This window comes from Chenopodium quinoa, unplaced genomic scaffold, assembly GCF_001683475.1.
Source record: "Chenopodium quinoa cultivar QQ74 unplaced genomic scaffold, ASM168347v1, whole genome shotgun sequence".
NCBI classification, from domain to species: domain Eukaryota; kingdom Viridiplantae; phylum Streptophyta; class Magnoliopsida; order Caryophyllales; family Amaranthaceae; genus Chenopodium; species Chenopodium quinoa.
Window position 1 is genome coordinate 2996134 of NW_018744988.1, and position 71250 is coordinate 3067383.

Here is a 71250-nt window from a genome sequence, read left to right on the forward strand (position 1 = left end):
GTAACTGGGTTTCAGATTGCTGACAAAACCTGTCTTTTTAAAGAACACCGGTTTTTCAGCTGAAGTCAAACTTCAGTAAGACTTGTTCTCCAAAGACATGAGTCCATGGACAATTCTGGGATATTGCCTTAACTGAGCCTTGTATCCCAGAGAGCCATTATCCGAAACATTGCCTTAAGTTGGCCCTGTGTTTCGGGTATCCATTTTTCAAAGATAGACAGAAAATCAAGGATAACAGCAACAGTTGAAAATTTTTAAATCAGCCTCGTCTGAAACCTTCGCCTTCGGGTAACTGGGTTTCAGATGGCTTACAAAACTCAGTCTTTTTAAAGAACACTGGTCTTTCAGCTGAAATCAAACATCAGTAAGACCTGTTCTCCAAAGACATGAGTCCATGGACAATTCTGGGATATTGCCTTAACTGAGCCTTGTATCCCAGAGAGCCATTATCCGAAACATTGCCTTAAGTTGGCCCTGTGTTTCGGATATGCGTCTTCTTTAAGAACGCTGGTCTTTCAGCTGAAGTCAAATTTCAGTAAGACTTGTTCTAAAGAGGTTAGTCCCAGAAAGCTAATATCCCAAGCATTGCCTTCAGTCGGCCCTGTGTTTCGGATATCCAACTTTCAGACAGTCAATCTTCAGTAAGACTTGTATCCCACAAGCATTGCCTTCAGTTGGCCCTGTGTTTCGGATATCCATTTTGAAGAAGTTCAGAAATTGCTTATTCAACTAAAGTCATACTTCAATTTCTGTGGGGGCAAGAAGCACGCAGTGCAGCTATGTTCGGCAGAGTTGAAGAAAAGAAACAGTAAAGCATTCAAAAATAAAGCAACTGAAGAAAAGAGCATTAGATTAATATTTCATGCTCAAAAATTGAGCTACAAGTTCAATAATTCAGTATCGGCAGCCGCCCACAAGCGGAAAATAACAGCTGCCGAAATACGTACATAAGCAAAAAAATAAAACTGCTGTACGACAAGGCAAGCTGAAGCAAAAAAACAAGGCAAAAAACTCAGAAAGCGGCAAGTCTAAAGTTAAGCACATGATGAACCGCAAGATTCTGAAGACGACTGCCCGAGTTCCTATGCTTCAGCCGGGGGATCAGACTGATCAGCGTTGAGCCCCATGGTGGCCTCAGCCCCAGCAGCAGAAGAGGCGGGCTTTGCACTTTGCCGAGCCTCCCTTTCCCTCTGCTCAGCTTCCAACTCCAGTCTTTCAGCTTCCTCTTCGGCTTCCTCAGCCTTAAGAATTTCAGCTTCGGCTGGAGTTGCAAACTTCATGTGAGGGTCTTCGGGATTCTGGACCCACTCAGCACATTTAGACCAGTCCAGCTTCGGCTCAGCATGAAGGCAGACTCTTCGGCATACTCGGAATCCGTTTCTGAAACCCATCTCATATTCCTCTTGGGTATAGACACGGACTTTGAGTAAAGCCTCAGCATCAGCCAGCTTCTTCTGGGTCTCCTCCAAGTCTTCCTTGGATTTCTTCAGCTCATCAGCGACTTGGGAGGAGGAGCCTTTCAGCTCATTCAGCTCTTGCTGAATTTGGGAAGCCTTTGTCTGAGCCTGGGCCACTTCAACTTTCTGGATCAGCAGTTGATCCTCAGCCTTTTGGAACTTAGCTCTTTGAGCTTCAGCAGCAGCAGCAGCCTCTGAGAGTTGGACGTCTTTGGCCAGGAGCAATTCTTCAGCAGCCATTCGGCTGGCTTCAAGAGCCTCTAGACGCTGCTGCACTTCAGCTTGTGCAGCAGTTCCTTCTTGAATTCGGCTCTCAATAGCAGCCTTGAATTTGGAGACGTCCACTCCCATATGCTCCTGGAGGAATTTTTCCCCTTCCATCAGTGGGGGAAAAACCTCCATCTCCATAGCATCGCAGAAGGTATTCAGAGCTTCGGCAGCTTTTTTACCGTACTCCTCAACCTCCTGCTGCTTCTCTTCAGCTGCTGCTTGCTTCAGCTTAGCAAGCTTAACTTCCTCTTCAGCCACCTTCTTTTCGTGCACAGCAGCGTCTACCCTATCTTGTAGGGTATCAATCAGCTCTACAGTGAGAGTCTGATTGTGCACGAACTGAAAACAGGAAGACAAAAAAAAAAAAAAAAATAAAAAAAAAAATATATATATGTAAAGAGCTGAATTTCGGAGGAAATGAAGGAAAATTACCTGCATCATCAGCAGTTGGTTAGACCTGGCTGGGTCAGGAACTGATCTACTGGATTCGCCCATCCCAGCAGTGGCCTTCAGCGACCAGATCCTTGCCCTGTCTACTTCGGACATGCCAGCAAAATTGCCGAAGTAGGCTGCAGCTCCTTCTCGGTTTTGACCCCATATGAGGTCCCAGATGTGATCTGGGATTGGAATTCGGGGGGCCGAGAAACCCATTTCTCCAGAATGCAGAGTCTGGAAAGAAGGGAAGGACGACGATGGAGCTTGATTAGCCTTGGTTGTCTCAGCATCGTCCTTCTCAGAGGAGTCAAGTACTATGACCTCCTCTTCTTCAGGGGTGAGGACGAAAGCCTCAACCTCTCTTGCGATATCTGCCGTGAAGCCTTCAGCACTTGACATCACGGCATCTTTATTTTCGTGCTCAGCAGCACTCTCCTTGATTTCTTCTTGGACCCCTCCCTTAGGTTCGGGAGTTCTCTGATCCACCTCCATCTCAGGAGGTGGCGGAGGGGTCTTTTGAGGAGATTGGGGTGTTGGCTGGGGAACCCTCGGCGATCCATTGCCTTCCTCAGGTTCCCTTATTGCGACGCCGATGGTCATCGGCCTCTGCTGAAAGTCATGAGGGCCGATGATGGCCATCCTTCGGCGCCTTTTCAGAAGAGGCTGCTCGTCCATATCTGAGTCTGAAGACTCTTGTATTTGATCTTCGGGACGAACAGGAGCTTTGCCTTCTCTGTGTCTGTTACTCTCTTCAGACTGTAACAGACAGGGGGGAAGAAGAGTGAATAAAAAAAAAAAAAATGAAAATGAAAATGAAAAGAAAAAAGTTGTCTGAAGCTCACCGAGGTTTTCAGCAAAGCCTCGTCTTCTTCAGCTGCTCTAGCTGCAGCTTCGGCCTCAGCAGCTCTGGAGGACCCTTCTCCTCCTTCGCAAGCCTCAAGTACCCGTGCAACCTCTTCGGCTGTGCGGGCAGCTTCAGCTTCTTCGTTCAGCAGCTGAAACCAAGGGTCTCTCTTCTTCCACCAAGGCTTCTGCCTCTGATACAGAGCAACAGCCTCAATTTGGAAGTGGGAAGAATCCAGATGAACTTCCCTATGCCTCGGCTCAGTGATAGACGGGGCCCGTTCAGTTACAACTCGCTCTCGGTTAACACCAAGACGAGCGTAGTTAATACCAACGTTGGTCTCGTCCCGCTCTGAAAAAAGGGAAAGGGAAAAAGTTTAGCTCAGATATGTTGGCACAGCATAAAAAAGCAAAGCGAGAGAAGAAAAAGAGGTAGTTAAAAGCCTCGGCCCCAGCCGAAGAAGCTTACCATCCTTAAACTTTCGGCTGAGGCCAACAGCTGCTAGCATATTCTCTTGGAAAACGTAATGCGTATCGGGGAGCCAAGTCTCCGGGATATGCTGCATTCGACCACTCCCCCCCGGGTTCGGCAGCTTGCCGAAGATATGTTGCTGATCCAGGTTCGGATCCGCCCCGTTATCTGCGGGGGGACCTAGACTTCCCATTTCGGGATCAGGCTCAGCTAAGTACCGGGGAGCGCTGAAGACGCAAGGGTGGCCCGGATCTATGGGTGCCCTAACCCAAATCCATTGACCTCTCCAGTCCTTGTCTGAAGAGTCATTTGGCCACATGGTCAAGTATTGGGGCCGGGACTCAATCCGATACCACCCAGAACCATGGCTTCCGTGCCCACTCTGAATATTTGGCACTAGCCGATGGAGCTTTCTGAAGCAGTGCAGGTTCGGCACGTATTTGAAGAACTTGCAGACCCATAAGTATGTCATCACCCTTCGGATGCTGGTGGGGGTTAGCTGACATAGGGAAATGTTGTAATGGATCAGCAAGTCTCGGACGAAAACGTCCAAAGGGAACCTCAGCCCATACTGAAGCTGTCTCGTGTACACCCCCACATACCCCGGGGGTGGACGATGGATTCTATCGGATGCTGAGGGCATTCGGCACCAATATCCATCAGCTTCAAAAATGCCGTAGTGCAACTCAATTTGCTCAGCAAATCGATATTGATCGGCGTTCTCTACCCACCATGAGTAGGGGCGGTTCTTTATCATGGCCGAAGCGACTTCGGCATTCTCCCACTCTGAAAACCCAGGGAGGATATCCCAAAGGACAGCGGGAATTTCATCGTCCCGTCCAGAAGCACTCGGCTCATCCGTTCTTTGAGGAGGAGCCGAGGAAAGGGGAGTCGCCCTAATCCCTTCAGCAGGGTCAGACTCCGGCCTTTGACCATTCCAGGTCCCAATCCTATTCCTAGGATCGGGAATCGGCCTTGCTCTTCTTGGAGCACGGGCTCTACCTCTAACTCCTCTTGCCATGGATTATTTCGAAGAGAAAAGTCGAAAGAAAAGGGGAAGGAGTTCGAATTCGAAGAAAAATAAACTGAAATCAAAGGAATTTACCTTAATCTGAAGCGAAAGTTGCCGATTTACGAGTTCGTAGTGGCAAGTCTCAGTTTCTAAGCTCAATGCTCGGGGGAATTTGCGAAGTTTTGATGCGGGTTCTTGGTTTCTCTCTCGAGGAATTCTGGGTTTGTGTTGGTGAATAAGTGAGGAGAATGACGCGCCTCTGTTTATATCTCCAGGTACGGGATACGAAGAGTCTGTGCTTTAATTTCTCTTAAGTACCCACTAAGTAACCATTAAACACATGTCTTGTGATTAAACTGCCCATTATCCGTCCAACTTCCGCAAATCATTAACCGTTGTTATCTCATTAATTACGGTTTAAATTCAAATTTTTGGATCAATTAAATCATTTACTTCCCTCCTTTTCTGAGTTAAATCAAACCCGACCCGTCATTCTTCCAAATCGGGTCTGGGGGGCAAGTTGTTTGGGTCCAATTTAGTCAAAGTTGGGCCTGAGCACTAAATGATCCAATTAAAAGCCCAAGGTCAAGGTTCAACTCTCCAATTGCTCAAAAGTCAAAAGTCAGCCCACAAAGTAAGCCAATTGGGCTAAAGCCCAACCTCTCCAAGTATGATGAGGTATAAAAGCCATCATATTAACACATTCAAAGGGACATCACATATGATCATTGACATTCCAATTCATATGCTCATTCTTGCATTCAGAAATATTCCACAAAAGCCTCAAGCTACAAACTCTCTTGCATAGTGTCTTCCTTCTACACATTGTACTGACTTTAGCATCGGAGGGGCCTTCCTCGGAAACACCCCCGAGGCTAGTTTACGTGTGTTCACTGTGCAGGAAACCTTCGGCCCAACACAACTTGGATCGAATCCAGTCTTCTCCATTTCAGTGGACCTTCGGCAAGGTCCCATTGTTTTCAACCGAAACAAACGTAAACAGCAAAATGTGATAAAAGAAGAATTCAACTAGCAAAATTATGCAAAGTATAGTATTTCATTAGCATAATCCCACATTTTCAAAGTTTAAATTAATAGTAGTAATAAAATTATACTTCGTAATGTAATCACTGTTAAGCGTTGTATAAGCATACAACAAGTTTAAAAGGCTAAATCGCATAACACCAGAGAAGATTTGATTTAAGATGACTAAACATGTTGTGCACCATATACCCGTAGTATACGGATTTTTGCCTCGAGTTGAAGATGAATACTAGCAAGCAAGGTTACAAATTCATAAACAAATTCCTAAACATGATAATTTTGTTTTCATTTTCATTACAAAATTCAACAATAAAAAACATGCACTCCTAAATACATATTTACTAATAATCTAATAAACCTCCACTCCTATCTAAATAAGATGAGAATCAAGAAAATCACAATAACATAACCTACCAAATAAAGTGGGTTTTCAAGTTTTCAAATTTCAACCATCATTTAAACACAACAAATTCCTAAAAATTACATCGACAAAAAAAAAAAAAAAACTTCATAATTTTTTCATATCATTTCACTAAACAAAAAAAACCCACAAAATAAAAACAAAAAACTAACCTATTACATGAAACCATGAAGATGAAGAAGTTGTAGTAGTAGTAACAATAATAATCAAGATAAAATATACCAAACATTTAATTAATTTCTCACATTAGTAACCTGGTCTAGCAGTAGTAGTAGGAGTGGCCCAAATAACATCACCTGCAGCCGTGGCCGAAGTCGTCGGAGTATTCCCCAAATGATTCCCACTATACAAGCTCATCGTCCCACCACCATCTCCGCCACCCGATATAGCCGAATTCTCCTCTTCATTGCCTTGTCCATGGCACAGACTATTCGGCTGCATCTCTTGCTCGTCAAGAGGCAGCCGACAGTATGTAGGGTTGGTGAACGACGCTGCTATGACGTAGACGGTTCCAGAACAAGCTAGTGTGCCCACTACCTTGCCACCCACAATCTGCCCTTGTGGGCCCGCCAATGATATCGTGAACCCTCCACCACCACCCTGAAACGGCACCGTATTGACAACAACAACAGCGGAAAGAGACAAAATATCGAATCTCCCGTGAAAAGTGACGGTCCCACCTGGGGTGGTTGTGGAGGGCTGTTTAAGCGTAACATTTGCTACCGCCCCAGAAGCGGTTAACACGCAAAGGCCGACGCCACGGCGGCGCGTGAAGCGCGTGAGTGAGTCGATGACGTCAGCGCCACTAGGGAGCTCAAGAATGTAAGGTGACATGGCAGGGTCGGGTTCACGGGTTATGACAACTGGGGGTTTGGGCTTGTTTTTCGAGCCGGGTGGTCTGCCACGTGGACGGCGGGAAACCTCGATGGTCCCACCATCTTCATTGCTGGTTGTAGTGGTGGTAGTTTGAGCAATAATCTTAGGTTTTTTGGTGATAGATTCGTGTAGATTTTGATTGTGATGAGTTGGGGTTGTAGTAGTTGTTGCGGAGTCGGATTCTTCGGAGAATGGGTGGTGAGAGTGGTGGAGATGTGGTGGAGGAAAGTGGTGTTGGTGGTGGTGAGGAGGAGGAGGGGGTTGGAATTTGGAGTGGTGAGAGAATTTTGCAAACATATTGTGTGCATTATTTTGAGTATTGTTGTTGTTGATATCATTTTCTTCTTCTACATATTCTCCTTTCATTTTTTTATGATTTTTTTTAAATTTGTTTGTTTGATGGAGATAGGTATTCAATATTTTTTTTTATTTTTGTGAAATTTATGGATAATATAAAAAAATTAGGATTTGGGGTTTTTTTTTATTTTTAAATTGAGAAATGGGGTTTTAAGAGGGTTGAAGAAAGATTGAGTTTTTTTTTTTTAATATTTTTTTGTGGGTGAATAATGGAAATGAAGAAGGTTAAAATAAGGGAGGAAATGAAGAGGAGAGAGAAAGAAGGAGGTGGGTGAGCTTTGAAACAAAGTAAAGGGGGCGCCGCTGATTAGAAATGGGGAAGGGGGGGTGATGTGGTGAGGTCCAGAAGAGAGCATAGATACAGACAGGGAAGGTGACAGAAAGAGAGGTGTCTTGTGTGGGCATCACTCTGGTGTGTGTTTCAATTCCAGTGCAAGGCTTTGCCTAATTTAAGGACTTACATTACTTTGGCTAATGGTATCGTGTGTTAGTTGGTTTACTTGGCTTGTTTCATTAGTCACATATTTAGCTTGTATACTCGTATGACTTTAGACCTCTAATTATTGTTTGAATGTATAAGTGGGTCGATACTTAATAGCCTAATAGGGTGTACCACTAACTTTGATGTTGGACATGTATGGATGTATGATAGTATAGGTATTAATGTTGGATGCGTTAAATGATATGACACCGTTAATTTTATATAATCCTCACTTCTCTATTAACTTTAATAATCTTCCTATGTCCTCTCCCTTACCTAATCCCCCGACTCTTGTTTTGACATCCTTAAGCACTTCATTTAAATTTTATTAGAATTCGACGAAATTTATTATGTCACCAAGGTGTACCAAGTATTGTGGAAATTGGTTAAGTTAGTTTGGAATATGGATAGGGAAGCACACTTGTGCTTACAATTAGCACACATGAGCAACTAATTCAATTGTGCATGGGAAGCACAATTAACTTATGCTTATGCTTCTCGTCAAAAAAAAAAATTGCTTATGATTAGTTGAGTACCAAGTTCAATTGAGGTCAGGGAGATCAGATCTTGCTCGATTTTCAATTAGGTTGTTGCAATTTGACTTGGCATATTAATGTGGATCTAATTCTCGAACAAGCTAACGTATGTAATTTAATTTCAGCTATAATATGTATGACATTCACACTTCAAAACATTTATGACATTTGAGATAAATTTGAGAAAAATAATTAATATGTTCAAGTTATCAGTTCCTATAAGATAAAATCGCTAAAACACAAAAATTCCAATCATATGAAGTATGTCATTTCTTGAGAGCTTTGTAATCACTCATACATGATCATTATTACATATGGCTAGTATTAGGCCCTATACTTTTGAGCTGTTGTGATCGATTCTACAAAATTAAAATTTGTTTTGTTCAGCTCTGCGCTACTCAGCTCAGAAACTCAAACGAACCGGTCTTAACTATGTTGTATGTGTTGTATTTACTTAAATTTGTAGTTCTCTTTGCTTGCTCATCCTTCCTAGCTAGTTATTTATTACTCCGTACCATGCATTTACCATAACTAAGGGCCTGTTCTCTTCTGTTGAAATTCAGTTCAGTTCAGTTCAGCTCTTAATTTACGTTAATGATATTGCTAATGATATAAAGACAAATGTCATTCTTTTAAGCTCTTATTACAACAACAACAACAACAACAACAACAACAACAACAATAATATTATTAATAATAATAATAATAATATTAACAATAATAATAATAATAATAATAATCAATAAGTAATAAATAATAATAATAATAATAATAAATAATAATAAATAATAATAAATAAATAATAATAATAATAATAATAATCAATAAGTAATAAATAATAATAATAATAATAAATAATAATAATCAATAATAATAAATAAATAGTAATAATAATAATAATAATAATAACAATAATAATTGAAATAATAATAATACTAATAATAAATAATAATAATAATAATAATAATAATAATCAATAAATAATAATAATAATAATAATACTAATAATAAATAATAATAATAATAATAATAATAATAATAATAATCAATAAATAATAATAATAATAATAATAACAATAATAATACTAATAATAATAATCAATAAATAATAATAATAATCATCAATAATTAATAATAATAATAATAATAATAATAATAATAATAATATTGTTATTATTATTATTATTATGTACATTTGTATATACACATATGTATAGTAATAAATAATCAATGATCACTAATCCGTAGTTAAAAATCACTAATTAATAAGTTCAGTTCAGCTCTGTTCAATTCAGCTCAGTTCAATTCAGTTCAGTTCAGCTCAGTCAATCGAAACAGGCCCTAAATTGGGTATACATGTAGTATTAGTAAAACAATTATACAATTATTTATTTACAAAGAATGTTTTTTAGCAATTACCATGAATCAATCAGTCATATACTAAAACAATTATACAATTATTTATATGAGAGTCAATGATGACATTAAATAGGATGAACCTTAAATATTAATGACAATTTTGTCAGTGTCTATTTGTCGGCTAATTTCATCTCCCATTTCTCGCAACTTTTTTTTTAAAATCTTCCTGAAAATATGTCAAGCTGAGGCGGTGAATGGTACGGAGTAGAATAAAGTGATTTTTAATTACCAAGTCAAACACCATTTCAAAGCTTAACACCCCTCTTTCGAATACATGAGTTTTACTTTTTATTTAGGATCACAACAATAAGACTTGGAATTATTTTTAGAAAGTCAATGCATAAATTGATAGAAAAGTTAATTAATGTAATGTAACATAACCTAGCATAGTAAATTACTAAATTAGTGACATTCAAGTACATTATTTAAAATAAATAAGATGTACGTATATTTAATTAAGTTGTAAAATTACAAAAAAAAATCTAATGGAGTTAATCGACGCTTGCAAAGTTGCAATGCATCGACACTTCAAATTTTAAGTAGGAAAAAGGAATCTCATCTTTAAAGGCACCTGTTAGAGAGTAGAACTCATTGCCACAAAATCACAAGCTTAAGCTTTCATGAAATCTACTAGATCAAAATTAGTACACCACTTTATTTTAAATGTTGAGAATCACAAAGTATAGTGCTAATTAATTAACCAAGTGCATAATAATGCAAAGTACATTTCATAATAATCACAATATTAATATTAGACCAACGAGATCTTAATCTATTGATTAGGACTGAGGGCTTGTGCACAATATTGATGACACACCACGAGTGCTACCCCTCAAAAAAAAAAAATCAGCAAAGTGTTCAAAATTGCTATAGCATTTATTTTGTATATATATAATTGTATGATATTACGAAATGTTATGCGTTGGTTCGGTGGTGCGGAAGTATGGATAGAAAGTTGTATGCATGAATGGTTAGGGTTCGAGACCTCAAGGCAATAAATTTTTTTAATTTTTTTTTAAAAAAATTTAATCCTTTTTAAATGAAAACTTCCCATATTCATATAAGTTACTACGTAGAAATTGCTTTCTAATCTACAATACTCTCTCCATTCATATTAATTCTTCCCATTTTCATACATACCTTTTTTTTAAAGCTCATATTTAATCATTAAATTATTTAGTATTAAATCTTGTTCGGTTGATTGTTGTATAAAGCGACAATCTAAATAGTACTACATCCGCTTTTAGATACTTGTTTATTTCTTGATGCGCGGAGATTTAGGAGAAATTGGAGAAAGTCATAAAGTAATAAAATATAGAGGTAGCGGGGTTAGTAAAAGATATACTACGTATTAGAGAAGAGATAATCCAAAGTTAAAAAAAAAAACATTTTATTAGATCCCACTAGTTAAGAGAAGTGAATGAAATATTGTAAAAGTTTCCGAGATAAGGAAATAGAGCAAGACAACAAGTATTTAAAAATGGCCGGAAATGAAAAGTGGAACAAACATTTAAAAACGGAGGAAATATATTATATTATATAACGACTACTTTATAAGTTCTACTTACTTACGTTTTTTTAATACGTTATTTAATGCGCAGTGCTACCCCTAGTTAGAAATCCTGGATCCGCCACTGCACGAGTTAGGCACAAGGCATATGCATAAGGGGTTGCCCGGGAGGGCATAAGGGATAAGACATACATAAAACCACATAAGAGATAAGACAACATAAATGAAAGCAAACCATGGTTACAAGGTCACGACAAGGCAAAATAAACAAAGCAACTTAAGACATGATAAATAACAGTGAGTCAATGTATGAATGAGATGGTTTTGGGCACAAAATAAGTTTCTCATAGTCCGTTGGAAGTCCATAGAGTACTTAAATGCATAATCTTGTCAGCTACAAAAAAGTGCATCGGCGGTTAATGGCATGTTCTCTTCCGTTGATATTCTATTCAGTTCAGTTCAGTTCAGCTCAATTCAGTTCAGTTCAGCTCAGTTCAGTTTAGTTCAGTTCAGCTCTTAATTTACGTCTAATGATATTGCTAATGATATAAAGCCAAATTTCATTCTTTTAAGCTCTTATTACAACGACAACAACAACTAACAACAACAACTACAACAACAACAACAACAACAACAACAACAACAACAACAACAACAACAACAACAACAACAATAATAATAATAATAATAATAATAATATTAACAATAATAATAATAATAATAATAATCAATAAGTAATAAATAATAATAATAATAATAATAATAATAATAATAATAATAATAATAATAATAATAATAATCATCATCAATAAATAATAATAATAATAATAATAATAATAATAACAATAATAATTGAAATAATAATACTAATAATAATAATCAATAAATAATAATAATAATCATCAATAAATAATAATAATAACAATAACAATAATAATAATAATCAATAAATAATAATAATAATAATAATAATAATCAATAATTATTTAATAATAATAATAATAATATTAATAATAATATGTACATTTGTATATATACATATGTATAGTAATAAATAATCAATAAATAATCAAAGATCACTAATCCGTAGTTAAAAATCACTAATCCGTAGCTAAAAATTACTAATTAATAAGTTCAATTCAGTTCAGTCAATCGGAACATGCCCTAAGTTTAATGGCCCATAATACACAAAATTGGACCATTTTATGAATGATATGTGTAACGTTGATTGAAACCATAAATGACCACTAATTGGTCACATAAAAGGTTTGTTGTGAATTTGATTTCATGAATGAAGACATGTACGTAAATGGTAAAACCGATCAGTTTAATGGCAAAATGAACAACCCTGACTAGCTACTCAAATAGCCTCCCACCATGTCGTGCATTTTATGAGAAGCACATCGTTCACTTTCGTTTTGGAGTCCGAAAAAGTAATAAATTGTCTAAAATGAAAGTTATAACCCCGCTTTGGACCAAATTTGGAAAATTTTCTCAAGATTGAAGTGAATGTGAAGGATATCTCCCGAGATCGATTATAAAAGCTAAGTTAATTTAGATCCATTATAAGCCTACCAACACGTCTATATAAGTCTTGAGATTGAGTTAGGTTTAACTATGTGATTATTTCGAAATTATGTTACATTGTTAATTAGTCAAGATTTACAAGAGATGATACTTGGTAAACTCATTATTAGGTTCTACTAATTTAAGGTGTTGAGGACATTTATCAAAGTGCAAGTATTTAACACCCTACTTTATATATTAAAACTTAAAAGATACAAAAATACCCTTACTTATAATTAAGTTTGCTATATAGCTAATTAGTCCACAAGAGACAAGATCTTAATATACACCAAATCAACCTTGAAATTTTAAGAAGATCCACCAAACCCTTATGTTGCCGTTTACCTATGTTTGAAGAAACCCAAAATGGGAGTTGAATGACTTTGACAATAAGAATAGGCATGTGCTAAGAAGGTGGTGGTTCAATTCCATGCTTTGCTTACGTACATCACATGTTTTTTTGGGCTAAATTATCTTCAAAAGTCAGAAAGTTTAATCATTTCTTACTTTAGAATGTTTTTCATTTACAATGTGCAAACATTATGTTAATTAACTATTAGCTCCATATTAACCATCATTATATCTAATATTTGACCCGCTACTTGTTCAATTCGTACTCCTCCGAATTTAATACCAAGAAGTATAACAATTTTTGATGTGGAGGTTTTACTTGTAGTTAGATCACCTCCAATGAATCCAACCTAATACAAATTAAATGAAGCTTCTAGAATTATGAGATAGGATGTAGGAGTAGTATTTAATTTTTCCATAGTTATTCAATAAAGGCCTAATGATAATGTACATTATTGAACATACTAGTATATATTCCCCAATATGCACGCAAACTAATAATTCCGATTCCATTGAGGATGAGTTGATTAACCTTAAAGTATTCTTATATGGTATCAAGAGCTTAATAAAAGCCGTTTCAAAGCAATTATTTGGCTTTTTCACGACAAACGAGGGGAATATATGGCTGCGGTTTATAAGACCCTAAAAATTGACACATGATTTTATATGTCTTAAGCAAAGTTTATATGTACTCTTTAAATTTAGTTACCTAAAGAGGTTGCGATATAAAAAATACGAGATATGTTAAGACACTGTTGTTGCGTTTGAGGCCATTAATCTAGCAAGAAGCTTAGTTTAGTTGCTCTCATATAATTGGCTCATGCTATTAATCGTTTTAGCAAAGATCATGATTAGTAAGTTACTTGGAATAACTTCCAAGTATCTTCTAGTGAGTGGTGGGCAAACGTATGATAATCTCATTAGGTGATGCATGAGATTAGTACGTCTTTGTCAAGGATTTCGGCAAAGTGTCCCTTTTTATTATCTTAGACAAAGTATAGTAATTTTGTTATACAAGATATAACATATTAATTGGCAATTGAACAATTTTAGACAAGTCTTAATTTGCGAACTTGATTTAGACAAAAGGATAAGCTAGGATCCTCTCTGCTATGAAAGTAATAATGAGTCAAACTAAGACTTCAATCTATCTGAGTTATGAAGATAAAGAAAGAAATTATTGTCCAAACCAATTTTCACAAGTATAAACATTTTGAATTAATAAATAAGCAATCAATTTATATAAGATTAAAACAAGCTTTATGTTAACTAGTTTTTGCTAACTGATTATATTAACTGATTTGACTAATTGATTGTATTATTTGATTGTATAAAAGTATTTTGGTAAATATCTAATTGATTAAAACTATTTGAATATGTAAAATGACCAATATGCTAATTATAGAGGTACTTAGTTGAGATATGGTTTTAGACAATTTTATAAGTTTAATAATTTCACCTAGAAATGTTTAATTAGCCAATGAGAAAGCTTTCTAAGAAACTTATTTAAAAAAGAGCTTATTTAATAGAATAAACTCTTCACCAACACTCCAAATTAGCTTATTTAATGATCAATAATCAGCAAATATCGATCAAATAAGCTAATTTTGCCCCAATAAACTCTTTACCATACACCTTTAATGTGGGAACTTTTATGTTACATAAAATCAAAACAGTGGAAATTATAACATAAAAAAGTGGCTATTGACATGCATGCTTTCTTTCAACACTATATCAATATATCATTAATAACAGTAACACTTTAATCACAAGAGAAGCTCTTTATGCAATGAACATACATGCCATATTTGGCAGGGGAAGGTGTATTATGTTGACTAAAATGGTAAAAAAGTTTCATCTAGCTTATGGTGAAAGTAAGGAATTGGTGGAAATGAAGATTGGAAAAAAAAAATAAAAAAGGAATAATCTTTATTGACATAATGACATGTGTTTTACTTCAGAAGAGATACCAACTTTGAGCAAGTTGTAGTAGTGGTCACTAACAATCTACCATTAATTCAATTTTCACCTAATTAGTAAAAGTTAATACAGGGTAAATGGTAACTTTATGATTTGTTTGCTTTATATCAATCATTAATTGTTGAATGATTCACCATTATTAATCAAATCACCTTCTAATTGGGCAATATTGCTTTAATTAGACTATGAATTGAAATTTTTATGATGAGATATGTTTTATCTTTCTTTTATTCTTTGTCTAAATTGGATTGGACTACTATGTGAATATTTTGTCATATAGTGGTTATTGGTTGATCCAATTGCTAGTGTTTCAAGAATTTTGTACCTATAGCTTTCACAGGTTATTAATGACTTAATTGTAAATTACTAAGATTTAGTTCTTAATGATTCAATGGCAAAGAAATTTGGAAAGTTTTGTGATATTTTATTTATTTATTTATTTATTTATTTATTTCCTTTTTGACGAATTTGTGATATTTTATTATTTGATGTAATCTTATCGTTCTTGAATATTAGAAATGAAGACTTTAAGGGGAAAAGGGGAAATAATTTACGGACTTTGGTGGCCACAAAATTTTCTACATACCACTTAAGAGTAAAGTTTTCCATTGAATTGTAACACGGCAACACAATTAGGCAAAAAATTTGCAATAGTTAGATTAACTTTTATTTGATCATTGATTCATAATTGTCAAAAAAAATTAGTCAAATTGAATTTTTTGTAATGATTGAATTAAGATCTTAGTCTAAACCCAAGTGTAAAAAGGGCATTTTGAAGCCAAATTGTTCACATTAATGTGGTATACTTCCGAAGTATACCGTATACTTCGTTTAGGTGGAGATATCATAAATATCATAAATAAAACAACTTTAAATCCCTATAAGATTGACACACAAAATGGTTGCATTAATACTGATAGCAAATTAACGTTTAGGGTAAATATAAAAATTGACAACCTAAAGCGAGAGTTACCCAACAAAAATGTAAGTTTTGAAAAAATGATTGATTTATTTTAGGATATTGCATGATTTGCATCAACTTAAAAATTAGGTTTATGCTCAGAGATTAATGGATCTCCAAGGGTGAGCTCGAAAATCTACTCTTCTAGCCCTAATAAATCTCATAGGGTTACAATGGTGGAACAAAATTCGCCCTCAAAGATATGCGTATCAACATCCAATTGATTTAATTAAACCGATGCCAATTTATACAAATTCAAAACCTAATAGTCAAACAATATCCCTATCTACAAGCTGCAAATGGCAATTAAGTATAACCATCCCTCAATATATCTTGTTACTTATAGATTTCTTGTAGCCCAAACACAAGGTACTGTTAGCTGGTAGTTTACAGAAGCAGGTTTTAACAAGTTGTGCAGTTAAAAGTGCAAGTGCCAAAACCATCCTTTATTTCAAAAGAATACTAGAAAGCAGAAACTTATCATATGGATAGCGACTTGCGAATGTATGCTAGACGAACAACGGAAGAAGATATGTATTGGGAAGATTCATGAATACTTGACTGCTAACCCACATATTGATATTGAAACAAGGAACCAGGTCAAATGGTGGTGATGCATTGATCAGCCGACCGATTTAACATTTCAACTCTCGGAAAAATTCCAATATTATTTTGAGTTACTTTGAAAAATTCCAAGAGCAATATCATATCAAAGTATCCGATGAAGATGCAGACATTTTGAATTGAAATGAAAAACAATAATTTCATGAGCTTTCAACTCACTTCAACTGCAGACACAAAAACATGTACAATGTCTTACAAAGAAACAACTTTTCTAAAAGCAACGTACTTATGTAAGTTTTCTAAGCTAGCTCAGCTCTTTTCTTGACTTTGAAGGCAAGCAACAGAGGCATCGGGTGCAAGTGGATGAGCCTTCAGAATGGAAGATTCTGAAGCAGTTGGCTTTCGAACATTGAACACCTATTGATCACATACGAGCCACGTAGGAATTGGCCTGGGTAACATATCTTACCCAGCGGTAAGGATTGTAGGTTTTTGATTTCTTTGCAATCTGCAGGTATTTTACCTGAATAACAAACAATTGAGGGAAACAATTAGAACAGAGAAACAAAAAATTTAGTGCCATTCAAACCATAAAAAAAAAAAATTGCACGAGTATCAGAAGGCCCTTCAACTTGGCCCATTATTCGACCTAAAAGATGAGATGGTCTTTTTTAGTTGTTCCCTTATGACTAATATGAAGTATTCACATACCCCAATTTCACCAGTTATTTTACAGGTGTTATTATGTATCGAGCTTGTCTCAATGTATAATTTCAAATCATCAACATTATATAGAAGTACATATTCAAGGATATTGGCAAGCGTGAAAATCAATGTGGAGCAATTAAAAAAAGGAAAAATCTTTGCCACCCCAAAAGCAGCAGCAGTCACATATGTTAGAAACCAACAGCATGGCCAAGCAACAATTAAAAGCATAGCAGAAAAGGCCTATGATTAATGTTCTGAGGAAAGAACTTGCAAACACATGAGCAAAAGTGTTACCTGTAGTCTAGAAGCATTGTACATTGGAATTGTGAAATTCATACTGACAGGTCCAGCCTCCTTTGTTAGGTTCCCTGAAATGAAAAAATGGCACAACTTATCATATTTGCATATATACAAAGCAAAATCTTTTAAAAAAGAGTCCATTCAAACACAGAGAAAGCAACTAAAAAGGAAAATTTTCTACCATGCGATTCCTGTGAAAATGTCAGCTTTGCACGTAATGTATGCTCAGCTCCACCAACAATCTGTTGACATTATTTGATTAGCAACTGCAAAGGTTTAGATAAATGTTCTGTACATTGCAACATTCAATTGCTGCACTCCACAACTATGTGGACAAGGAATTAAGAAAATAGCTTCACCTTCTTTAGACTCCATTCCAATCTCTTGTTAGCTTCCTTGAAATCAGCCATCTGTCCTATAGCACCAGGTTCCACATCAAAGCTAACTCTGAAAAGTAGTCAAACCACCAAACACTCAGGCAGAGTCTTTGAAATCATACAAGGTCTAATTTGGTCATCGCATGGCATGCCCAACAGTTTCGTAGTTATGTAAAAGCTTATAAAGTAAGCAGTAACTGGGCTTCAGAAATTAGGTTGCTTAATCAGAAAAGAATAATACTATCTGAAATAATACATTGTTCTGTGCAAGTAAGGATGAAAGCAACATTGATACCTTGAGGTATAACTTGGCAGAGGCATTTGAACTAGAATAGTGTTTGCAGTGGCACTAGAAGGAAACTCAGCGCGTATTTTGATAATTACTTCAGCCTAATCAGAAATGAAGAAGGCAAACATCAGATAATACAATTAATATAGAACTTATCATGCAAGGCAGTGAAGGCACCCTTGTTACATGACAATACAAATATGAAGCAGATGATAACCACATAACATATGTAAAGACAATCCTCCATCCTGAATAAGAATGATATAGACTATGAACAAGAACTTTCACCACTTCACAAATCTACCAACAAATACAGCTGAACCACATGTCAAGAATTCTGTCTTTTCTGTATGCGTAGGACATTAAAAAAAATGAAAAATATATCCACATGCAAGCATCAGCAATCAGACATTCAAGAAAAAAAGAAGGAAAAAATAAAAAAACCTAGTACAAAACATGATAAATTCAATAAAGTGGATGGATATTCAGCATCTCCACCACACAAAAATAGTGGCGCAAAACTAAACCTAATGTCATAAGAAATACTCTGAAGAAGCAAGACAGCCAAACAATCAACATTGCGAGGAATGAAACTAGATTGTCATTTCTAGGAAAAAAATGCACAGCTGCTGACCCACTCACAGCACTATACAGGCACATATGCAGAATAACAATTTTTGTAAACCTTTTCATACAAAAATTCATTTCAGAAAAACATCAATAAAATGCATAGAACCATGCTATCTCAGGATCAGCCATTGGTGGTTCACCTGCAGTTCTCTACTCCGAGATTCAAAACTTAGAGATGCAATTACAACCATGATCATTTAAACATTCAACTCACAGCCAAAAAGGAGACTGAGTTATCATCTCAGAGAACTAATATTATAGATATTTCACTCAGAAACGAAAGAATAGTATACACCACCTTGAGGGCTCCAGCTTCTTCAATCAAAGCATTGACACGAAAGGGAGGTTTGAACTCCTGTGTCATACGATAATTCATAACTGAGAATTCACCATCTGAAGGTACCTACAAATATCAGTGTATACGGTGTCAAAAAAAAAAAAAAAAAAAAATTGTATAATTATAATACCCCTGGTAGAATGAGATTCAAAACAAAACTAGAAACAAAGTTGCACAAATCCTTCAAATTTCACTAACCAGACTTAGAGTTCTGTCTAAATCGAAATTATCAAGATGCACAGATTCATGGAAGTTGCAATCATCAAGTATCACTGTACCAGAACCAATAGAATTACCATATCCTGTAAAACAATGAAAAAAGGAGGGCTTTTAGCATATTAACTTATTAAGTGAGATACATTTGCCACAACTTCACAAATTAAAATTCAAAGAAACTCATAATTACCATATGCTGAATTTCCACCTCTTCCAATTGACACATCCTCATTTAAAGCTAATTTAATTTCTGGATTACCCGTAAGGTAACTTTTCATCTGAATTGTCCCGTCAATTTCTGAAGTTAATATATATCCCTGCAAAGCCAACATTGCAGTTTAAACTTAGAAACATGTAAGCCAAAAAAAAAAAAAAGAGCAGTTAAAAGCTTTCAACAAATGTAGTACGTGTGTCAATTATGATGGCTTAGTATAATGCCAACTTTACAATGACAAAAAGACTGTCTATAAATCTAGAAGCCCTTCCTTGTACCCTAACCACCCCCCCCCCACCCCACCCCTCTCCTCTCCCCCTCCCCCTCCCTTTTTTCCAATAGAAAAATACGGAAAACAAGGTAGCAACATTCCAGAACATATTTGAGCCTATTGTTAGCACTTCACATTTCTAAATTGGGAATTAAGCACACACCCCATATTTGTGCTGATCTGCATGCAAGCTAGCAGCCCTCAAGTATTTTTTTAAACTTCTTTATTATTTCATGGAACTCAAAAAATTATGAAATTTTAGAAGCTTAAAGGCACACACACACACACACACATATATATATATATATATATATATATATATATATATATATATATATATATATATATATATATATATATATATATATATATAGATCAAATAGGGTTAAGTGCTTACACTGGAACTGAAGGTTACACTTATCTTCTCAATGATATCAACAAAAATTTCTTCTCTCTTCCTACCTCCAGGCTCATTTGCAACCACAGATTTCGTCACAGCAGTGCCAGGCATTCTTTTGTTCCCTTGCTATAAACATTAAAGCTTATAATAAGCAACAAATAGAGCAAATAGTTTGCAAAGGAAAGAAAAATTTCATTTTTAAAAGACATGATACTATGATTAACCCCATACCATGAAAATGGAAGCAGGACCAAGTGCAGGAACCCGTGCAGCATCAACCACAATTGGTTCATTGAATATATAGGACTTCAATACTTCTGTGGATGTTGTTTGCACATAGCCAAAATCCTGTACAGTGAGTTAATAATTCAGATGCATAGAAGCACATGGTTGTTGACAGCTTTTCATGAAATTAACATCATATCTTTATAAACAAGGTATCATGGCTATTGCACTTACAGTACACGCCAAAAAGATCAAAATCTCGATATACCCAAAGGAAAATAGGAAAAGATGTGAACTTTTTGTATATTCATCCACAGAAACTTCGCAAAAGACTATTTAGCATATCATGAGGTAGTGTCGAGGTACAAAAAAAAAAGGAAAAAGTGTAAGGAATACTTACTATGACTTCATCAAGCAACTCATAAACCAGCACAAAATTTCTTCTTAGAGATTCTTCACTTAGAATCCCAAGGTAATCCTTAGTCACACGGGCAATACGCTGAAGGAGCTCCATTATAAGAGAAGGTGATACATTAGCTCTGGTGGTTGCCACAAATAGTAGTCCAACAATCTTCACATGGAAGTAATTCACTCCATCTACATTCTGTTGACAGTATCAAGGGATGAGTTGAGATAAGATTTCCATAATATAATTAAGTTAATTCAATGCCAATCTCAAAACAAATAATAGCAGTGAGACATGAAAGGCAGGAAAACAAAGAGGGGTGGATTGAGGGATTTTGCACACGATCATATAGCAATGCACTAAAAAGTAATTTTCACTGTGGAATTGGATCTCAACTAAACAAAGGGGCTTATAAACCATTAAATAATATAGGGTCCATGTAACTTTAAGAGGGTCATAAGCAATAATAAACATGGTCATTGATGTCAATGGATATGACACACTGGAGTGATAAAACAATATCAATGTATGAAACGGCCTTGTAATAATGCTCAATAACCACCTCAGCTCTCATATTTATGCCACTCACATTGTTCATTCAGTTCAACACCAATGTATGATACTCAAAACCCTAACATCGGTAGATACTGACATACAATTAACATTTCAATTTGGACCAAATCATGTAGTCTTTTCACCTAGACATGTAACCGTGTCCAACAATATGTAACCATGCAACAATAAATCCAAGTCTGAGTAAAATAGTTCTCCACGGGCAGTTTAAAGGCAAACAAGCCTTTGACTTTCAAATGTCCACCAAAAAATTTTTCGACTGAAACTTACTAATCAATAAAAGTAGATATTATAAAAATTTATAATTGCCATAACCACCACCGCCATAACTAAGATACTTTCATATTGATTAACATGGGCAAGAATTAAGGAATGTATCACACGGGATCACCTCTCAAATATTTGAACAAGATAACTGATAAAACACCCAAACATATAACATAAATGGCAGCATAAAGGTTTCCAAAAGACAATTTAAGCAAAGCACACTAACCTGAGTTAATGGAAAACTAATTCAAGCACGTATAATACTATAAATATTTCACGGTATGAGAGTGAATGTGGAAATCAGAAACAAAGTTTTCCAGATATTCAGAGAAATACGCATATTGAGAACCTAGAGCATCAGGTCAAGTCACCCCAAGGTTTGACTTAGGGAATATGCCTGAGCAAGAGGCAGCTAACGGCGCTTTTAAAAAATCCAGGGGATAACATTTAATTGATAGCAAGTTTGCATAAAAAGGAATAGGGCGAAATCAAATTGCCTCCATATTGAAAGACGGGAACCCAATTGTTCAATTGAGGAAGGAAAGCTTGAAAAAGAGACTGAAGAGTAGCTTGCTGAACTAATATCTTTGTGGCTGGTGACAATCCTACTAGGCTAATACTGATCAACTTGATCATTTGATTTATTGCATGTGGAATTTTGTTGTGGAACCTTTTTTTAGCAATTAAAGTGCTTTTAAACTGTGAAGTTCAAAAAAAAAAAAAATGAATAAATAATTGAAGACAGAAATAGTATTCTTCATTATGAATCACATTTAATGAATAATTGGCCTATTATGCTGAAGCTACTACAGCTGATTATCAAAAGGAGATCCATGTCCATGGTAAGCTCTCCATTGTGGGTATGCTCTCCACGATTGCCATTAAACTGTTGGGTGTGGATAACTTGAACAAATGAAGATTTGGATGAATGCACTACTGAACAGCAGAATTTGTTGGTGTAGGGAATCAAATGGTAGAGCTTTTACGAAAAAGGGAATCTTAATTGAATACTACATTTCTTTAGGTATCGTCAAGCACTGGGCATGACTGCAAAGCATGGGAACCCTTGTAAGGGCTTCTAAACCTAATAGAATGAAGAATACAATTGTGTGGGCAAAAGAAACAGAAGGCAAAAAACCCCAAGGCACTATAACTAAGAGTAGGGATTGGGTCATATAACAACAACATGAATAATCCCTGATTCCCAGTCATTGGGGAGCGACTAGCAGTTCTCCCAAACCCTACTCTTAGTTATAGTGGATGACTTCTATGAGGGTGATTGAAAGCCTTACTACCTAGTGGTTATTATGTGAATTTTTGTTAAACTTTGGTTTCCAATTGAGGTTATTCTGCCTCAACAGTTGTTATGAGTACTCTAAGTCTTTGGATATAAATAAATCCCTATATTCTGTTTTGGTTGTTTAGTGGACTAGCTTCAATCTATTTTATCGCGTTAAATTGAGTTTTAAAGTATTTTATTTAAGTGACATTTTCGTCCTGACCGCTACGTCTCTACTCTCTAGTTCTAAATGGACAGGGTGTTAGAATTTGTTTAAAACAAGAGCTAAATTACAGCTTCATGCATGCTCAAACAAGCATGGGAAAGAACAACCTACTTGTAACAAAATGGTTAGAATTATTGGGAAGAGATGTGATTGGAGTAAAGAGGTACACGGAGACCAAGAGAGATTAAGAATGATACATTAATCCTTTTAAATATGATCTGTTCCTATCTTGAGTTAATTGTATAAAGTATAAACAGACATGAGCAAGGTTATATTGTGCCACAATTTATAAGTAGATATATAAGGTGCTGGCTGGTAATAAGTAAAAATTATTGGAAGCTGATTGATAGGGGGCCCTATCAGCCTGGAAGAATGATACAATATGCACGTATATACGTATATGACACTCATATTCACATGAGTCAAAGATTTACTAGTCTTGCTTTGCAATTATAATGGACTAGCTCAATTTGGCTCATTATACTGTACTACTTGTACAGCTGTCTGTGTGTGTGTGTAGAGCACAAAAAAAATGTCCCAACCAAAACTAGAGACCCTCTATTTGATGCACCATATGACCATAATTTTTCACAATATCATATTATTATTGGGGGAGGGGAGAGAAGGAGAAAAAGAATACCTACAAAGACAGGAGGTGCCTCCTCTTCGCCATCTTCCTTCCAAAATTTAACTTTACGGAAGAAGATCTCAGTACTTCCCTTTGGCACATCCCCACGATCTGTGTAAACATACATATGAAAGCACAACATCAATATATATCTACAAGAATTGACAAACAAAGGTTCTTTTGCATGCCATAATCACAGCACAGTTACAGTATCAGTTACAACTAGACAGACTTAATTTTATTTAGAAGAAAAATATACTCCATATCTCCTGTCCCAAAGGAATCCTCCTGTCAACAATTTTTGGTCAGCAGTCTACCCTAAATAATCTCTATGTTACTTTAATAGATATAATATATATATATATATATATATATATATATATATATATATATATATATATATATATATATATATATATAAACCTCTCCCACGAATATTTGAGGCCTATTGATTATTAATTAACTTTTCTCTTGATCACATCAATTATTTTACTCTCACATTTAATATCCCTTACTACTTTTTCTCTTTATATTGACTTCCAATTTCACAAAAGGACATGCAAATGCCCCGTCCTACAATCAATATATGTGATGATACCTTGCCAGAAGACAGGGGAAGACTGAGAAAACAATACATTTGGTGAGCAATAACAGGATTAACAAAACAAAGCACTGGAAGAAATATACAGCCAAATTTAGGAATTAGTGGATTATAGCCATTATCAAGCATGTGATTTGAAGTTGGCCTGTTGGAGCATGAAGAGCCATGGAAAAAGAGACAAATAAGATGGACTGCTCCAAGTCTCAGAAAACTAAGTTTATTTATAAAGCAAGATGAGGCCCCAAATCTAGGTTGCAACTTAAACTTGACCAAAGGACAAAAAAAAAAAAAAAAAAAAAAAAAAAAAAAAAAAAAAAGAAACTTGTCGTGTAAAATATTACCATTCCAACAATAGTAACCAAGCACAGTGATACTTAACCGACCATGTAATTAATGCAATACAAATCCAAGACATGTAATTAATGCAGACACATGATACTTTTCCGACCATAATAGCATCCATAACTCCATATAAAGAGCGTGTTTCTTAGTTAATAGCATATTTCCTTATGCAATTCAATGGATATTAGGTTGATTTTGCTACTTGGGTCCCTTAATTACATTGACTGATGTATACCTTTTCTTGTCTATGTATACACTCTCTCCATCCCAATAAAGGTTTCACCCTCCATCTCTCCCATAAGTGACCGCTGAACATCTTCAAGCCAAGAAAATAGAAAACTAGTGATGAGAAATCACAAAGGCTGTCTTCCAAGGAGATAGATAAAGAAGCTAAGCAATAGAAAAAAGAGCACTATCATCCCAAGCCACACAAGGCATCTGTCTTTCACACAAATATATAAACCGATAAACTTTTTGGTTGGTAAGACCAAAAGCCTAAGTGCCTAACTGTTAAACCATGTATTTCAAAGACTGATATGAACTGAACAGCTGAACCTTATATATTCCAAAAAGTTAACCCAAATCCTATTGTTCCAAACTCACCAGATAAATCATGAAAGAAAGTAAATATAACTTCAGGATGTAAGTGTATCGAGAATTTCGAACTATCTAGATCACAAGGGGGAATGAGCAGATGTTGAGACACTATGTTCCCAAACTTCTCATACTACCTAATCTACTATTATCTCTCAAGAAGCATCCAAATTCAAACCTAAGCCAAATTATCCAAATTATTTCCTTAAGTGCACAAGTGTAAAACTTGATCCTTTATGAATGATCACAAAGAGCCTCTGATCATTAACATCAACTCGTTACGCATAAAATAAAACCCAAATAATCTTTCACTAATAACCATCTACTAACGACTCTCCGAAACCTCGATGCAATCATCCAAAATCAACTTCTCGCATCACAATACACACAATGCATGACAAAAGGACGCTTCTTACCACATCACACTGAAATCTATCCGCTAAATCTGAACCACTTGACTAATCAATTGAACAACAGACTGATCAACCAAATTCGAGCAATTCTTCTTCATTAAATATCATAGAATAACTCAATCAATCAGCTTAACCACAATATAAATAACAATTCCGCAAATGCAGAAATCAATTATAATCACAATCCATAAAAAAAATTCGGATTACATCAATCAAAATTAAAAACCATCAAAGTCTATTAGAAATCGATTAGGTCGTAGAAACTTACAATAATATAACACAAAAAATCACAATTAAATCACAGATCTTAGATTAAATTCAATTAAAATTGACTGATTAACAGATCTAGAAGAGGAGAGAGAAAGTTACAATCTCGAAAGACGATGTTATCGCCTCGCTGAGAGAGTACGAAGAACTGTGAGATCATTATCGTCGCTTTGAATCTCAACAATCTGAATTTCTTGTTGTAATCTGGTATCTGCTGTTAAAGACTGTAATTTGATGAGCTTCTTCTTCCCCTCGTCTTATTTGGGTTTAGGGGACTTGTGTAAGACGAAGTAAATTTGTATCCACTTGAGAGAGATGTGCAAAGGAAAAAATAATTATATTAAAAAAAAAATGTCCTTAGGAGTTAAGGCTTCATATAAAAAACTAAAAGTGGAAAAAATTAACAATTAATAAACATTTATTACTCTGATTTACTTGTGAATTGTTGATAAATTTCCAACTTAATTCTTAAGAAGGAAGGATATTAAATGCTTATATGCAGCCCTAGCTAAAGGCTGCATATAACATTACCCTTCTAATTAAATCTTGGGTAATGCTATAAAAAATACTCTTGAAAATTGTGTAAAATTAGAAATACATGACAAAAACACGCGTAGATCAGTCTAATTGGTGTGATTTTGTAATGATTTTATAAATTCAAACAATTTTCAAGAGTGTTTTTAATGCTTATATGTAGCCATAAGGGTTATGTATAGCATTTTTCTTAAATCTGTGCTACATGGCAAAAGAACTTGTTTAGGAACCAGTTTTAACCAACCATTCCTTTGTCTCGTAATGGTTATGCTAGTTGTTATCGAGTTTTTGTTCTCATATTATCGATTTAGCCTAATTTTATATGTTTTGAATGAGCAAAACAGATAAAATGGTCGCATAAAAAAAAAAAAAAAAAAAACTTGGGTGCCCTTAGAGAGGCTAGAGTTAGGTACTTGATGTATCTAGGACAAAGATAAAGGTACTACCCTTACTAGTTAGTTTGCCCTATTTTCTTTCACGTTTGTGGATCTTTCATTGACTCCTTCCAATCAAAATTATAAAAACTTACCTCATCCTAATGAGGTAAACCACAAACAAAAAAAGAGGGTAGAGGTTGTACTTATCAATTAGTCTTTGAATCCCTTTTCCTTTGACTTATTGAAATTTTGTTAGTACATAGTATATTGATTTTTAGGTGGGGGTAAATGAGGGACAAATTCAATATGAACCATTATAATGAAGGTGAGATTATATTAATGATTTTGCATAACTATTTAATTATGGGACAAATCAAGGGGAAACTTGAGCAAATAAAATGAAATGAAGGGAGTACCATTTACCAATCGTAAATTGAGACATTAGGCATGATAGATGGTTATGATAGTTTAGAAAGGTGTTCATTAGAGTAGGGTTGTTTACTCGTAAATTAGATTAGAAAGCTATCAGATCTTATGTTTCTAACTTGGTTTAACAAGGCACCCCATGGCCCCACAACTACCTTGTGGCACCGCACCATAGCGCCATGTTAGCTCAACAGCAAGATGCTACATATGCACTTGTACATGTAAGATGCTACATATGCACTTGTACATATGCACTCGATTCTTGTTCGATATAATATTATTGCAAACTAGTGAAACTACATATGCACTTGTACATGTAAAAGATCCAATGGAATTACTCCTAGGATGGATTAGTTACAAGAGAACAAAGATTTATTACACTGAAAGTAACACAACCAAGTAAAAACCAACTTTATTTTATCATGATATTATTACATGTTCTTTGTATACCATATGTTACTAAGCAAAAGGTTGCTGGCAAAGGGTTGCTGTGAGTAGCAGTCTAAATTGTTTCCATAGCTTACTCCCAAGATATCACAATACCTCTTATAAAACCCAATTCGATCAGCCACCCTAGGATCTTGGCCTTTACCACATTCGATCCCACCATTGATGATATTAGTGATCACGCCGTAACCTGGGACACGGCCTGCAGCCTGATCCGCTGCTGACGGGTTCCATCCTCCAACAATGACATTGTGGCACGAGGGCTTGTTGCCTTGTGCAGTCATCCAAAACCATACTGCTGTCTTGAATGATATGGTCGCGTCAGTGGCTACTAAGTCCGGGTTGTTTATAAGGTCGACTTTTATGGCTTTACCTGCTAGATCATAGTTGTAGTTGCTGCACATACAAGTCATGTAACAATATAAGCGATCATGTATGTAGTCAATTGCATTGAACAAAATAGTTATATTGTCTTAATAATATATTGTTGCAACATTTTAATCCTGTAACTGGAGTCGGCTGCAAACAAAGCTTATACTTACTGGGTTAATTGGATGGGGCCTCGACCGTAATACATTTTACCAGCAGGACATGGCGAACCAGGGTCACAATAAGCTGGTGGTGGGTTGCCCTGTTCTCTAACAAAACAGTAACCCCACGAATATGGGCCATCTGGTGCACTCGCCCATCCTCCTACACCCAATAAAATTGCGTTTATTATAAACGGTTTAGCACTTTACGAGAAAATTCATTAATTTATTTGATAAACGACACTTAATACTCGTATATTATTTCATTATTATGTATGAAGCGATTAACCTTAAATTATTTTTGCTGAACTAAAATTATGTTTCATCAAGTACCCACTCGATACTTAATAATCATTTATTTGTGTGACTTGCGTCAATTGAATAACTAAATAGGTATACAACTTGGTTAGAAAAAGATGTTTCTTTGTGAATAATTAAAACTAATAGGATTACTCATTAACACAAGCAATTGATCTGACCAAAATAAAAACCATCACTATTACACATAAATGTCACTTTTGGTTTTGATTGATTACTGTTTGATAGAGAAATAAAGCAATTTTTTTATTTCCACCACCAACAGCAAAAATAATTATAGATTATTCATATCCCTAAATAATAGACCACATATGATTTTAATAATCTCGGCATAAGGTTTGACTATGAATTCATTGTTAAAGAGTCTTTTTTGTGTTGGTTAGATCTTAACTTTAAGAAATTTCTAAAGTTATGAGCAATGAACCAAATTAAATGACTAACCAGTAGTTTCATGAGAGGTTTGAGCAAAGAAAGCCGCAAGCTCTCTTTTGCGAGTAGTAACATCTCCAGTGGTGCCGAACCCATTGAAAGAACGGGCAGCAGCAATGAAAGCATTATAGGTGTAAAACTCGTGACCCGGGCAGCTATTTTCATTACGGTGATTGAGCATTTGATCAAAGAGGGCAGGGGTGATAATCGACCCAACATACCCAGAGGGACTAGGACCGACTGGCGTACACTGGCTTTGACAGCCAGTCCCACAATAATCGGGGGTAGTCCCGCACCACCCGTATTCGCTACAACAAAGGCCATTGGGGCATAGTGCACCACTGGCTTGTTTACCACATTGCTCAGCTGATATTATTCCTAGTAAGCAAGGCAACAAAATGAGAACACATTTTAAGTAGGATTTCATGTTTATTGATTAAAAATGTGCGCGATTTTGGTGAAATTGGAAGGGTGTTATATAGGGCAAGTTGTTGTGCTACCTCCGTTTTATATTATTTGCAACAATTACACATTTTTCCTCTCTATTTTATGTCAAATCGTTACAAATAATATGAAACGGAGTTAGTATTTTCTCCGATTACTATTGTATATGTTGAAATGGTCAAGCTTGAGTAGTTGAGTGGCTGCTAAAAACTACTGAGGGTAATCAATCAAGCTACATATTATATTATCTTGTTTGTGGAAGTTCGTACAAGAAATTATGTCATCCATTATGAGGCCATTATCCAAAAATACAAGCTACTGTAATACGGAGTACTATATTGAAGAAATGTCTACGGACAAGTGGATACCAATATGATAATACCTGGCATAAACTAAGATTATTAGATTAGGCATTACTATGAATAGTAAATGGTACTTATGCACCTCATCATGTCCTGCAAAAAAAAAAATTAAGATTCTACCGAACAAACACCCATTTTTTTTTTTTTTTTTTTTTTTTTTGACGGGAAGAGGAATTGAAGCTAATGTTACTCAAAGCATGACAACTCATGTAGTACAGCAGCGAGGGCACAAAGAGGATATTCCTCAATCCAAACCCGCATAACAGAATACTCTCTACTACATTTAGCCAAAGCATGCGCTACCCCATTCTCTTTTCTTTTCACATGAGAAAAACTAATAGAAAGACATAAAGAAGCAAGATGAAGAATGTCAAGAGGCTTAACAACTCAAAAGTAAATAAAGGGAAAGGTAAGAGAATCTTTATTAAATGGTAGGGTTCGGAATTGTCACAAGGTGAATTTTCCACCACCTTCACCAAGCATGCTTATTTAATGCATGCCAGCAATAGCCCGTAACTATATGAGATATCATGACATGCACCAATCCAAAACACAACTATTTATCTCACGAGATCAGACTTAGTCCAAGAGGGCGGTTACACTTAGATATCATACAATTGCTAATTGGTTCTATTTATCTCAGAAAAGCCTGCATTTTATTTATATTAATGAAAATCAGTTCATTTCGATGTCAGTCTAATGCTTTATTTGTTCTAAACCTCTAGTATTTGAAAGTTTGCAGAAGTACAAGCCAGATGAGGCAAAAAACACTGCATCATTGAACGAGATTAATCAGTAAAGAAAATAAGAAAGAAATCAAATAAATCAAGATGTTGACACACTAGTAGAAAAAACGTAATGAGAAGCCCCAAATAGCAAGCGGTTATTGAATTCCGCTTCCAATAACACCCAAAAAAAAAAAAACAAGCAAATGGCAAGCGGATTTTGGGTGAACCGCTTGCCAAAATGTAAATGGCAAGCGGTTTGGACATTGAACCGCTTGCCATTTGCTAAAAAACCCTAAAAGAGGGGTTCTCTCTCCTCTCTTCCTCCTCACGCCTCTTCTTCTTATCTCTCCTCTCTTATTTCTCACGCTCATTTCTCTCTCCTCTCTTCCTGCTCACGCTCTCTCTTCTTCTCTCTCCTCTTCCCTCATTTCATCCCCTCCATTCTCGATCTCCTTCATTTCTCTCTCCTCCCTTATTTCTCATGGCGAATTTTTGTATTTAAACCATGAATTCCCTTCTTTTCGAGCTCCTCTTCCTCAACCCACAAAAATGGTGAGTCTTTTTTTTTTCTTTCTTTTCGATCTCCTCTTCCTCAGCCCACACAACAACCACCGCCCGCAACACCAACAACAACCACGCCCGCAACACCAACAACAACAACTTCGACGAGCTTCGTTCTCGGTCTCATGAAATTCGGTTTTCATGGGTTTTCAAGTCAAATTCGACCATCTAGAGTTTTCATGGTCGAATTTGACCATTAAAACCCAAATTTCAAGCCAATTTCAAGGTTTTGATGGAATTCAAGGAATGTTATGTTTTTTTATCTTTTATTTTGTTTTTTAAGCAATTTTTGGTAGATTTTTTATTTTATTTTGTGATGAGGTTTAGGTCATGGTGGCCTGGGGGATGATGTTTTTATATATATATATATATATATATATATATATATATATATATATATATATATATATATATATATATATTTTAATTTCTGGAAATTTGTGTTTGATTGACTTCGAATTTGTTTATATTAGTTGATTTGTTGAATATTTTTGTTGAATTTGGTATTGATTGGGATTTATTTTGGTGAAATTGATTTTCTAGGGCGAAAATCTGAAGCTGATTTCAAGGAAGGCGGTCAAAGGCTGGTGGCAGTGCGGTGGTGCGTGGTGGGATGGTGGCGGTGGTTGTGATGGTTACGGTGGTGGCAGTGACTTTTTTCTAATAGTGTTTATTAGTTTTTTTTTGTTGAATTATAATGTAATTTTTTTTTTGTGTGTTGAATTATAATGTATTTTTTTAGGAAGAATTATAATGTAATATTACAACTAATTATGGAAATATATATTTTTATATATATGTTTTATTTTTGTGTATCAATTTCTGTGAAAAAAATTTAAATTTTATTTTTTTAAGCCATTATGGGCAGCGGTTTGGCGCCAAAACCGCTGCCCTCTCACTACAAATGGCAAGCGGTTCTGAACCGCTTGCCATTTAAAAGCCCAAATGGCAAGCCCCCTAAGGGCATGCGGTTCAAAACCGCTTCCCATTAGGGGGTTTGAACCGCTTGCCATTATATTTTTTCTACTAGTGACATCAACTAAATATTCATCAATGGAAGCATTTCACTCTTTAATGAATAGAATAATACAACTTAAATGTCCTATCAAAGCTAACTACAATCCTTTGCTCTCCTAGTTATTCTCACCAAGCATTGCAAAATTTTTAGAGAGATCGTCAATAACTGCTTGGAATTAGAATAACACTACCAAATAAGATATTCAATCACCACACTTAAGCCCCACTGTGATCATACACTTAAGTATGGTGGCATCTAAAAGGAATAAAGCTAGAGCAAAAGAGTCGCCAACAAGTTTTAAGAACTTGTAAACCGTTCACAAGGTGAAGGTATGTAATCCCCCATATTTTAAAATATATTATAAATGAAATTATATATTATTTATAATATTTATTTGTATTTTTCCGGAATTTAATTTCAAAAGTTTCAATTTTTAATTTTTGGTCGAAAATTATTTTGGTACAAATTTTTATACATACCTTCATTCTATAATTCATGTCCAAACAATCAAAGTCAATCTCACTTTACATACTTGATTGGCTCATTAATTTTATGAGGCCCAATCTTACAACTTGCCCTACACCACTCTCTTTCCTATAAATACCCCATACATCCCAAATTTTCCCCACACAAAAAGGTTAGTAAATTCTTTTCTCTTTATTTTATTTCTCTTATTTTCCCTTTATTTTTCTTTTCTTTTATTTTTTTCCCGTCTTTTTCCCTTTTCTTTTCTTTTCTTTTTTTTTCTTCTTCTTTCCCTTTCCTTCTCCTTCACGTGAGGAAATCCTCACTCACCACCACTGCCGCCCAGCCACCTCCGGTGCACCCCCCTGCCGCCGCCGCCGGCGACCCTGCCGGCCCACCAGCCCATCCACCACCGTGGCTGCCGCCCCTCTCTCTCTCCTTTGTTTTATTTCATTTATGCTTAATGTTTGATTAATTAGTTTTGGGTTTTGATTTTATAGTATAAAGTTTATATTTTTAGTATCAAAATCATGTTTTTGATGTTTTAAACTAATAATTTTAGATTATAATTGTTGTTATAATTTTCAGATTTTATAATTTTAAAACCTAGGGTTTCAATTTATTTAAATTGGGATTTTAGGGTTCTTATGACTAATTAAATTGGGGCTTTTGTTCCTATTGGATTTCTATTGATTAATTAAGCATAAAAACATGTTTTTAATGAAGTTTTAAGAACTTTTAATCAAATTTATATTGCTGGAAATTTGTTTAAGTGTTAATTTGTGATTATTGGTTGTTTTCTAGGAGATGATTATTCTCTAGGAGACTTTTAAGTGATTAAAAGTGGCACAAAGGATTGTTTACACGAGGTACGTACATGTCTAATTTGTTGTAAGTAGTATCATGTTTAGGTACCAAAGAAAAGAACTTAGTTTCATGATTAGAGAACACTTGGATGAAAATTGTTTGGTTATACATTTAATTAATTCATGTGCTTATGTTTATGAGACATGTTTTGGTGAATTGATTATGTTTGTATGGAATTATATGGATGCAAACATGTTGAATTATATTGGATTAATTGTTTGTATGGAATGTTGATACAAGCATATTTTTATTGGATCGGTTTGTTAACCACATTTGGATTATTAAAGGATTGAAATTGAATGGTTTAAGTGGAATGAATTTATTAATTATTCCACAAGGTTGTTATTTTATTTTATTACTCAATCATGAATTGTTAGTATGTTGAGAAAAGGTGGATTAAGCCAAAATGGCTAGGTGAGTTGACTATGTTCAACAATTTGGATAATTTGGAAGTTTAATGAAATTAAAGGTCAATTTGTGATGTGATCACCATTGTCCTAAATAAGATTAAAAGTGAATTGATGTATGATTTTTATGTATGTTCTACTTGATTGAGTCGGCTATTAATTAAATTTGTAATCACGTAAAGTGAAACATGGATGAGCAATAAAACTCTAGAAAGTGTGCACTTCTAGAGTATTGACAATTATGGGTTGGGGTACACGGTGGTAGCCCGTGGCTTTCCGAGGCTTGTTTGATCAACATGTCCTCTTCTCTTTTGGTATTTACATTTTTATTTTATAATGAAAGTTAGATGGGATCCTAGACTAACTTTGTGAGAATGGAGTCGCGCTCATTCTTGCATCGCGCTAAACTTTTATTTTAAATGGTCATTTGGGACCAAAATGATTTGGTGGATTGGACAACCTCGTCTATTGCTTACTCCAAACTAAATTAATTATATTAAATATAAAGAGTTGAGTGTTTGGAAATGGTCAGAAGTATGTTGAGTCAACTAAATTGTTTAAGTGTGGTGTCTTGATTAATTAATCTGTGTTATATGTTTATTTATTTTAATTAGTTGAGCATGCTAGGTTTAGTACGTTGTAGCTTGTATGTACTCAGATTTGCTGATTGCGTGTTTTTGTGTGTTTTCTTTTTGTCATGGCCTTCGCCTTTCAATGATCCTGTGATGATCCAATTATTACACTTGTATTATTGGGGAGCAGTATTGCACAGGTTAGCTTGATGATGCGGAGTTCGGGGATTTGACATACGCATTGTCAAGGAATTGGTGTGATTTTGAGTATTCGTTCTTTGTGTTGAACTTATTTATGTTTTACTATTTTAATTATGTTTTGGGATTTTGAATATTAGTTTGGTTTTAAATAAGGGTCTTTATGGTTCCAATTTGTAAGCTTTGACTTATTGGTTTTTTAAATTATGTTATTTTAAGATTTAAGTTGGATTTCCGCTGCAATACTTTGATAAAGCCTTAACGTTTTAACACGTGCCGATAACATGTCAATGGTTCTCCTCTATTTTTATTTAAAGTAAGTGGTTTGGAAAAGGGAAAATTATTGGGGTGTTACAAGGTAGAGAAAAGTGTCGTCAACAAGTTTTAGAAACTTGTAAACCGTTCACATGGTGAAGGTTACACCCCTTCACAATCCATGAGATCTCTAACTCTATAGTGGTCCTAAACCATGACTGGATATTCGGGGATAAAGATACAATTCCAACCTAAAAGAGATTGAACCTGCCCTAAATAGACCTCTCCTTTATTCTTCTTATATTCATGTGCGCTTTCTGACTAACATACAATCATTAGATTAACCCTAAAACTGTTTAATCTATGTTGGTTGAATATTAATGCACAAACAAATCTATTATTGGCGATCACTTTAATTAAAATCACACTAGCCTAAATAAAATTATTAATTATCTTATTAAGCGTGATTTTAAGTACAAATTTCCTTTAAACCTATAAGAAAGGGCACGATCAAGCAATAACTGTAATATCAAACAACATAATAATATTGATATAACAATCATCATCATCATCATCATCATCTTAATCTCATCAAAGCATAATAATATTAGCAAGATCCTAGACATGATACTTACATGATTAATAACAAATCCTAGCATGTCACTAAACGATAAAAGATCAAAGCTTTATCCTTAACATGATACTAACATAATAGAAGAAATAGGAAGAAGCCCAAACATGATACTAGAAAACAATAAAAACATCAATCTTAACATGATATTAGGAATTAAAATAATATAAAGCATGCTTTCTATAAAAATATAGAGCAATAAAACTACTTACTTTGTTAACTTGTATCTCTTTCTATCAAAATAATATACACGTTAGTAACTTCAATAAAAATATCAAACAATTAATTTAAATAATTGAAACAGGGATTTAGGACCAAACATTCAGAAATTATCAACCTTTCACGTTTAGGGCGAAAGCAACTTCGAGCTTAGGTATGTGAGTCTAAGGCTCGTGATGGACAAATGTTGTTTTAAAAAGGGAAGGCTTAGAAAGAGGGAGAATTAAAGAATAAGCTTCTAGCTTTTGGATAGAGAGAATAAAATATAATTAGATGATTGTTGATGATAAAAAACGAGAAAAATCGACCCTATTTATAGAGAAAAACGACCGAAAACGATTAGAAAAGAATTAGAATTCAAATCGGAATAGAGTATCTTTTGACGCGGCAAGATAAGGACTATTGCGGCACGATAAAAATATTTTTTTTGCAGATTTTGTTTTATCATAACTTTTGCTCCAGAAGTCCAAATAAGGCGTATAATATGTCGTTGGAAATTAAAGATCTTGAATTCTACTTTCCAACCCAATCAGATTAATTAAAATCTTTGTAGAATAAAAGATATGGCCAAAATAGTGGAAGGGTGTCAGTTTTGGATAAACGTATTTCTTTCATATCTTTTTCGTTATATCTCGGAATTAATATTATAATATATCATTGGAAGATAATTTCAAGAGATATCCAATAATATAAGATTTTGGTAAAAGTTATGAGGCACGAAAATAATATCTGATCTTCTTTGAACGTCTTTAAATTCAAATAGAATTAGAACTTTAAAAAGGAAAGTTTTACTCAATTTCAAATTCTTTAATCTTATCTTTTCAAAAAGGGTAATTAAGATCTTTTAGAAACTTATAGAAGCTTCTAATAAATCTTTTAGACCCTCCACACGATCATTGGGTCATAGGTAAAATCTGGTTTGAGCCTAGTTTAGTATTTTGGCCATAACTTCCTCATTATTCATCGGAATTGGGCTTATAATATATCGCTGGAAATGAATTTTCAAGCCCCATCCAAATACACTATTATTGGAACCATATCATGGATCAGACTAAACTAGACTGGACATTTTCCATAAATAAGGTACGAAAAGAAGTATTTTCGAAAACAGAAAGAAGTATTTTTATTAAAAACAAATGCATCACGAGACTCTTTCACATTTCACCTCGTTCGATAATCAATGACATGAAAGGTACTCATCACTGGGTTTGGTTTTTGTTGAAACACATTCATGTGTCTACAATAATGAATATGGAGACTAACATCAGAACTATCATGACCAATCAACTTTAGGTTCATCAAAAGTTCTCGATAATTTCTCTACATTTCTTCTACTATTTACTTCCTATCATCAATGAGAAATTGAGAAGGGTAAGACCAAAGAGGCAAAATTGCTTGCCAAAAGCATGGAAGATGAGAAAAAGGTCTAGGATTTCCACAATGTTACAAAACATACTTGCAATTTCAAGAGGCATTGCAGAAAAGAGTAAATCATTGTTTATGAATCATGATATTGCAGATTATATGGTTTTGGGGTAAATGTACCCTGATTGCAATTATTTAGTTCACTTCACAACAGATAAAAGTTGACCATTTTTTAGAAAAGGTGAATCGAAAGGAGATGTGAGGCCAAGATCCTACATTACTTTCAATCTCCAAGCACTTTCAGTCTCCAATAGTTGGTACATAATACAAAGGTAGCAGTTAGACTGCATATGAAAGCAGAAGCACAAAACAGTGGATATGGTACTGTAGCACCATACTGCTATAGCTTGTGTAAAGCAAAAGGCAAGATTTTTTGCTCTTTCATAAGCAATAAAGTAATAGTACATATAGTCAATAGTGTGTATTTAGATTTAGCTCTTTTAACTAGCAACAATACAAAATGAAGTGACTGCACTATGTTGTCTTTTCCTATAAGGAAAAAAGTACATAATTTAAAGTACTTGTACCATAGGTTAAGTTAAAAGTAGATTTGTAAAGGACACTTTAAATAAGCACTTATTTATAAAGCTATCTACTTAATTTTAAAACTTAATAAACAAAACACAATAACAATATACTTGCCATGGTATGTTAAAAGAAAATTATATACATAGTCATACGTAATATTGTTCATGTAAAAGAGCCCCTTATTCTCCTAGGTTTATTTGCAGTTATCTTTTCTCTTTCTTTCTTTTTATTGGGGGGGGGATTATACATTGAAAAAGCAGCACCATTTTAGTCCAATTTAGATCAATACACAGGCCTGAAAAATGTATTAGCTAGTAGTGCTAATGTGTTTTGGAATAAATTTAGAAAATATCTCACATTGATAAGTATTTACCATAGATTTCTCAACAATATTACCATTATGCAACATTCACTAATTCACAATAAATCTTGTCAACAATTCAAAACCACTGGATTAAAATCTAAATACAAAAGACAATGGCCTTACCAAAGATGATCAGTTAATATGTTAAGAAGAAATAGTATCAAATTCCTATTTCTCTTTAAATCTTGTCACAAAATTCATGTCCAGAGATGCTATTCCATTTCAAATATATAAGCTAAGGGTCCTTGCTCGAATTATTGGTAGTAAAATTCCATACCCCAGCTGAACATTGAAACCATGACACTACAAAAATGCACACCTGTGAGGCACCAATGCCAATTCACCTGGTACATAATTTGATACAGACTTTAGTAAACGCTAATGTAATTAAGAATAACACTTTATCTAATTTCTTAGGTTAGATGAATGTATATACCTTTGCTGAAATACGAAGTGTTATAAATATCAGGATCCATGAATAATACCAGCTAATAGGAGGACATCATAAGAAAGAATGTTCTTAGTGCATGTAATTCTCGATATATTGCTCTGGTGGTTTTGCAGTATACACATTTATTTTGGTAGTTTTTTTTGCTCGAGAAAGAGCAACATACAGCTGACCGTGAGAAAAACATGGTTGGGGAAGGTATACACAAACTTGATTTAGGGTTTGCCCTTGAGATTTATTTATGGTCATTGCAAAGCTCACTTTGATTGGGAATTGGTTTCTTTCAAATTGGAAAGGGTACTTTGTTGAAGCATACGGTCTTAGTCGAATCCGGTGTATAAACACATGTTTCCCAGCATACTGTCCAACATCAATCACATAGACGAGTAGAAGGAAGTATATTCTGAAGCAAAATCACATGACAATCCTTCTTTGACACAAGTTAATGAGGACTTATTCCACCCGGACATAATTTATTTATGAATTCTATTGGATACACAGTGCACATTTCATCAAGTATATTGTTATAGCTTTTATAAACTATAGGCGTTCCTGGGAATTCTTTAATCGTGACTGAATTTATCAGATCTACGTCATCATTCATTGGTGTAATTATAGCCCTTTTAGTGAAGATATCACTTCCAAATCCCCCTGCCTTAAATTCTGGGAATGTAGCTGCCATGATTTCTTCAACATGATATTTCTCCATTGCAACAAGCCTCAATATTTCAACAAGGATTGGAACATTTCCATTTTCAACTTGTTATAACTCACCATTTCCCAAGGATAACAAAAATGCAAAGTATTTAGGATCAGCTCGAGCTCTTATATTTTTTGCGAGCTTAAACTTCTGCAACTTAGACCACAGGTACGAAGTTACAATTCTAGCTTGAACTGCTTTTCGTTGTATCAACTGTAGAACAATTGGAAGCATTTGGCAGAAATCCCCTCTAAACACTACAAGCTTACCACCAAATAAGGAATTATTCTCACATAAATCCTGAAGTAACAAATCTAATGATTCCATATTCTCTTTATACGCCATAAAAGCTTCATCCCATATTATCATAGTTGTTTCTTTCAGCAGTGCAGCAAGACTACTTTCTTAGGAACAACAAATGCTAACTCACATCGCGACAGAACCTATTTTACTCCGATTAAAATTCTGATTCTTTTCTATCATTTATGGTTGTTTTTTCTTTATTAATAGGGTCAATATTCCCTGTTTTTAAAATCACCAACATTAATCAACAATCATCATATATTCTCTTTCTCTCTAAGTTAGAAGCTTATTTTTCTCTCTCAAATTAAGACTAGCCTTTTTAAAAATATCATACGTCTATCACGAGAATTAGATACAGCTAGTTAAACTCGAAGGTGTCTTCGCTCTAGACGTGAAAGCTTGACAATTTCTAAGGGGTTTGGTCCCAAATCCCTATTTTAATTATTTAAATTAATTGTTTGATTTAATATTTTCTCAAAGTTACCAACGTGTGTATTGTTATGATAGAAAGAGCTACGAAATATCAAAGTAAGTAATTAGATTACTTCATAATTGTTTTTTTGATATATAAAGCATGCTTAGATTATTTTATTAATTCTTAGTATCATGTTAGGATATTATTTATTGCTTTCTAGTATCATGTTTAGGTTGCTTCATATTTTCTTATATCATGCTAGTATAACAAATTCTCTTTAAACCTGCAAGAAAGGGCGTGATAAAGCAATAACAATAACATCAAGCAATATATAAATTATTAACAAATTATATATGAACTATTCGTAAATGAACAAATAACGTGAAATAATTCATTAATTAACAAATAACGTGAAACAATTCATTCCCTTTCAGACAAGAGCCGGAGGTGGAATGGGGAGTGAGAGTGGGTATATATCTCAAATCTAAGTAAAAAAAATTGAAAGTGATTTTAGATTGTATGCAATTTCTCAATCGACAAAGGATGTTATAAAAGATTATATTTAATGATGAGTCGGTGTTTAATGTCATGATATGCCGAGGTAAAGTAATGTTAAATGATTTGAAATCGGGTTGGCGTCTTGTAAATTAGTTATTTAATTGTTATTCAGCAATGCCTACGGGTATTTTAATGAGCACCCTCTGTTTTGCTATGGAAGGGAAAAAAATTGGTGTTATATATGTTTGGTATTACGGAGGGTGAAGTTTTTATATCTTTAAAAGCTAAGGAAAATTACCAACTCATCTATCGGGAACATCATCATATCAGTTTTAAAACTTACGGTCTGTTGCGCGTCAGACATTTAGACACCAACTTATGCGTAATTTGAATATGATTAGCTCAGTCCCATCTCCCGTTAATGTGAGTTCTAGTTCTACATTGGCTGTTGGCTCCCCATTAGTTGGCCCTGCACCTTCTCAAGTAGGCTCTCCATCATCAGCGCGTTCTCCATCTCCTCATCAAGCAGGCTCCAGTTCTTCTTCGGCTACCTTTATTTGCTGGACGGATATATATAAGCGCCACACATACATTGATGATGTGCATAATCAGGGTGTAGTTAACAACAACGTAAATTATAACTATTATAATCATTTGGATTATATGCGATTTGTTCGCAATGTTTATGCTCATATCCTTGTGCAGATAATATGATTTTTTTTTTTTTGCCTTTCTCTTTTATGAATATGCCTTAATAATATTTAATAGTCATTTACTGAATTTTTTTATGTCTTGCAATTTAAAAGTTTGTCCTCAACGAAAAAGGACGTGAGGCCTTGTTTGAAGAAATCGACAGAATGTGGCCAGGATTCATTTTCGCTTTATTTGTTATCTTAGCTGATATGAAATTGCTCCTGGATGGTAAATTCTCAATTTGATCATTAGTGTTTTTTTGTGATTTATTCTATACTATAGTACTCCATACCTAATTTGTTCATGATTATGATTTTTTTTACATGTTGATATTCCCAGGCATGAAAGCCGTGTCCATACAATCAATGTGACTGTCGAAGAGTCAATTGAGAAAGGCATAATAGAGCAAAAGAAAGCAGTTGGGAATGCTGAGCTAGCAAGCTGAGGTGGAATGCCCTCCTTTTTTTTGCTAAACAGAAGGAATATTTTGTAACTAAACTCTATTCAGTTAGTAGTATATGGTTGTAATAGCTCAATGAGATCTATGAATATATGCCTTTAAGATTATAATCAATTCACCATAAATGAAATTAATCTCCTTCCCTGCTAAAATTCTTTCTTCCTTTCTCTCTCTATAAATTTGTTTCCATTGCCATCTTAATTAATCCCATTCTCGTGGGTTCCATTCTTTCTTAATTAGGATTTTCGCTAAAGGATTAATTCCTAGTTCTCATTCTTGCAGCCAGGGTTGAATCAGGATGTTCATAGTATTATGGTCTGTCCAATTTTGGGTTTCTGAATTGTTCAACATTGTATGTAAAGAGTTGGATAATTGACTTGAAATAATTAAACAATATCGTATCTTGTTGATTTTTCGAAAATTGACTTGAACATATTACAATAGTAACGTTTTGCTATGAGAAATTACATGAATCAGGGTATCAAAAATTCTCAAAGCTGGCTATCTCTTTTGTTGGTGTAAAAAACGATTACAGCAACCCTGGAAAGTCCTTGAGAATTTCCTAATCTTGTGTTTTCTTTTTCAAAATTTCTTGTTTTTTCAGGTTTCCTCATTGTTCCACAAGTTGATGTTCATTAATTTCTAAAGGATAAATTATTTTGTCTGGTAAATGTAACTCCTTAGCATGAATACAATTCCTGTAAGATTAGAGTGGTTCATGTGTGCTGGTCCCGGGTGGATTTGGTGATCATGGAATCGGAGGAATGATACTAGCTAGCTTCAAAGTATGCTAGAGAAAATAATATTCCATACTTGGGAATTTGCTTAAAATTTGATTCTTTCTACTTGGTGAGATTGGTTGAATATGGGTTTTGTTTACTGAATGTTGCAGGTTTTGAGTTTGATGAGAAAGCTTCAAATCTTGCGATTAAGTTTTTATGCTAGAGGTATATCATGACCCATGAGAGAATTCACTTTTTGTTGTTTCAATGAATACTACAAGAAGGGGGGGTTGAAATGTAGTATGACAGATTTGTCAAACTTTTTGCAAAAATAAAAATAAGTAAGCTAAAGGAATTGAAAGTGCAAGAGAGATTTTACGTGGAAAACTCCTTGACCCTAATTAAGGAGAAAAATCACGACCACTTGGGATTTTAGGAAAATAATCTTCACTAGAATTGGGAAAATGGACCCATTAGAAACTAAAGACTCTAACTTTGAGTTCCTCAATGAACCCAAAGCCATGAGGAATAAGTCACCCAACCTGTTACTCTTCTCTTCTCTTTAATTTCTCACTTCTCTTTCTATTCTCTTTAATTTCTCAATTCTCTTTCTCTTCTCACTTCTCTTTCTCCCAAACAGAAGTTCACTCAAACTTTCCAATTCCCCAAAATATAACTCGAAAAGATTAACTCTAGCATAAGGACATTAGAACACTATATTTCTCTAGTGTGGAATTGACTTTTGACTCGATTCAGGAAAACAAAGATTGAAATCTATTTGAGCAAGGGTGAGTTTTTCCAACTGAAATCAATAGCTATTTATAGACCAAAATCCGTTAGGGAAAAACCTCTTTGTGCAGCAAATCCACAACCCCACTACTCCAACCAACTAGAAAGAACATGTCCTAAATTAAGGGCATGAACTCCTTAATGTGTAAGACCATGATATGGAAGAGATCATGGGGAGTAGGCCGCAAGTTTTGGGAAAATTGAAATCATATTTTATTTGTAAAAAAATATTTCGAAAATAAAACAAAATAAAATGTTTTTTGTTAAAAATAGATAAACGTTATAAACTAACTGTTTTCCTAAAAACATGCTTGCACCATATTATCTTTTTAGACCAATTCAATTGCACACAGATATTTCAAATGTAATCCTATCCTTATACTTACATAAATCCTAAAATATAAAAATATATTAGTCTTCATGTTTCTCTACTGAAGCTTCTACTCTGAGGCTTCTGTTCCTTGGAAGGAACTTCTCTTCTCTGGCGAAGCTTCAATTCCACTCTAAAGCTTATGTTCCTTGAGGGGAAACTTCTCTTCTCTAGTCTTCATTTCTAAAGCACCGGTTCCTGTAAGGGAACTCTTCTCTTTTGGATTACTTTGTTCCTGGTTTTCTTGTTCCTCGTGGAATCTTCATAAGACACTCAATTCTCCTGGCCATTGCAACTAATCACACTCTCAAACAATCAAACTCTTATTAGTTTGGAAATAAGTTAGGTTGTGTCATCATCAAAATCATTAAGTCTAACACTTTTGAGTCTTTTATTTTTTTGGTAGTTACCAGTTTACTTGTATTATTTTTTGTTGTAACTTAAGGTTGTTTGTAAGTTTTGAGGAGCTACCAGTCTACCACCAAATGTTACTACTCCCTCGATTTTTTTTATTTTGACGAACCTACGGTATACCACCAAATGTTACTCCCTCGATTTAAGTTGGTACGGATTATGTATTTTTTTTTTATCTAAAGAGTCATAAGGACGGATGATGAGAATCAATTCTAATTTTTCAAAATTTTCTAAAAACTAGAGAGGAGTTCTAACCACATGAGGTTATCCCTCACTCTCTGTTACAGAGTACTTGTTACTATATATATATATATATATATATATATATATATATATATATATATATATTGTATGTACTTTAAGTATGTGAAAAGTGTCAAGGAGGATGTACAATGGTTTATGATGTATACAACTTGCACGGGAAGGTCAAGTAAATTTGTAATGTGACTAGATGCAAATTGCAACCTTAGATTTTTAAGGACTATAAACTGTGGTATGTGGGTGTTGCAAATTGCCACTAATGGAAAAAACTTCACTTGTAACAGGAATAATGAAATTCGTTACAAACAGAGTATTTGTAACGGGCAACATATATATGACCGTTACGAAAAAAACTCATTTGTAACGGGAAAATAAATGCCCGTGACGAATAATTAATAATTGTAACGAACAAAAAAATGTTCGTTACGAATCGTGGATATTTGTAACGGGCAAATACAAAGTCCGTTACACCTAAATCAAGCGGCTAGGGTTTAAAACATTAAGATTATTTCGCAGCCGCTTTTCCTTCTCAAGCACTCACTCTTTCTCTCTCTCTTTCTCTTTCTGCCTTTCTCTCTCTCCTCTCCTTCTCTGATATTCTTCCTCAAGATCATGTTGGTCGATCCTAGCAACAACGGCAGTGGCGCAAGGAGTTGATACAAACCCACCTTTCGTCGTTTCTCCCTCCCGAAATGGTTTTTCCTAATATCTAGGAAATTAGGAATACAAGAATCGAAAAATATATATATTTTTATTATTTTTTTACTATTTATTTTTTGAAGGAAGGGGTACAAGAAATTAACCCTAGTGTCTGGAATTTTGCTATCTAATGTTCTACTCTCTCATATTTGAAAATATGAAGTATAGAAAAATTCAACTATTTAAATAAATTTGTTCATTTCTTAAAAAAATATGATTAGGTATTTCAAATAAAATTTTCTCATCTGTTTATATTAGATATAGAAGATATATACTTTTACTCGTAAGTGTACTTAAAAACATACTCTGCAATATATTCACGAATAAATTTCCATCCGTACAACATTGATCTACTTACAAAATCAATACATACAACTCCTTTTATCATATGATACATTATATTGTATTTTCTTTGTAACTTACCATAGATAAAAGGAAATAAAATGATGCTCCTAAATTGTTGAAATTGTTTGTCTCATATGATTATATGTTGAATTGTGAACATTTTGATAACAGATGCATATATTTTGGTTGAAAAATGAGCAAGTTATCAGGGGCGGATCTTCTAAGGGGCTGGTCAGAACTAAGCCCCCCTTAGAATTTGATCCAAACATTATTAAGAAGCAAACTAAAAAAGAAAACAAAAGGCCCAATTTTGTAGCCCAACACAATAAAAAAATCTGAAAACACTTTACCCATATTCCTAATTTCCTTTATTTGTTTTTACTTGCACAATTTTCAATATGAGTTTGACTGATGACAAATTGACTCATCTCAATAAAACTTTGCAAAATACAAATCTTTTTTTTTTCCTTCCTAGATCCTATATAAGCAATAATATTCATTTTTAGAGATTTAGGGGTCGTTTGGTTAACATAGGAAGTGAAAATTCCCATGAATTTCTAATATATGGGAAATAAATTACATAATCAAATTCACGGAATTTCTCAAAGTTGTTTGGTTAGTAATGAGGGAAGTTAATTCCCATAGGAATTTCAACTTACCTAGGGGGACTAGGTAATTAAATTCCTACATTTTGTGGGATTTGGAAATTCCTAAGAAGTTCTACTTCCCCCATTGCACCAAATTTCATTCAACCAAACAACTTACTCATTTTGCAATTCCTAGGAATTTCCAATTCCCATGATTTTGTATGTAAACCAAACAACACCTTAGCAATGACATTTCACATATTGTACTTTCTAATTGTACATGATATTTTATAAATTGACACTTGTAGTTTACAATGCTTTTTTTTTTTTTCTTTTTTAATATGGAGTAATACTTTATAACTACGGTTAGATTATTTTATATTGTTATAAGTGCCTACCTTGATTTAATTTTAGAAATTTAAACTTCATTCGGCCCCCAAAAGAAAGTTATCAAGATCCGCCAGTGCAACTTATGTTATACCTATGACCTTTATTAGTACGAGATCTTTAATGAAGGTTCTGCCATTAGAGGAAGTAAAATTGTAGGATTGTGAGACATAATTGACAAGTGGCTACATATTATTGGAAGAAGGAAATGGGTATTTGTATGGTAAAAGTAGGTAAGAGAAAATCATGACAAAAGTTATTTTGAGCAACCATTGGGAGTCTTTGGTCATGATTGGTCATGTGACTTGGTCATATATGAGTGGAAAGAGAAACAAACTATATAATAATCAATAATTTTGGATTATCCATTGGGTATACTCTAATGTTTGTATGTTCTCGAGTTTTTTTTGTTTTCATATTATTGGTTTAGCCTTATTTTGTATTCTTGGAATGAGCAAAACTGATAGAAGGGTCACACCGATTAAAAAAAAATGTTGGGCGCACTTAGACGGCTAGTGTTGTATCTATGACAAAGATAAAGATACTAGTTAGTTTGCCCTATTTTCTACGAAGTATCACGTTTGTTCCTCAAAGTTTGTCATATGATCACAGGAGACCACAATTTTACTGGCATGTTCATTATGCTTCAAACTTGATCCCACCACTTTTCCCTCCCATTGACTCCTTCAAATCTAAATTAAAAACTTACTTTACCCAAATGAGGTAAACTACAAACAAAAAAGGGTGGAGGTAGTACTTATCAATTACTCTTTGAACCCCTTTTCGTTTTCCTTATTATTGAAATAATTTTGTTAGTACATACTTCCTCCATTTTTATTGAGTTACAAAACACTCTTTTGACACGCATGCTGAGGAAGATATTAGACTAGGTAAACGAATAAATTAAAATACAAAATTTTAATACCTATAAGAAGAAAGGAATAAGTTGCTACGGTTTAAATTTCATAGCTTAATTCATTTGTTTACCTAGTTTAATCACCTCATCGATAAGCGTGATAAAAAGTGTGTTGTAAGTATAAAAAAACGAAAAAGGTACACATAGACATAGTCTATGTATACCCCACATAGACAAATGTTTTTATTGGTTGATAAGCTTGGCCCACTTGTTCCCACCCCAATTGTTTTGAAAATTTCATTCTGAAAAATTTTGAAAAGAAAATTTTGAAATTCAAATTCAAAATTTGAAAATAATTGTAGTTTTGGGATGAATATTTGCGAGTAGATACTTAGGATGGCCAACGACGGTGGCTTAAGGGTGAGGATCGAAGACGGTGGGTTTAAGGCGAGGGTCAACGACGGTGGCTTGCTTTAAGGCGATGGTCAACGACGGTGGGTTTAAGCTGAATAAGGTGGCTTCAAGGAGAACGACGGTGTGTTTAAGGCGAGGGTGGACGATGGTGACTTAAAGACGACAGTGGACGATGGTGGCTATAAGGTCAGTGAGGTGGTTGAGAGTAAAAGAAGGGACGAATGGTTCGATGTAATGAAAAATTGATGTGGTTTAGAGTATGAATTGATGTTCGGCGAAATCATACACTGATGTGGTACATAAGATGGTGTAGAACAACAGAGGGTGAAATAAAAGGTGTCGGTGAGCAAGCGAAAGAGACGACGACAACCATGTATTGTTGTAGTATTGAAATTGTTTAGAAAAATTATGTAATGCATCATTTGTGTTATTTTAGTATGAAAATATAGTGTTTTAGGAGTATATGTAATATATTTGTATAAAAAAAGAAGAATGTTTTATTTTAAAAATTCATATCAAATTCTTTGCTGTATTTATGGATATAAATGACAAAAAAATGTTATGGTGTATGTTGGTCAATTTTGTTAATTTAATTGTTAGACTAGTTGTATAATATGTGATTTAGAACTTGAGAATGAAAAGAGTTTGTGAATGTAGATTACAATTAGTGAATTTAGAAAAGTTAATTATTGTAGATCTGTTAGATGATGAATTGTGTTTTAGTATAGAATTGAAAACATTTGAGAAGAAATGGTGGGTATGTGATCGTTGTTGAATTGGTGATATGAGTTAATGGTAGACATATAAATGGAGGAAGTGTTACCATTATGGTGGTTTCAAAATAGGTGTAATTATTGTTGGGTAACTAAATTATTATGAAAAATTGAATAGTGTAATGTAAATTAGAATTTGGACATGTATATTTGGTGAAACGTTATATAGTACCTACAAGAGTACAAGGTGTGGAACGAATTGAATTGATATGTGGGTTATTAGGCCTAATTAAAAGGTTAGTTATTATATTTGTGGGTTAGTGTCTGTTCTCATCAGATTAATTAGAGTTTAGTTCATAAGAGTTCAGTTTATGTCTAATGATATTGTTAATGATATAAAGCCACATTTCATACTTTTAAGCTTTTATGACAATAATAATAATAATAATAATAATAATAATAATAATAATAATAATTGTTTCGGGGTTTTCTGATGTCCTGCGGGAGAGTTACAATTCCGAAACTGGAACCGGACGCCTGTACCTGCAAAACAAACGGATGCTCCGGATGATTGGAGATCCGCCTCTGACAGTCAAGTTAGTACTTGATTAAGGAGTAATTAATGCGGAAATTAAAGTGATTGGGTCTCTCTAGGTGAGAGAGTTTAATGTGTGTAATCTGCGTAATCTCCCTTAATGAGGATTAAGGGAGGTATTTATAACCTCGGGAAACGTGCCAATCTAGGTTTAGGTTAACCTTGGGCTGATTGGGCTTCCCACGGAAGTTGGGCCTAGGTGACCGGTTATCCCAGGTGTCATGGGAAGGACACGTGTCGTGTCGTAATTGGTCCATAGTGGACGGATCATTGCTTGACACGTGGCAGGCTCCTATTGGCCCATGTGACGGACACATGGCGGAACCTGATTGGTCCACTTGTCAGATGGTGATTGGTGGGGAAAAATCCCCTAATCATTTGCCCCTCACAGGTGGAACGTGACTGGTCACGTGTTACCTGTGACAGGTATCGCCCTGTAACAGGCGACGACCTGCTACAGGTGTCACTCGGCGAGAGGCCGAGAGATTCTCCCGCCAAAATTTTGAATTCTGGAAGTGACCCTTCGCCTTCTCACTTCGCCTATATAAAGGAGTGTTGACTTCGGTCATTTTCACACTTGAAAACTTTGTGAGAGAACATTCGGACCCCTGAACTTGCTCTGACATTTTGAACCCTTTCTGCCTACCGCCTGCTCTGACAAGCCGACTGCAAAGGATTTTCAGAACTTCATCAATCGTCAGTCGTTCAGGTAACCGTCGGTTCTCTTACTCTTAATTTTCTCTTTACTTTATTCTTTTTTGAAATGGCACCACGGAAGCACACGACACGACCTAGGTTAGTGATCAGCCGGTCACCGGGGACGGCTGAATCTAGGACTAGGAGTGTCGCCTGCCCTTTTCTGGACCCATCTTTGCCCTTTATACAAAGTCCGACTGTATCTGTGTCTATGCAGAGCATGATGGCCAGAACAAAAAAGACTGCCAGGATCTCAAACTCAGACGGCTCCTCCCAATGGGTGCCGATTAGTGAAACATCTGACCAGGCGCCAGATGTGGAAGTGAAACAAAGCGGCTTGAAAGCCGGCAGTTCTGAGGGAGGAGTCAAAGTGACCCCTTCCCATTTTACAGTTGACAATTCTACATTCTCTCCTGCTCCTTTTAAAGGAGAGGAGGCGGGCCCCTCCGGGAGGAGTCGTCCTCTTCGGACTCGTTAGAGGACGATTCCGAGTCTAGATCTTCTGGCCATGCTTCTCTGGACACAGAAGAGAAAAACAGTCGCCTGCAAGAGGCGAGGCTTTCTCACGCAGTTGAGAAGGGGGACGATTGGGCGGAGCCATCCGCCTCTCACCGAGAGCAAAATACCCCCTACTACTGCACGGTACCTCGGGGCCGGATCACAGCCATGCAAGAGAAAGTGGAGAGCTTTATCGCAAACCACACAATGGGCCCCGACTTTTTAGTGTTCGTGCCGGATCCAGAAGACATAGTCGTTTGGCCGGCTGGTACCAGTTATGATGGCGCCTGCTTTGGCTGCTACGAGGCGGCCATCAAGGCTGGGCTGCGCTTCCCACTACATCCGGCTGTTCAGCGGATCTTGGATGGGTATGAGTTGGGGTTATGGCAGTTAGCCCCGAACTCCTGGGTCAACGTACTCGGCTATGTGGCCGGGTGCGAACTGCACGGGGTGGAGCCGAACTTCGAGGCTTTCGCCCACATGAACTACCTCAGCCGGACCCCTAAGGCAGGCGGTACCGGCTGGTATCAATTGACGAGCCACAGGGGCTACCTCATGAAGAGAGGTAAAGCAAACAAATGGAAGGACTGGCGGAGCACCTTCCTTATCATTGAGAGTTCAGACACAGAGCTGAACAAGCGCTTCAACAGGTGGAACAGGAATCCGCCCCTTCTTGCAGGCAGCCGCAGCATGCCGCCTGTTCCCCCCAAGGCTAAGAAAGAGATCCTAGATAAAGGACTCTTCAAAGTAGAGTCGAAGGTGAACTCTACTTCAGGGGTACGAGAGCAAGTACCCCTGCACTGCGTCCCGAGCTTCAAATGGCTCTACGACGAGTACTTTTTGGCCGCCTGTGGCCTCAGCAGTCGGTGCTCAAGAGGTAGCCGGCCTGTCGAATACTCTGTTGTTCCATGCATTTCTTGTTATGACTTTTATTAACTTTGCTATTTGTTTTTGCAGCGGACGCCATGAGCAAAATTACCGCCTCCAAGACTGCGGCGGCCATGTTGCGGGCCTCCATCATGCAACAGTCTTCAACCGACTCCCCCAACAAGGGGGCACCCTTGGTGGGCTTCGAACCTTTCACCCTCTTTTTGGAGTTGTGTTTATGCATATACTGACTCTTTTCTTCTTTTTTAGACGGGCGCTCCAAGAGCTTCTTCTTCCCAACAGCCGGACCCCAAGGCCCGGAGGACGACTGTTGCGAGCTCTCCTGGTTCTGCCAGGAAACATGTGGCGGCTGAGAAACAGCCGGCCACTTCTTCTAAAACTCCAGCTGGGCCACCTAGAAGTATGAAATTATCCTTGTAAATTTTAGACTTGCTCCCTTCTTTACTAGGTCTAATCCGTTTGTTTATGCTTGATGCAGCCGGCCCTCAGGAGCCTGACTTGGTCGAGGTGGCCAAGTCTATGATCAAGGCCGTTCCTCCAGCTGAAAGGGAGGCGGTCAGGGGTGTCGGCACCCTTGAACTAGACGGGATTGCAGGGGTCCTTGCTGAGGTATACTTAGCATATTTTTGAGTATTTGAATTCCAGGACGCCTGTTTTCTTTTTTGTTTGGAAACTGACGCATGTTCCCCTTTTTACTTAGGCCCTGCTCTGAGTGAACGGCCTTCGCAAGCCTCTTGACCGGAAGAACAAAGAGGTAAAGGCTGCAAAAGCTATGGCCGCCTCTGACTGTGATAAGGCAATGTTTCAAATTGCCCAAAATGAAGTTCTGACCATTGATATTCTTTATTATCAGGCGCAGGCTACCGTCGCTATCCGGGCTCAGTTAGAGGCGGCCCAGAAGAGGAATAGCGAGCTGGAGGCGACCATCAACAACCTCAAGGCCGAGCTGAGACCTCTTCGCCAAAAGATGTCCTCATACGAAACCTTGGAGAAATCCTTGGCGAGCGTAAAAGTACGCCTGGTGACCCAGGAGAAGAGTCTTACTCAGGAGCTCTTGGAAAAGGCCGAGCAAGAAAAGAAAGAGCTGGTCCGGGAGATGATGGAAGACTCTGCTCAAATCCAGCGCATGACTTGGGGCCGCCTCTTCCCCAATGCCGACTTTGCCTCATGGGAAAAAACGTACCGCCAGTGTTCTGATAGATATAATCAAGAGATCCTGGCGGCTGCTGAGGAAGAGGCGTTGGAGGAGGAGGAGCAGCCGGTAGTGGTGCTTGTGCCGCTTGGGGGTAATGCATCAAAGAAGGATGCAGCTGAAGCCGAGTCCAGCAAGAAGAGTGCTGACCAGGCGGCAACTGCTAATATTGAAGATCTGCCCCCTTCTTAAGCTTTATGTCTTCTTTCCACGGCCTGCGTGCCGTTTATTTGTATTTACCCGGCCAGGGGGCCGGGGCTCTGAATATTTTGCCGGTCTTTAATGACCGGCTTCTTTTTAATGAATTTTTTTTGTTTTACTTCAAATTTGTTTAAGTATTGAATATTCTGATATCCAATTGTACACTATACCGACTGTTTTACATGGCCGATAGTTGCAAACATGTACGGATAGTTAGTCACGCCGCCTATGCCCCTGGACGACTGGTTGTCTGTTTCCAGGCTAGACGATCAGTCGGCCATTTATCCAATCGGTATTCGAACCATTTTAAAGACTGGAACCCCTTTAGGCAGGCGGTCCTGTCATTTGTAAAATTTAACCAAGTAGGAAATATGTTTCCTACTTGTCATGCTTTTAGGCTAGAGACTTTAGGCCGTCTAGGCCGACTGTTTCCCGCCATATTAAATCTAGTGTGAACAGGTGCTATATGAACACCTTTTTAGTTTCATACTAAAATTTTTAAGGAGTGACCAAGTAAACATGATTGTTACCTAGTCTCCAAGTAACTGAGTAGTAGAGGTATCAAGCGGTGGGTACCGGTTGTTCCCCTTTATTCGCCAATGTTTGTTGGCTTTTAACTCATAGGTTGTTAACCTAGCAGGAGTAGTGGTTAAGAGCCCCTGTTTGCTAAAAACAGGCGGACGACTCATACCTTTTAGGCTCCATACTAAGTTTGAGAGAGTGACTATGAGTTAACTTTGGTGTTACTCAGTCGCCGTCACTCCTGCTTGAGTAGTAAAGGTACCAGGCGGCGGAGGCCGGCTGAACCTTTTGATTCGCCAATGTTTGTTGGCTATTAACTCAAGAGGTACCCCCTGCATTTATCCCAAGTAATACAGGCGGTCATCTGACTCAGATGCCAACTGCTACCACTGGTTTGGTTAGTGATAGAGTTATCCTTGTCTCAAAAACGGCTATGTGGTTGCCCTTGGGGACAGTCGTATAGGTGCCGTGTAATTAGTTTATAGAGCAATGTTCCACCCAAAAGGGAGCTGCTCTCTGCGACGAATTTCATCCGGAGGGATGCCGCCGGACGCCTGCTATGATGTTGGGACAGGTCGTATTAGTTTAAAGATTGGATCAGTTGGCTTGGCGCCTGGACTGATCATTCGGCTTGTGGAATTGGTTAGTTCTTGGTGAACGTAGGTGCTAAGTAAGAGGAGGGTAGCCGATAAGAATAAAAATTAAACATGGAGAGTAGCCGACTGTTTTTCAGTAGGCATGCCCCTCTTAGGTAAAAATGAAAACTGAGTATGGAGAGTAGCCGACTGTTTGTTAGTAGGCGTGCCCCTCTTAGTACAAAATTGAATATTAAGTATGCAAACTTTTATTAAGTAGCCCTTGACTATTTATATCATTCAAAAGAAATATTTCTTAAGATTATCTGCATTCCAAGTTCGAGGCAACGGTTGGCCGTCTGGTGTTTCCAGACGGTAGGTACCGTCCCTGACCTCTTCACAGATTCGGTAGGGTCCTTCCCAGTTGGGAGTTAGTTTGCCAGACTCATTAGCCCTTCCAACTGCTTCCATTTTTCTAAGTACAAAGTCCCCCACTTTGAGTGGACGCCTGTGTACTTTTTTGTTGTATGATCTAGTCATTCTCAGACGGTAAATTTCATGGCGCAAGACAGCATTGCCCTCCTTTCAGGAAGTGAGTCTAATGCCAGGCGCATGGCTTCCCAGTTTGCCTCTTCGTCATATAGCATTACTCGAAGAGTCGGCTCGTAGTGTTCTATTGGAAGAACATCTTCCGCACCATAAGTTAGGAGGAATGGAGTTTCTCCAGTTGCCCCTTTTTCAGTCGTCCTAATGGCCCAGAGAACATGTGGTAATTCATCCGCCCATAGGCCGCCTGCTCGTTCAATCTTTTTCTTGAGACCGTCTGAGATGATTTTATTAAAGGCTTCTACCTGGCCGTTTGCTTGTGGACGGCCGACAGATGCAAAGTAGTGTGCAATTCCTTGGTCACCCAACCAGCTTTTGAGAACAGGCGTCTCAAATTGGGGACCATTATCAAAAACCATAGACATGGGAACCCGAACCGAGTGATGACATTTTTCCAAATGAATGAAATTACATCCTTCGTCTTGATTCCCTTTACAGCCTCCGCCTCTACCCATTTAGTGAAGTAGTCGACGGCAACAAGTATGTACCTCCTTCCGCCTGTAGCAGGCGTATATGGACCCAGAATATCCATGCCCCACTTAGCAAACGGTAGTGGGCTATGAATGGTAGTGAGGTCAGTAGCCGGACGGTGAATTAGCTTGCCAAACCTTTGGCACTTGTCACATTTTTTCACCATCTCCATTGCATCTGCTTCTAAAGTAGGCCAAAAGTAGCCCTGCCGCCTTGCCCGTTGAGCAAGCGTCCTACCGCCTATATAAGAAGCACAATAACCAGAGTGAAGATCGTCCAGTATCTCTCGTCCCTTTTCTGGAGTAACACACTTTAAGAAGGGTTGAAGGTACCCCCTTTTGTGAAGTTCTCCCTTTATTATTTCAAAACTGGTTGCTCGTTTTTTCAGTGATGCCGCCTGTTGATGATCATCCGGCAGGGTACCATTTGTCAGATATGCCCTGATTGGATCCATCCAGGTTGAGCTTCTGTTTAAGATTCCAATAGGTTCTTCCTCAATGCATCTCCTCTCCATTACTTCCCAAAAAACAGTTCGAGGAGTATCACAGGAGGCGGATGATGCTAATTTTGAAAGTGCATCCGCCTGGTTGTTTTCTGATCTCGGCACTTGGGTCAGATGGAAATCCTCAAGGGAGCCGACTGCTTTTCGGGCCGCCTGTAAATACTTGATCATGGTCGGATGGGTTGCTTTGTATTCGCCATTGTACTAACTCACTATCAATTGTAAATCGGAACAGGCGTCTATTTTTCTTGCTCCTGCCGCCTTGCACATGCGGATTCCGGCTAGTAAAGCTTCATATTCTGCCTCATTGTTTGAGGCCTGAAAACTGAAGCGTAAAGCATACTCGTACCTGTCGCCCTCTGGCGACTGACATATGACTCCTGCTCCAAAACCATTTGAAGTAGAGCTTCCATCCACATATACCTTCCAGACTTGGTCTGTAACTTGAGAGTCAGGAGGACGAGTCATCTCAACAATAAAGTCAGCAAAGGCTTGCCCCTTCACTGCTTTTCTAGGCTCGAAAGTAACTTCGAGGCTCTGTATTTCTATGGCCCATTTGATCATTCGGCCTGACGACTCCATGATGGTCAGTGGCCGCTTGATAGGTTGGTATGTATACACGACGACTGCATGTGCCAAAAAGTAGGGCTTCAATTTTTTAACAGCCATGAAGAGTGCAAGACCAAATTTCTCCACTAAGGGATACCTCAACTCGGCATTTTTCAGTACATGACTGACAAAGTAGACCGGGAGCTGACAGCCGTCTCTTTCAGAAAGGAGAACAACGCTTAACGCATGATCAGAGACGGCCAGGTACATGTAGAGTACTTCTTTGGGCAAAGGGCTGACCAGCCTCGGCAAGGAATTCAAGTGAACTTTCAATTTCTAGAAGGCCGCCTCAGCATCCGGCCCCCATTCAAACCTTGCCTTTTCTTAATTTCCTGGAAAAATATAGGCATTTGTCGCCTGATCGGCTTAGAAATCTTCCCAAGGCCGCCAGACAACCTGTTAACTTCTGAACCTCTCGGATGGTACGAGGCGACTGCATGTCGATGACCGCCTGCACCTTCTCAGGGTTCGCCTCTATTCCTCTCTGATTGATAAGGAATCCGAGAAATTTCCCAGACTCAACTCCAAAGACACATTTCTTGGGATTGAGCATGACATGGTGCCGCCTGAGTGTGGCGAAAGTTTCTCGGAGGTCCGACAGATGATCTTTCTGAAGTTTAGACTTGACAATCATATCATCAATATATGCCTCGACATTTCTCCCAATCTGATCAAAGAACACAGTGTTTATCATTCGCTGGAAAGTGGCCGGGGCATTCTTAAGACCAAACGGCATGACCGTGTAACAGTATAACCCCTGATCAGTGACGAAGGCCGTCTTCTCCTGATATTTCTCCCATAAAGGAATTTGATGGAAACCAGAGTAGGCGTCCATAAAGCTCATCAAAGCATGGCCGGCTGTTGAGTCGACCAGGTTATCAATTTTAGGCAGAGGGTAACTGTCTTTGGGGCACGCCTTGTTTAAGTCTGTGTAGTCTACACACATTCGCCAGGTGCCATTTGGCTTTTTAACAAGCACCACATTTGCAACCCAGTCTGGGAAGTAACATTGCCGAATGAACCCTGCATCAAGTAATTTTTTAACTTCGGCGGCTGCCGCCTGACTTCTTTCTTCGCCATGGTTCCGTTTCTTCTGCCGTACCGGCTTCTTTTCGGATCCACGGCCAGTTTATGTACGGCCAGATCAGGACTAATGCCTGGCATTTCATGGACTTCGAATGCAAAGATGTCCTTGTATTCTTTCAATAGTTTGTGAAAGTCGTCACCCAGGTCCCTTAGAGCAGTCGTCCCAACCTTGATTGTTCTGTTAGGACGCGAGTCATCTAAGATCAGGTTCGTATGCTCACCAGCTGGCTGAGGGCGGAATTCATCCGACCGCTCCTCTGCCAATGATTGCTATTTTCTGTCTTTTCTTGCGGCCCCTGTCTGGGATGCCTTTCTCTTCTTGCCGCCTGCTTCTTGAACAGGCGCACTCTCCTTGACATTGTCAAGGTCTATTTTTCCACCGCTTGACCCAGTGGCCATAACAGTGGGCTTGACATCCGAGAGATAGCACTCACGGGCCATCCTCTGATCTCCCCTTAGGGACCCGACTGTTCCATTATCCCTCTCAAACTTGAGCAACATAAGAGATGGGATTATAACAGCCTTGGAATTATTCAGGGTTGGTCGTCCCAGAATCATGTTGTAGGCCGAGAGTTCTTCTACTACCAAGAACCGGACTACCATGTGTCGTCCTTCCCCTTTTTCGCCCAGGCGGATGGGTAAATCCACTCGTCCCACTGGGTGGACGACTCCTCCTCCAAACCCTACTAAAGGGTGGGATGTCGGATGTATGCAATCAGTCTGATATTTTAGTTTCAACAGACATTTGCTACTGATGAGATCTGAGGAGCTTCCGGTATCTATGAGGATTCGGCCAACTCTCTGGTTGGCCACTTTACATTCAATAACGATAGGGTCGTCATGCGGCCCTCTTACCCCTCCTAGATCTTCTTCAGTGATGACAATCTCAGGAAATGAATATTTGGAGGGTCGTTCCTGGTGAACGGAATTTACATCTAACCGTCTGATATTGTCTTTGTTGCCCCTAATAGTGGGGCCGCCTCCTGAGAAGTCGCCTGCAATGGTGTAGACGACTGCATCATCTGTATCGGAACTGTCGGCCTGTTGATTCTTTTTGGCCGACTGCTTTTTCGAGGAAGTGTTCCCCGTAGATTTCTTAACATAAGTGTCAAGATCACCTTGCTCAGCCAGGCGGTCCAGATACCGCATGAGACTGATGCATTCATTGGTGTGATGACCAACATCTTCATGATAATCACAGTATTTTTCTTGGTTCCGGTTGTTTGCAGAACCCTTCATGGGGACCGGCTTCTCAATTGAGATCCGTCCCTTGATTTCCTTTAGGATAAATTGGCTATCCTTGTTAAACGCATACTTTGGGGAGTATGGTTTGAATTCTTTTTTCTTTTTCTGGACCGGCTGTTTAGAGGAATCAGCCGCCCAGACCTCTTTTCTCTTCTCGTCTTTGTTTGACGACTGTTTCTGTCGTCCTTCTCTTTTGTCGGACCTTCTCCCGTCTGACTGTTTTACCGTACTACAAAGATCAGTCGCCTGTATATAAGATTTCGCTTCAATCAAGGCCTCTTGAAGAGTCGCCACCCTCTTTCGGACCAAATCAAATTTGAAGGTCGACCCGTCTTTGAGACCTCTGAAAAAGTCAGTATAGGCTACTTCATCCGGCAACCCTTGAATCTGTATTCTCATCAGGTTAAACCGCCTGATGTAAGAACGAAGCCCCTCCTTCTCGCCTTGCTGAATTGTTCCTAAATCAAGGGTCGTCTTCTTCGCAGGGATGTTCATGGCGAAGTTGGAGGTGAATAAGTAAGCAAGCGTCTTGAAGTTATTTACACAACCAGTCGGCAGGTTGTCGAACCATTGTTGTGCGATTCCTTTGAGAGTCGTTGGGAAACACTTGCACCAAGTGGGATTATCCAACCCTTGAAGGTACATCAGGTTGGTGAATGCCATCAGATGGTCTTCTGGGTTAGTAGTGCCGTCATAGGCGCCTACTAATACATTTTTCACTTTGACCGGCTGAGCGGCTTCAGTAATTTCCTTGGAGAAGGCCGACGGCTGTTCACCAAGTCTAAGCAACCGTAGCTGCCAGTCCATAGTTTGGACATTTTTTGCTGCATGTCCACCAAACGGAGGTGGCTGTAAAAAATACTGTTGTTGCGGTACAAACGGTAAGTTTGGTACCGCCTGGTCGCTATGAAAGCCGGACTGACGGGAGGTGCCGCCTAACTGACTCTCATGATACGACTGAGTATGCCTCATCGAGGTATTTCGCAGACTGTCTTGGAAGTTTGAAGTAGAGGCCGACTCTGACAATCGGTCACTCTTCTTCTGCTCTAGCAGTAGCCGAGCGTCTGTGTATGTTTTCCTCGACCCGTCCGCCTGAATATGACGAACAGGTTTCCTATTTCCTGGAGTAGGAAAACGGTATTTTGTGAAATCAAGGGCAGGTGGCTCCCACTTCCTAGATTTAGGATGAGGGGTCGCCTCTCGCCCTTGAACTGGCTTCCTCTTCCGTGAAGTGGAGGGTTTCTTAGCCGACTGCTCCTTGTCCAGAGCAGGCGGCTTCTTGTTGATCAACTCTTGAATTTCTCCCTTGAAGTCCCTCATGAAGGTCATGAGTTCGTTCCTTGTGATGGGAGCAGACCCATCAGTCGGCTGCTGCCGAACAGGCGGTGCGCCTGCTGGCTCGCTTCCAGTTTGAAGATGTTCCCGTTCCCTCCTTTCGGTATGACGGGTACGTCGGGCCCTTAGGGTCCCGTCTTAAGCTGTGTGAGCTTCAACTTCAAATTCATTCTCAGTATCGTGGTCCGACTGAACTAGAGGGTCGTCCAGGGGACGTCTCTCTTCAGGAGCCGGTACAAACGTGGATGTCATCTCAGAAGTACTCTCCCCACAGACGGCGCCAAGATGTTTCGGGGTTTTCTGATGTCCTGCGGGAGAGTTACAATTCCGAGACTGGAACCGGACGCCTGTACCTGCAAAACAAACGGATGCTCCGGATGATTGGAGATTCGCCTCCGACGGTCAAGTTAGTACTTGATTAAGGAGTAATTAATGCGGAAATTAAAGTGATTGGGTCTCTCTAGGTGAGAGAGTTTAATGTGTGTAATCTGCGTAATCTCCCTTAATGAGGATTAAGGGAGGTATTTATAACCTCGGGAAACGTGTCAATCTAGGTTTAGGTTAACCTTGGGCTGATTGGGCTTCCCACGGAAGTTGGGCCTAGGTGACCGGTTATCCCAGGTGTCATGGGAAGGACACGTGTCGTGTCGTAATTGGTCCATAGTGGACGGATCATTGCTTGACACGTGGCAGGCTCCTATTGGCCCATGTGACGGACACATGGCGGAACCTGATTGGTCCACTTGTCAGATGGTGATTGGTGGGGAAAAATCCCCTAATCAATAATAATAATAATGACTATTAAACTTTTATTCCATATTTCAGTTAATGACAATTATAACATATTTCATTATTTGACGAGGTAGGAGTTAAAAACTTAAAATATGATCGAGTTAGTTTTTAACTAAGACCGGGCCAATTGTTTTTTTTTTTTATTTGTTACTAATTTATTTTTTTATTTCGAGAATTTTTTAAAAAGAGTTTTGTGTTCATGTGTCATTTTAATATTTGATCTTTTTTTTAATTATGCAGTATATGTTTTTTAAATGTTTTGGGGTTTTTTTTGTTTTTAATAATGTTCCAACCAGACCCGAAAGTGAACGTAGTTCACCGAATTATTCCCCGACATCTGAACTGACCCGAATTGTTTGAGCCGAATTGAACCGATTCCCGAAATTGACCCGAACAAACCCGATACCCAAAATGTCCTGAACTTAAAATAACCTTATAATTTCTTTTGACAAATGTGGTTTGTTAATTTTCTTTTTTTTTATTTTCTTTTTTTTTATAGTGGTTGGGTTTGAATTTGCAAAATCCAGAAACCGAAATTATATGGTTCGGTTTCGGAAATTAAAAAACCGAATAATTGATACCGAACCGAATGTTTCGCCGAACCCTAAAATACCCTAGCCGAACTCTACATATTATATAAAGAAATAAAAAACTTAATCTTTCTCTAGCCTCTTTCCGCCCTTTCTGTCTCCGTTCCTTTTCTCTTCTTTGCACTGCGGTGGATCTGGATTGGTTTGGTTTGGTTTTGTGTAGTTGGGTTTGATTAGTGTGGTTTGGTTTTGTTTTTTTGCTAAATTTCATGTTTATCATTCTTGATAGGAAATTCTGTGCGGTTTGGTTTTATATTTTCGAAAAAAACCAAAATTTTGGTGGTATGGTTTGGTTCGGTTTGAAACTGAAAGTGGTGCGGTGCGTTTTGCAAAATTCCAAAACCGAAATAAAGTGGCTTGGTTTCGGTTCAGCCAAAAAACATACCGAAAACCGAACTTCACCCCTACAAATTATATACTGCATAATAAATTATTGATTTCAGGTTGATTCACAAATTAAACAACCCATACATGACCCGACCATACTTTGACATGACCCAAATATGACCTGAATATATGTGACTCAAATTGAAGTTATCTGAACTTCGGGTGAATTCTAACTTATTTTAGTTGTAATTTGAAATTTGGGTCACTGTTATCACGATATATTACACATGAATTGAAGCAATCTGAACTTAGGGTGTGTTCTATTCACCTCATTTTGTCTATTCTGAATTTCTCTTAACTTATCTGAAGTTACATGAACTTATCAGAACTTCAACTTATTAGACGTTATTCAAAGTTATTTTAGATGTAATTTTACTTTAGTAACTCTTATCTAAACTTATTAAACTTGTACCGACTAATGTGAACTTGTTACACCTAATATAAGTGAAAATAAGGTATACTAAACATACCCGTAACTGAATTTATCTAAACTTGTTACACCTGAAATACGTGAAAAAGAAGGTGAACAAAATAGATCATAAGCTTAGATTAGTACTCTGAAGTTTAGATATGATAGTTTATTATTTTAGGAAAAATGAGTTTTTATAAGGGTTATCCATCCTTTTTACTAGACTCTATTAAACTCAGTAGAGGAAGTCGGTGTGATGTATGGTTTGTTTAATTTGAGTTCTTTTTATCATTCATTTTTGTTTATGTGCTAAAATTGGTTACATATTAAGATAAAATTCCTAATATGAAAAGATAATATTATATATTTAATTAGTTTATACTTAAAAATCTCATTTGTCAATTTCCCTTAACTTACAGAAATAAATAATCTCTTATTTGTTTTGCTACAACAAAAATTTATAATCCTACATGGCGCACTAAGAAAATAAAATCCTACGTTTAGGGTCGGGCCAGATCAAATTCGGATCATGGTAAATCGATTCCGGGTCAGATATGAGTCTGATCAACTCTAGATCGGTTCACTTTCGGTTCGGATTCAAAAGGGCTTTTACCGGGTTATTTCGTGTCGATTGGATTTGTGTTAGGTTGATTTCGGTTCGGATGATTTCGATTCGGTCAAGTTCGGTTTGATTAAGATAAGGTTGATCTGTACCCTTGATTCATCATTAGTGTTCAATTTCAATTCAATTCCTTTTTGTGCTTGGCTGGATTTTGGTCGAGTTGACCAAATTCATATCCGAATAAGGTTCCTTTTAAACTAGAGTTATTATTGAGTTTTTACCTTATTATTGGGTTTATATGAAGACGTATCATATAAGTGAAACGATTAAAAATATAATGAGCTAGTGATATATTGACAAATGATAGTTACATATAGTGGTATATAGTATACATATAAGAATGTCATCTTTTTAAGGTTATTATAAATCTTGAATTGTACAATCTTCAATCTCATCTTTTAGATTAGACAAATGTAAAGCTTAGAAAGTAATTTTATACAATTGGTATGTACATGAAGTAAACTTGTTACTCTGGAATATTTTTTTTGTAGTAAAATAAGTTAACTTATTAGTAGTAATTAGTTAATATAGTAGTATAAGAACTAAAATAAAAAAGTCGATAATTAATTGTGATCGGGTTTTTCGGATCGGGTAAAAATCAAATTGAGTTAAAATCGGGTCGTGTTTATCAGTTCGGGTCAAAACAAATCGGATTATTTGATCAGTTATTTTTCGGGTCAACTTCGGATCGAGTTGTACTCGGGTCGGGTCAAATCGGATTCGTGTTGTGTTCATTTTCTTATCTGGAAAGATTTTATAATATGTAATTCATTTTTCTCAAATAGTAGGACCCAATTTTATTACTTTTAAATTATCTCTCCTTCAATTTACCTTCCACTAGTCCAACTACCTCAGGATTTTAATACTTTCTCCAAATTCTCCTTCAATTTATTCCCCGATCATATGGTACATTGTCTCATACTTCCCTACCCCTGTTCGAGTAACACCTTCGTCCTTGTACTCATCCATTAGTTTGCTAGTTTCAGTGAAGAACATGAAACCCTTTTTGAAAGCATAGTCGTGGCAAAACTGGGCATACTCTTCTCCTGATACAAAGGTCATTCCAACTTCTGGGGCATTTGCTATTCCCCGATCCTCTTCTTCACAGTCCTCAAACACCTCGTTTAGATCAATGTTTCTTTCTGAATTGCCCTCCAAATTTGCCATTACACTACAACCCAACCCTGCACAGCACAATTAAACTCATAAATAATTCCCCACCACAATTAATTAATATACATGTAATAATACATAATCATACCACTATAATTATATTCATACTAAAAAAAATAATTTCACACAAAGATTGTTTAAAATCAATTTTATAAACTCACGATAAAGGTACATTATACATTATTAACTACAAATCAATAACTTCCTTATTTTTTAAATAATTTAAACCATGGATTGGAATTAAATAGCAAAACTATAATCATATCTATCTTCTTCAACCCAATTATATTTCCTTATAAACAACTTTTTCATCAAATATAACATATTACCTTATTACTCACTATATTGTCGATGCCCTCAATAAAGTTTTGAGCTTCTTACTTCAGCTTCGACTCAACAAATGACTTGAACTTCATTCGCCAATACCGTAGAAATTGTTTCTAAAACTATATTAACATACCTTGGTGGACTAAGATCTCGTACGCTGAGAAAGGAGAACCACTTCTAGTCGAATAATTGAAATTTTTGAGTTATACTTTTTAGCAAAATGGCGCCATCTAAAACGCTGAGAAAGGAGAATATAATCGAAATTTTTGAGTTCTATTTTTTAGCAAAATGGCGCCATAAATTTAATCCTTACCACTGCTCACTTCAACGCTGGAATCTCACTTATTTTTACCGCTCAATTATCCCGCTCAACTCTCTTTCTTTCTTTTTTTACAAAATTGACGTGTCACCATTTCATTGGCCGTCTATGTGGGGCTACACATAGACTTTGTCTATGTGTATCACCTCCCATAAAAAAACAAAGGAAGTAGTATATTGATTTTTAGGTGGGAGTAAATGATTGACAAGTTCAATAAGAACCATTATAATGAAGGTGTGAGATTATAATGATGATCTTGCATATCTATTAATGAAGTGGGAAAATTCAAAGGAACAAAACAAGTGGAAACTTGAGCAAATAATGTTGGTCGATATAATGTTGCGAATTGTATATGCACTTGTACATGTAAAAGATCCGATGGAATTACTCCAAGGATTAGTTACAAGAGAGCAAAGATTTATTACACTAAAAGTAACACAACTTACTATAAACCAACTTTATTTTGTCATAATATTCTTACATTTTCATTGTATGTGTATAACCATATTTTCTCCGGGTTATTAAGCAAAGGGTCGCTGTGAGTAGCAGTCTAAATTGTTTCCATAGCTTACTCCCAAGATATCACAATACCTCTTATAAAACCCAATTCGATCAGCCACCCTAGGATCTTGGCCTTTACCACATTCGATCCCACCATTGATGATATTAGTGATCACGCCGTAACCTGGGACACGGCCTGCAGCCTGATCCGCTGCTGACGGGTTCCATCCTCCAACAATGACATTGTGGCACGAGGGCTTGTTGCCTTGTGCAGTCATCCAAAACCATACTGCTGTCTTGAATGATATGGTCGCGTCAGTGGCTACTAAGTCCGGGTTGTTTATAAGGTCGACTTTTATGGCTTTACCTGCTAGATCATAGTTGTAGTTGCTGCACATACAAGTCATGCAATAATATAAGCAATCATGTATGTAGTCAATTGCATAGAACAAAATAGTTATATTGTCTTAATAATCTATTGTTGTAACATAAACAAAGCTAATACTTACTGGGTTAATTGGATGGGGCCTCGGCCGTAGTACATTTTACCTGCAGGACATGGCGAACCAGGGTCACAATAAGCTGGTGGTGGGTTGCCCTGTTCTCTGACAAAACAGTAACCCCACGAATATGGGCCATCTGGAGCAGCAGGCCATCCTCCTGCACATAAAATACACCCAATAAAATCGCGTCTATTTTATAGAGTTTAACAACACTTTTGGTTTCACTTGATTATAGTTTTTTTTTTGTCTTTAAAGAGCCACAAAGGACGGGGGTGAGAATCGATCTCAGGATCTCTTAGAATCGGGAGAGAAACTCTAACCACTTGAGTTATCCCTCAATCTCTCAATTGATTACAGTTTGATAGAGTGATAAATTTTTTATTTGTTGCTCCTCCAAAAGCTGAAAAAAATTATGAAGTATTCATATCCCTGAACAAGAGACCACATATGATTTTAAAGATCTCGGCATAAGGTTATGAATTTTCTAAAATTATGAGCAATGAACCAAATTAAATGACTAACCAGTAGTTTCATGAGAGGTTTGAGCAAAGAAAGCAGCAAGCTCTCTTTTGCGAGTAGTAGCATCTCCAGTGGTGCCAAACCCATTGAAAGAACGGGCAGCACCAATGAAAGCATTATAGGTGTAAAACCCGCGACCAGGGCAGCTATTTTCATTACGGTGTTTGAGCATTTGATCAAAGAGGGCAGGGGTGATAATGGACCCGACATCCCCAGAGGCTGGGGGTGTTGGTGTGCTGGGACTAGGACCGCCTGGCGTACACTGGCTTTGACAGCCAGTCCCGCAATAATCAGAGGTAGTCCCGCACCACCCGTGTTGGCTACAACAAAGGCCATTGGGGCATAGTGCACCACTGGCTTGTTTACCACATTGCTCAGCTGATATTATTCCTAGTAAGCAAGGCAACAAAATGAGAAAACATTTTACGTAGGATTTCGTGTTCATTGTGTAAAAATGTGCGCGACTTTGGTGAAATTGGAAGGGTGTTATATAGGGCAGGCTATCAAATTTTCTTTGATTAATTATGATATGTTGAAAACTTGAAATAGTCAAGCTTGAGTGGCTGCTAAATACTACGTAATTAATCAAGCTACAAATTATATTATCTTGTTTGTGGAAGTTCGTACAAATTATGTCATACATTATGAGGCCATGATTCAAATATACAAGTAACACCGTTGTACAATTTTAAACAAAAGTCTACGAACATGTAGTCAAGTGTACACTAATATGATAATATATCTCTTATAAACTATGATTAGGCATTACTATGAATAGCAATTGGTGTTTATGCACCTCATCACAGGTCACCACTTCCATGTCGTGCATAAACGGAACACTACAATAGTACAATGTTGGTCATTTAATGACCTATTATGCCATCACAGTCCTTTGACAAATGACCTATTATGCCATCATAGCCGTTTGACACACACACACAAAAAAAAAAAAAAAAAAAAAAAAAAAGGTTGCCAAATGAATTGAATAATACAGCTCAAATGCCTCCATCAGAGCTAACTACATTACTACAATCCTTTGCTCTCTGGTTATTCTCACCAAGCACTGCAAATTTTAGATAGATCGCTAATAACTACTTGAGATTAGAATAACACTACCAAATAAGAAATTCAATTACTATAAGAATGATGAGAAAGAAAGAAAGGATAATGAAGACAGAAACTAACGTCAGAACTGCATGACCAATCAACTCCAAATTCATCAGAAGTTCCCGAGAATTTCTCTACATTTCTTCTACTATTTACTCCTATACTATCATCAATGAGAAGGGCAAGACCAAATAGGCAAAAATTGCTTGCCAGAAGCATGGAAGATGAGAAAAAGGTCCAGGATTTCCAAAAGGTCCACGATTTCCACAATGGTTACAAAATGATACCTGCAATGTCAAGAGGCATCACAGAAAAGAATAAATCATTGTTTATGAATGGTGATACTGCAGATTATATGGTTTTGGGGTAAATGTACCTTGATTGCAATTATTCAGTTCACTTCACAACAGATAAAACATGACCATTTTTTAGAAAAGGTGAACCGGAAGGAGCTGTGAGGCCAAGATCCTGCATTACTTTCAATCTCCGAGCACTACCATCAGGCTTTTTTGGAGTGTAATCCTGAAACATCAACCATAGAGGTAAACAAATGTGACCTTACAGTTAAATTCAAGAAACGCTCAAATCTATTGAATACAGTGCAAGAATTTGTCAAAGAACTTGTCAGGTTAAGTCTCTTATAGTTTCTCCATAACTGTAAATTTGGTTAACAGATCAATCATCATCTATACAAAGTTAACAACTCATGATCAGTTGTCTGAAAGAAAATACAAGTAGATAGAAATGTACTTACATCGTGCTCTTCAAATCCTCTTTTATAAGATACTGGAGTTTCCTTGTGTACACTGTCATTTCCTGCATTTGTTTTCCATGTATTGATATCTATCAATCTCTAACATAGAATATAAAGCTTTTCCAAAACAAATTAACATGCAGTATGTCAAAGTTATTATGGACACAACATGTCACAGTATATCAACTAATAAATGCAATCTCGAGGAATCATGACAGTGCACATTTGTTTCACATAAAAACACGTTTGCAAACAATGAAGCATTCATGATTGTCAATTTGTCAGGAGTATGTGGTTCTCTTTCTAATATGAGACATTATACAAACATTAGATAGATCCCCCTACTCCCCTTCCAGCCAACTACGAATCTTCAGAACTCTAAGCTGCTGAAAAGAAATTTCTAATACATAATGAAAACTTGTGCATGTTATCTCAGCATTTTGTCTTGTCATAAATCACTTATCTCAGTGCTGCTCAATATTTACTCTCAATAATGGCAGACATGCAAATTGCATCCCAACCAAGCAGCAACATAGACGACAAAATCTGAAAAATAGTTCACTCGATTATTTGGAAATTGGAATTATGGGATTAAGGCTTTGACTGAGTGATTGAATTGTCTAGAATTATGGACAACAAACGAAAGACGAACATTAAAAATAAAAATTGATAAATAATTAAACTGTAGTGATTTCACTCTGTTCACGACAATCTAGAGATGCTAATAGAAAATGATTATAAGGAAACGTTTGTATCCTTTTAACTTTTACATATATAGATAGATACCATACTCAGCTAAGACATCTTTAATTGCTCACATTAACTACAAATATAAAATAACATACCCTTGGGAACTTGGATAGCCTCAAGGTGAGCAAACTTTCTAGAAAAGCTCACTTGACTAAAAAAACCATTTTGAGTCTGAACAACCACCACCACTATAACACATCTTGCAGCAGTCTTTCAAGCCAAAACCAATATTTTACAATGTTTGCCCAACTAATACCAAAGTGAATTACCAAATCTAACAGTCATTTCATACAGAATATTACATAACATTGTTTCTGGCAATAATTCGACATTTCTTTTCAGGCAATACTAAAACTACAGCTCAACAAACAAATTGGCCAAATAACACAACCCAAAGCAAACCCTTAACATCTGACGCTACATGACACGTGACATGTAAGCTGACTCCAAACATCAAACCTCCCCTACCCTAAAAAACAAGAAAAGAAAATATGGGGAAAAAATTCAACAAGGAACAGTCAATTACAGATTCAGCTTACCTTTGGCCTTGACCCTCCGTGTGTTGGTTTTCCCAGCTTGTAATTCAGAAAGGTCCTATTATCATATTTAGTTGATGAAATAATTCAATTAAGGCAAAACATGTACTCCTGTCTGATAAATTTTACCTAAACAGGCATTATAAAGAAAAAAAAAAAAAAAAAAACCCAGATAAAATTACCTGATCCAAAGCCTTCCTAAAAATCTCCCTTTGAGTACTGTTATTTCGCTTTAGTAACTGAGCGAAAAACAATCAACACAGAGAAGTGAACAAAATAGTCAATGCCTTAAGTGGCATATGGTGGTTACTATCTAATAGTCAAGATGTAAAACGATAAATTAAGGGGATCAAAAAGCTATTAACTTTAAGCCTTTAACAAAGATTAGGAATTGAAACTCACATTATTAAACTCCAAGAGACTTTTCACAGGGTCCATGTACAGGCTGCAACCAGTCAAATGGGGGTTTAATAATAAAAGTTTCATGAAAAGCTCAACAGAAAACTGAAAGTCAAGAAAAAAAATTACTAACTACTTATATGTTCCATATAGGCGCACAAGAACTTCACCACTTTTGCTCTTGCGAGGTTTAGCATTATCACTTACTGCATTCCCATCCATAATCTATTTCAAAGGCGTGTAGAAGTAGAAATTAGCCTGACAATCATGGAAAATTACAAAAAAGAAATTGAGACAAGCAAATGTACCTGAGCAGGCCACCATGAAGTTCCACGGAGCTTGATCCACGTTACATCTCCTGGTCTGAACTCAGCACAGGACTGTTTATCTAGAACTCCATCCTTTCCCCTTCCATCATGTCCCTTACCTTTTGCAAGACCTCCCTTTCCCATTTTTAAACTTAGTATGCAAAATTACTGAGCTAGACAAACCTACACACAATACACTGAAAGTGCGAGCCCTCAATGACCTTGAATTTATAAGGAATAGCACCCAAGAGAAAAGTATAATTAAGCACGTTACTAAGCTGGTCTTTTAAGAGAGCCCCTACACTCCAGACAAATCATATTAGCATTAACAGATGCTATCCAATAAAATATATAAATGAAACAACAAAACCTCAAAAGGTTAAAGAAAATACTACACTGTAGCATTTATTAAGTGACTATAAAGCTCTCAAGGGACTTCAAACTTATTAAAAAAAATTATCAACGAGCACAGAAAAGAAAAACTATTATAAAAAATGACTGTAAACATAAGCACGGGATTGTAAGATATTTATGTCATACACCAAAATGACACCACTATGAATACACGGTAATCACTCCACTCGTCAACACTATAAAAAAAATATACATATATATATCTAAAACTGGGAAAGAAGTAAGGGACAATTTCAACATTTTAAATGCTCAGTTAGGGGAAGCAAACTTCCCTAAAAAACTTGAACCCCAACCCAAAAGAATCTACTCTTTATCAAACAAAAGTGGTGCAAGGAGCTACCAAATTCCCAAGCATTAAACAATTAAGCCCAAGATTTATTGGTCTCTTTTAAATTTAAACTCCATTATCTATATTGATCCCATCAACTAGGAAAAACGAGAAGCTAGCTAAAATATGGCAAAACCAACAAAACCCCAATTAATTATACTATACGTTGACCATTCATAAGGCCACCTAATAGGCTAATAGTTTGAGTTAGGAATGGTAACACACATTTCCTTGATATGGTATTGGACTACTAATATTCCTGCCTAGCAAATTGCTAGAAGTTTTGGCCTTTGATCAGCACACGAAAAAGGATCGACTCGCCAGGCTCGGACTGGATCCCGGGAAGAGAATGGCTATGATCCCCCTGCCATCCCTCAACCGCCTCCAAATTCAATTTAAAAGACAACCCTTCCCCCTTCTCTCTCCTTTTTAAACAACAGGTACACTAAAATTTACACTCACTCCCAATGAATAGGCCAAGTTTCCAGAAACATCTAATCAAAGCTACAAAATTTTTATGAATTGGCACAATTTGTACAAACTATCAACAAAAATGCTTCAAAATACAGAACACAAATACACACGCGCGAAAAACTTTCCTCGTTCGGACATTTCGTAGCAGACAAAATCAACTCAACCCACAATTATATAATACAGGTCCAGTAAAAAGTACAAAAAAATTGATGAAAACATAAAATAAACCAGCAATTCAGCATAAAACTACAACAATTGGTTTGTAAAATAACCCCATAACAAGCTTTTTCATATCATTCTAGCAGAAACAGTGAATTTGAGTATTAAAATTAAATGCAAACATGAAAATCAGCCAAAAAAACAAAAACCCCAGATACATTTTGCAAGAATTGAAGAAAAGGGTGCTTACCAAAGGAAGAAAAACCAGCAGATGAAAGTGCCCAAATGAAGAGAGAGAAAAAGGGGCTGAATTTAATTTTAATTTTAATTAATTAATTAAGGGGGGAGAAGCATTGAAGAAGGAATCTTGAAGGTAGTGAGAGTGTGAAAAGGCGTGGTGTTTTGTTGTTGAGAAGTGAGAAAATGGAGGGTTTTCAGATTAGTGATTACTAGCAGAGTAAGGAAGCTCTCTGCTGAGTGCTGACATTGACATTCCCAGTGAATTGTCTCATCGCGGCATTATTTCATTCGGACTGGAATCGGAGAAACTAGAGTCACTGT

At 36.7% G+C, this 71250-nt stretch overlaps 6 protein-coding genes across 9 annotated transcripts in view; all 6 read right to left on the reverse strand.

The window, feature by feature from the left end:
- Positions 1 to 5798: 5798 nt before the first annotated feature.
- LOC110706694 (AT-hook motif nuclear-localized protein 28-like) lies at positions 5799 to 7709 on the reverse strand. The gene has a single exon (XM_021884648.1). It carries the CDS (start codon positions 7194 to 7196, stop codon positions 6201 to 6203), a length of 996 nt encoding a protein of 331 aa, XP_021740340.1. The 5' UTR covers positions 7197 to 7709; the 3' UTR covers positions 5799 to 6200.
- Positions 7710 to 16548: 8839 nt separating this feature from the next.
- LOC110706696 (AP-4 complex subunit mu-like) lies at positions 16549 to 26335 on the reverse strand. 2 transcript variants are annotated; one of them, XM_021884650.1, is made up of 13 exons: positions 26221 to 26335; positions 23918 to 24012; positions 20923 to 21126; positions 20529 to 20645; positions 20295 to 20423; positions 19603 to 19729; positions 19395 to 19498; positions 19158 to 19262; positions 18236 to 18330; positions 17923 to 18010; positions 17745 to 17805; positions 17558 to 17631; positions 16549 to 17078 (listed from the first exon to the last, which is right to left on the reverse strand). In XM_021884650.1, the coding sequence occupies exons 1-13, from the start codon at positions 26276 to 26278 to the stop codon at positions 16980 to 16982; spliced, it is 1356 nt and encodes a 451-aa protein (XP_021740342.1). In that variant the 5' UTR covers positions 26279 to 26335; the 3' UTR covers positions 16549 to 16979. The 2 variants fall into 2 exon arrangements, with proteins under 2 accessions (XP_021740342.1, XP_021740341.1); XM_021884649.1 differs by lacking the exon at positions 26221 to 26335 and having other exon boundaries at positions 23914 to 24012.
- A 1336-nt stretch (positions 26336 to 27671) lies between these two features.
- LOC110706698 (basic endochitinase-like) lies at positions 27672 to 29709 on the reverse strand. The gene is made up of 3 exons (XM_021884653.1): positions 29192 to 29709; positions 28445 to 28595; positions 27672 to 28298 (listed from the first exon to the last, which is right to left on the reverse strand). Exons 1-3 carry the CDS (start codon positions 29604 to 29606, stop codon positions 27887 to 27889), a joined length of 978 nt encoding a protein of 325 aa, XP_021740345.1. The 5' UTR covers positions 29607 to 29709; the 3' UTR covers positions 27672 to 27886.
- A 7845-nt stretch (positions 29710 to 37554) lies between these two features.
- Positions 37555 to 39740, reverse strand: LOC110706534. Its single transcript, XM_021884451.1, has 5 exons — positions 39446 to 39740; positions 39171 to 39358; positions 38660 to 38711; positions 38543 to 38567; positions 37555 to 37615 (listed from the first exon to the last, which is right to left on the reverse strand). Exons 1-5 carry the CDS (start codon positions 39738 to 39740, stop codon positions 37555 to 37557), a joined length of 621 nt encoding a protein of 206 aa, XP_021740143.1.
- Positions 39741 to 64247: 24507 nt separating this feature from the next.
- On the reverse strand, positions 64248 to 65927 carry LOC110706697 (basic endochitinase-like). Its single transcript, XM_021884651.1, has 3 exons — positions 65464 to 65927; positions 64948 to 65098; positions 64248 to 64828 (listed from the first exon to the last, which is right to left on the reverse strand). Exons 1-3 carry the CDS (start codon positions 65903 to 65905, stop codon positions 64459 to 64461), a joined length of 963 nt encoding a protein of 320 aa, XP_021740343.1. The 5' UTR covers positions 65906 to 65927; the 3' UTR covers positions 64248 to 64458.
- A 682-nt stretch (positions 65928 to 66609) lies between these two features.
- Positions 66610 to 71250, reverse strand: part of LOC110706699 (histone-lysine N-methyltransferase ATX1-like) — a 4682-nt gene continuing 41 nt past the window's right edge. The window contains exons 1-9 of one of the 3 annotated variants that reach the window (XM_021884656.1): positions 70940 to 71250; positions 69315 to 69612; positions 69143 to 69231; positions 69010 to 69052; positions 68790 to 68846; positions 68611 to 68665; positions 67322 to 67383; positions 66944 to 67089; positions 66610 to 66854 (exon numbers count right to left, since the gene is read on the reverse strand). The exon at positions 70940 to 71250 is cut by the window's right edge and continues 41 nt beyond it. In XM_021884656.1, coding sequence (XP_021740348.1) covers positions 66964 to 67089; positions 67322 to 67383; positions 68611 to 68665; positions 68790 to 68846; positions 69010 to 69052; positions 69143 to 69231; positions 69315 to 69458 — 576 coding nt within the window. In that variant the 5' untranslated portion in view covers positions 69459 to 69612; positions 70940 to 71250 and the 3' untranslated portion in view covers positions 66610 to 66854; positions 66944 to 66963. Of the gene's footprint in view, positions 66855 to 66943; positions 67090 to 67321; positions 67384 to 68610; positions 68666 to 68789; positions 68847 to 69009; positions 69053 to 69139; positions 69232 to 69314; positions 69613 to 70939 lie in introns of all 3 variants that reach the window. The other 2 variants (XM_021884654.1, XM_021884655.1) reach the window with 2 other exon arrangements.

What these genes read in the sequence shown, in the direction of transcription:
- LOC110706694 (XM_021884648.1), bottom strand. Translation starts at nt 7,196, where the DNA reads ATGAAAGGAGAATATGTAGAAGAAGAAAATGATATCAACAACAACAAT.
- LOC110706696 (XM_021884650.1), bottom strand. Translation starts at nt 26,278, where the DNA reads ATGATCTCACAGTTCTTCGTACTCTCTCAGCGAGGCGATAACATCGTC. An exon ending in GTGTAACCTTCAGTTCCAGT is followed by an intron (nt 19,730 to 20,294) that starts GTAAGCACTTAA and finishes TTGGCTTTGCAG; the next exon opens with GGATATATATTAACTTCAGA. An exon ending in ACAATGCTTCTAGACTACAG is followed by an intron (nt 17,079 to 17,557) that starts GTAACACTTTTG and finishes TTTGTTATTCAG; the next exon opens with GTAAAATACCTGCAGATTGC.
- LOC110706698 (XM_021884653.1), bottom strand. Translation starts at nt 29,606, where the DNA reads ATGAAATCCTACTTAAAATGTGTTCTCATTTTGTTGCCTTGCTTACTA. An exon ending in AACCTCTCATGAAACTACTG is followed by an intron (nt 28,596 to 29,191) that starts GTTAGTCATTTA and finishes TATTGGGTGTAG; the next exon opens with GAGGATGGGCGAGTGCACCA. An exon ending in GGCCCCATCCAATTAACCCA is followed by an intron (nt 28,299 to 28,444) that starts GTAAGTATAAGC and finishes TTGTATGTGCAG; the next exon opens with CAACTACAACTATGATCTAG.
- LOC110706534 (XM_021884451.1), bottom strand. Translation starts at nt 39,740, where the DNA reads ATGATAATATGGGATGAAGCTTTTATGGCGTATAAAGAGAATATGGAA. An exon ending in TACTTGATGAAATGTGCACT is followed by an intron (nt 38,712 to 39,170) that starts GTGTATCCAATA and finishes TCCTCCTATTAG; the next exon opens with CTGGTATTATTCATGGATCC. An exon ending in CACTTCGTATTTCAGCAAAG is followed by an intron (nt 38,568 to 38,659) that starts GTATATACATTC and finishes ATTATGTACCAG; the next exon opens with GTGAATTGGCATTGGTGCCT.
- LOC110706697 (XM_021884651.1), bottom strand. Translation starts at nt 65,905, where the DNA reads ATGAACACGAAATCCTACGTAAAATGTTTTCTCATTTTGTTGCCTTGC. An exon ending in AACCTCTCATGAAACTACTG is followed by an intron (nt 65,099 to 65,463) that starts GTTAGTCATTTA and finishes TTTTATGTGCAG; the next exon opens with GAGGATGGCCTGCTGCTCCA. An exon ending in GGCCCCATCCAATTAACCCA is followed by an intron (nt 64,829 to 64,947) that starts GTAAGTATTAGC and finishes TTGTATGTGCAG; the next exon opens with CAACTACAACTATGATCTAG.